The sequence below is a fragment of the Schistocerca gregaria genome, chromosome 5 (genome assembly GCF_023897955.1).
Source record: "Schistocerca gregaria isolate iqSchGreg1 chromosome 5, iqSchGreg1.2, whole genome shotgun sequence".
NCBI classification, from domain to species: Eukaryota; Metazoa; Arthropoda; class Insecta; order Orthoptera; family Acrididae; genus Schistocerca; species Schistocerca gregaria.
Window position 1 is genome coordinate 392,511,214 of NC_064924.1, and position 72,089 is coordinate 392,583,302.

At 40.8% G+C, this 72,089-nt stretch overlaps 1 protein-coding gene across 3 annotated transcripts in view; it reads left to right on the forward strand.

The window, feature by feature from the left end:
- LOC126272493 (sex peptide receptor) overlaps positions 1 to 1,119 on the forward strand; it is a 3,488,090-nt gene extending 3,486,971 nt beyond the window's left edge. For all 3 annotated transcript variants that reach the window (XM_049975380.1, XM_049975382.1, XM_049975381.1), the window contains one exon: positions 1 to 1,119. This exon is cut by the window's left edge and continues 5,778 nt beyond it. The gene's annotated coding sequence lies outside the window, so the exon portion shown is untranslated.
- Positions 1,120 to 72,089: the final 70,970 nt, after the last annotated feature.

Here is a 72,089-nt window from a genome sequence, read left to right on the forward strand (position 1 = left end):
GGATTAATGATTCAGATCTGACTTACCTTTTTAATTCTGGTTTTATATGGGTTACGGGACAATTTACGAAAAAACTGGTTACATAAAGATGGGCAATGGTGTAACGGCCTTTGAGGCGACGACTAAGCTTCTCCGCAATGTCCTTTCGTCCAGGAGTGCTAGGTCCGCAAGTCTTGCACCAGAACTTCTGTGGAGTTTGGAGGGTACGGGAGAGGTTCTGTCGGAAGTCAGACCCTAAGGACATGCCATGAATCATGCATGGAGCACTGCCCAGATAAGGCGAGGTTTTTGTTTTAAATCTCTCTCAGGCACACCTTTAATCTGCCAGGAATTTTAAGAGAAGCTGTACCTTAAAACTGTATTAAGAGTACCCGATCAGGCAAGAAGTAAATTATGACTACCGCTAATATACGATTACAGCCGTCCGCTGCTACCAGCAGCATCCAACATCTACAGATGCAAGGAATACACGGGCAGTCCCCCGCTAATACAGTTTTTATTAAGACAAGAGTGATGTAGACTGTACTGGGAGAGTTATTTCAGCATTTTACTGTGAAGCGATTCGGCCGAGTAAGTTGGTCCCAAGTTTCGGTCCTGGAGCGGCGTCCTCAGTGTGTGGTGACGTCAGACACGCGGTCAGCGGCAGCTGCGCCCCGAGATGAGCCCCTTCGCGGTCGCCAGTCGCCCCTGACCGCCCTGCGCCTCGGAGACACAGTGTGGGAGTCTTTATGTTTGTAAATGTGTATATATCTCTTACGAACGACGCTTAAATTTGTATAAAACGTAATTATAGACAGATATTTTGGACTGTGTTAACTGACTGGAGCTAAATGTTTGTTCATGTACAAAAACATTAATTACATGTGTGTTAAAAGTGTCATATGAAAAAAATTTTAAAGGTTTACTGCGAAGTAGTAATATGGCTGTAAAAAGAATTCTGGTCTTCTCAAGAGCTTTTGTAAGTGTGGTGTAATAATAAACCTGTACTTCTCTGGTTGAGACTGGGCAGCCCTGTTGCTGTCTTCTGTAGCCAATTCCTGTTTATGAAGCATGTCCTGCTCACCATGCTACTGTGTGGCCTGCAGAATACACTAAATATAATAAATTCCCTTTTAAATTGTCAAAGTATTCATTGTTGTTTTCCCCACCCTGACACAAAACGGTTCTTATCCGGCAAAAATCGAATACATCTGCTCTGAAGATTCTTTCTCAATGTAATGGTATTTTGTGTGAAATATCACTGTCCATCTAACATGCCATTAAGGGGAAAAACTGTTTGGTACACAGTAACAATCCAGACTAACGATACGCAACTAGGTAGTGCCACCCACTTACTTTAAGCTCACTATGTAATGTTAGTCCACTGAAACTGTCAGAAAAAAAGCTTGTACCTTGCAAAAGGAGGGGGTAGAAAATTTTATTTTTTTAACTCGTCCATATTGTTGGAAAGGTTAGAAAACCAAGTCTTGACAACAAAATTTCTCTTGGGAAAACTTTCTGCAGTCAAAATACTTTCTTCACTTTTTTCAAAATATCTCAGTTTCATTTGCTCCTATCGCTTTGACGTCTAGTTCCTTTTTTAAAGAGCACAAAATTCTCTACAAATTCGATTTTTACCATTTTTTTCTACTCCCAATATCTAAGTCGCTACAGCGCGTAAAAAAATACCAATTTTTAAAATTTCGAACAAAGTGGCAAATTATCTAATTTTAGAACAATGTTATTTCAGTTTCTATTTGTGTAGTATAAACATATTACTCTTCATCCTATTCATTGGAATTCACCATCTCACTCTGCTGCAGAGCCATGCCAAACAGCATCATATTCAGTAACTACGAAAACATTCACGTCGGACTGCGTGAAGTTTATTTGTGTTACAATATGTAATGCGATTGCATGCTGGTGCCGTACATTTTGTACAGTTGGTTGACGTTAATGATCAGTTATAAAAAAAAGTATGTAGGAATTGTTCTTTAGCGGACAAAATCGTATTTATTCTTCGGCGGGCGGAAGGCGATTATCTCTGGTGATCGTTCACGGCGCACTGACAGCTGTTAGCACACAACAATAACGGTCCTACAGTTTGAAGTCGCTTCCATTCAACATATGTCGCGGTGCTGAAAATGAGTATGTCTGACATGAATTTGTGTTTCATTTGCGAAAAAACTGTGGTGAGTGGTGGACGCAATGTGAGAAATAAAGGACTGAGCACACTTACCGATTATGATGCTACACGCTGAGAGTCTGCTCACACCCGTTTTTTGAAAACGCTCATTGAAGTGCTGGTGCATGAAGCATGTTACAAGAAGTATATTAATGAGAGAATGATAGCAGCTAACCTTCGACATCCTCAGGAACCAACAGGCGTGCTACATCGGTTGCAGGTAAAAGGTCAGTTCAATTTCAAAGAGAAAGGCTTCTTATGGGCAAAAGGGAATTCTGATGACTTTTTAACCAAGCAGTTAAGATTGCAATATTCCAAACGAAATTTTGTTTACAAAGTAATGAAATTGGAAGTTCAATCGACAGTATTACAACAGGCTAAACGACGTGGTGATGAATTTGGTCAACAAGTGATAGAGCGTATTCAAAATGTAAATGATTTGGTTGCTGCAGATGGGTGATACCACAGATTTTGCTACAGAAAGTTCTTTCACAGTATTTCAGGTACTGGACAGAAACGAGGTTACCGACCTGCAACACATGTAGATGAGGGCATGGAGGCTATGCTTGCCTACCTGAAAACCAATACGGAAGAATGTCAGTTTTCTGTGGACGATCTGTTAGAGCAAATACCCACATCACCTCGTCCTGATATTCGAACTTTCAAGGCTCGACTTTTCCAGAAATATGGTGACGATGTGGTGACAGCAGAAACAGCTTCAAAGCCAGGCACCAGAAGATGCTGACGTTATGATTGTAACATCTGTCATTGCAAGAACCAAAGATTTTGGAAGTGTTGTCGTTGTAGGAGAAGATGTTGACCTGCTTTTGCTCATGACCAGTTTGGGGCAAGGCAATTAAAACTTACTTTTCTTAAAGCCAGGAAGAGGAAATGCAGAAGACACGTGGTTTTCCACTGCATCTTACAAGTTTGACAGTGAATGTGTTCTGTTCATTCACGCCTTTAGCGGATGTGATAGAGCATCCCCTTTTTTTGGTCAAGGAAAAATTAATTGCTGCAATATTGTTGCGGAAAATGAACACCTAACCTCAGCGCTTTGCACGTTCAATAAACCACATGCTACCTGTAAAGAAATAATAACAGCAGGAGAACAGGTTACTATCGCATCGTATAGTGGAGGTGTCAGCTGTTCCCACACACTAGACCATTTGCGGTACCAGCTATTCGCCAAGTCTGCCACAAAAAGCAAACTGAATCTTGCACGGTTGCCACCTACACAAGATGCAGCACAACATCATTCGCTGCGGACTTACCAATAAGTCCAAAGCAGTATGGGAAACTAGAAACCTGAGAAATGGTGCTGGAATCACAGTGACCACGGTCCAGTACCCGTTATAATGAGCCAACATCCAGCACCTGAAGCATTTCTTCACATTGTTCCATGCTCATGCAATCTGAACTGTGGCGGAGCGTGTTCCTGCAGAAAAGCGGGTTAGAAATGTTCTTCAATTTGCAAGAAATGTATTTGGGTCAACTGTGGAAACGTGCCAAAATTTTTAAAGAAGACTGTGAAGAAGATGTTATGGACGATGTTGAGGAAACCGCTGACGAAATCAACGAACTTGCTGAGGCTGTCTCGCTGTTTAAAGAAGAGGTAAATCTGGGATCTACTCTATGTACAGACCATGAATCCGTAGCCGGCCGCGGTGGTCTCGCGGTTCTAAGCGCGCTGTCCGGAACCGTGCAACTGCTACGGTCGCAGGTTCGAATCCTGCCTCGGGCATGGATGTGTGTGATGTCCTTAGGTTAGTAAGGTTTAAGTAGTTCTAGGTTCTAGGGGACTGATGACCACAACTGTTAAGTCCCATAGTGCTCAGAGCCATTTGAACCATTTGAATCCGTAACTGAAGGTTCTTCTGGTGACACTGAGGAACCTGGCCCATCAAAAGGTTGGAAGTGATGCTCATAACTGTCTCAGGTGCGCTAAAGTGTGATATTACAAGTATTACACACCCAGAACTGTCAACATTTTTTAGTAACTGACAATGCATTTTAATTGCAATAAAGCTACTTATTTTTAATGTCAACCGCGTGACTTTTATACACAAGAAAAATTACCTACCTGATTAGGTTGCCTATTGCAGATAATAATAGTCCAGTTTCCTTAGGCAATTAATTTTGTGTGTGTGTGTGTGTGTGTGTGTGTGTGTGTGTGTGTGTGTGTGTGTGTGTCTATGTCTCTTAATGATGTATTTTTATATGTATAGTTTTACAAATACCAGGGATGAGGTGGCCCATAATGAACTTCAGGTAGTGATGTAAGAATCACAATAGTTGGGTGCCCAGCAATCCTCATGTTGTATACAGAGAAATTGAATACCTCAAAGTGAGGTGGTAAATTCCAACATATAACATGATGTATAATGTATTCATACTACACAAACAGAAACTGAAAAAGTAATGTTCAAAAATAAGGTATCTTGCCACTATGCTCAAAATTTGTCATTGTACATGTTTTACAGACAGGATGTTTCTAAATTATATGGACCTACATTTATAAACAATAAGATTGTGTAGTTACAGTGTTTGAGCTGAAATATGCACGAATTATTCAGCACGCCGCCTGTGCGACAACACTTTCTGGTTTCACTTATGTCACTATTTACTAATATCTGTAAGTAAAATAAAGCACCGATATATAAACCACCTGACGTAGGTGAGTGAGTCGCAATACAAACACTCAGAGCCCTCTTTGACCGACTTCCATAATCGAAGCGTTGTAAGAAGGTCCATGACAGCTCGCCGCGCTGCTGCAAGATTTTAACAGCTAACTGGCTGCAGGCGAAAACAGTAGCCGTCTTAAGACATGTGACAACACTTAAGCGTAGCAATAGAGACGTTACAAATTGCCGTCACGTGTTTGGTTCAGACTGAGGCGCGAAGTTGTCAAGGACCAACTTACGCTGACTGAGCTGTGGCTCTCATATCGGTGCAATTTGAGTAGACACAATAGAACAATGGGGAAGTGCCCCTCATGATCTGCAACAGATTGAGAGAGTGGATTGAGAGCCTGATCAAAAAAGTACTATACTGCAGTGCATGTCCTAAGGAACTTTGCATCGTAAACAGAATAACACAGGCACTGCAATATCGTATTTATCTACCAATACCGGGCAAACAACTTTCAGGCACAACGTCTTACCTGTATGGGAATATAGATGATGGTTATACAATTTCACGTCATAGATGCATGGTTGACGACATACGGAAGTTTGGGTCCAGGCGTCTGGACGTGAGTCGTGCACGGATAGTCAAATGGTGCCGGTACGGTAGCTCAGTGTGTTCAGTCAGAGAGTAACCTGCCCTCTGAAGTATCAGCTACGAGGTATTAAAGGAAACTGAACTGATAGAGACTTCGAATCTATCACATGAGGATGTATGGAAATTTAAAATCAACTTACTTGCTCATGATACTGGAGAGATGTTGCTTAATTATTTCACCACTACAACTTTGTTTTCTAGAGTGTTAGTCTAGTAGGGTAAGAAAGAGAGCTGCTGTGAAGTCCGAAAAGACGTGTTGGAGAATTGAAGCAGTTAGTGACAGCAGATCTATGGTTACCAAAATAGTTAGCAAACCTCTCTGAACAGTCGTCAAACTGTCGTCAGGAGTGTTCTAGCTCACTATGTTGTCAGTGTTTTGTGTAAGAATACTGTAAAAAGCATGCCCAATTTAATGTTTCATATACCAGTAATTCAACATACATAACTGTTGGAAGACTACATCATAAATTTACAACACTGCGTCTTCAATTCCAGATGTGACGGTTTTTCTTCTTAGTTTCATTAAAAATCTGACTCTTCCTATTTTAGTTAGACTCGCATTTGCCTTTGTGTTCCTCTTCCTACTGTAAACTGCATTTTATTGAGATTCGACCATTGGAAATCGAGGTTCTCAACAATCGCTCCTCATCTCGACAGCTGCATAAGCAAGTCTGAGTTCAACAAATTTATGGTTATTGGCACAGGCTAATAATTCAGCCGGAGTTTACCCTCCTGATTGTACAATTGGTATCTGCGGATCGCTAAAGAATTGAACTGTAGTTCGCTTTGGTAAGTCACGTCGCATTAGTTGGGATAAATACAATGATACTGCACTGTGCGCTGTTTAAGATACATACAACACACAACGCTACCTGTAGTTTAGGTGTACTTTTAACATTCACGACCGGTTGCATTATTCGAAAATTATCATGTGACCTGTAGCATAGCGTAAAATAAATTAAAATTAGTGGATACAGCTATCAAACTTGCCGAGTGGTACTACGAGGCCATCTCGATTTTCCACTATTGGCTGAATCAGTGATTCGGTATGAGTTGTACGTCTCTTGGTTGTGGCTCTCAGGACGAACAGTCAGTTCATTCGGATTGACATTTAACCATTATGTTGTAACGAATTTACAGTTGATGGAATTTTAACATGGGGTTACATGCTATTGAAAATGTCTTGCACTTGCCAAAGAATCCCATGAAGTCCCAAGCAGTTGCAAGCAGTCAGTCTAATGCACAGCTTCGTGCACCACACTTGAGGGAGTTTCAAAAGCAGTACTGCAAGAGGACTACACCGGAGACAGTTGTGTTGTGATGGTTGGGTAAGTTACAGTCTTTAGTACAAACGCCACTAGTACAGAAACCAGTTAAATAACGGGTTACTTAGTTTACAGCTTAAATGCCTACAGCGAAGCGACTTCACCTACCATTTCATTAAATAAAATAATTTTTGTGTTAACGTATGCCAAAGTGGCAGACTGCCTATTGCTATATTAAATTTTGTTACTTTTAAATACTGATTCATACTAAGTTAGTGCTGTAATGCTGATAATGAATGTGCTCCCAAGATGTTTAAGGTTTTCGTAGTCATGGTATATGTAAGAACGTTATTTTGTAGGTTTGCAAGTCAGGTAAATCACTGCGGATCTGAGCGTAATGCACTCACCCAGTTCAAGTCTATTATTCCGGAACGAGAGCATTTATTCTAGCTTTCTGCTGGTAACATGTTAAACTCGAAAATGCCCTTTACAGTTTATCTCTAACGTTTATCTACCGCTGGCATGCATGCAGTCATTTACCAAGCGGTCTCCCTGTACTAATAACAGTTTACAGCCGAACACCTTTCAGTAATGTTACAACATTGCTCACACTTTTCATTTGGCCCTTGAACTATTTAATCCAACTCCTACCACACTTTCCATGTCCGCAGTTACGGTTTTCTTACTCGCGTGTCTCTCAATAAGGGAACAGGTGGGCACATTTAATTATATTTCAAAACTCCGAGTTGACACACATCACGGACAAACCATCAAACTCCTCTCCTTAATTGCTCTGAATCTAATGCACAGTTAAAATTAAGCCTTGGCGCTATATTACTACGCAGGTGAATTAGTTTCCGAAATTCACATTCTCTGCTTCACTTTTGTATCCTCATTCCACTCTGGCTATTTACAGTCTTTTCTTATTAACACATTAATCTTTACACTTTAATAAATATTTCACATACATTATTAATGCGCCTAACTCGATCATTGTATTATATTTTGAAACAAAGTTCTGTTTTTACATCACACTTTACAAAGAAACGTAGCAAAAGTACACACAAATACAGACAATAAACAGGACAAAGTTTTACAGTTTGTAGCCAGTTTTGTGTCCACATGGAAAATATTCCATGCAGTAAAATGAGAAATCCAAAGAATAACACACCTACACATGCAACGTGTTACTTAAACACTAAAGTACTTATAATATTTTCCATTATCTTACAAAAACAAGATACAGTCAGTTACTGATTTCCCTTAGTCTAATACTCTCTTTAACTGGAGAGGTCAGAAAAACCGTTTTCAGGGTATTTTTATTTATATGAGTAAAATTAACGATTAATTTCCATTATAAATAAAATATTTAATATTAGATTTATATCACCTGTTTCCGTACGAAATTCCATCATTTATTTGGTTTGTTCCTTGTGCCAGATTAACCATTTACACATATAACGTTGACGAAGAAGTTAAGAGTTACCTATACCTTCCTAACCTCTATTAGTGTAGTATTCCTAAGTTCATAAACTGCCTAAAATTATCGTGTACAATCTCCCAATTTACGTCTTGTGTTGCACAGAGCTACATTGGCTTTATACTTTGCTTAAGCCATATGAATCAATTACCGCAAAACCAATCATATTTCCCCACTAAAGTGACATTTCAGCCACTGGTGGAGGTAAGACTGAGACAATACACATACAATATGACCGTGCTGATTAGACCAAATGCATAACCACACATTCTCTCCAGCAGTCTTGGATTTCGACATTAATCATTATCGTCACCTTCAGTATGGAATTTTCTACCACCTAAGAGCTAAATATAGATCATGCAATTCGTTGCCCTCCTAAATGGACGTTTTGTCTATGCACTGTTATTTTTTGTTTACCTTGATACCTGTGGTTGACTGCAAATTAAATCAAGAGTTCGTAGCTGATGTATTTATCGAGGATCTTAGTTTTACTCTCAACCTACTACTGTCATTAATTGCTTAACATTGACACCAACACTGTTACGCTGAGGGACGTGTATGTTTTCACTTTTCCTTATGTTTCCTCTATCCAGTCTCGTTCACAGTCTAATCTTCTTTCCTGTGATGCAACACCATTTATTAGATTAGGTATTTGACAGTCTTACTGACATGTAAGCAAATATTATTTCGCCGTACTGCTAGTGTTGATTCTTACGCCTCATACATACGTACAATAACATGCATTATCATTGCTAGTTTTAAAATGCCACTATTTCGGCTACTTTTCCTCGGTAGCTGGTCTTTGGTATCCAAATTTTGGACAAGTGCTTTGCACAGAATTTTACTTTGTTTCTTAACAAAACAAATTCGTCGTGTCATAGCTTCAGGAGCTTTAATGGTGTACAAAATAAATAGTCGTTATTTTCATTTTAGCATTACCGTTAATTTATTTTCAGGTGTAAAGTACGAATGCGTTGTGTTACTTATCAGCAGCTTCATCTTAATTCTATAGTATAAGGAGCATTCGCTGAAATGTAAGTCCTTTGGCATTACACTGACGGTCTGATACCTGTACCCATCGTTACAAGAAGTCCACCCTTCATCTATGTTTTGTTCGCTACTTGTTGAGGCTGCTCCACATTATTAAGTCCAAGTCGAAGTTCAGTGCGTTTCCTGTGAACTAGGGAGGTCTTGGGCACATACTGGTGATGCCTCTTCCCATTGATTTTGTCTGTCTTCGGTAGTATTAAAATTGCCAGCAAGTAAATTCGTAGCTTTCAAGTAGCGCAGCTCTGGAGCACAGTCAGTCGATTTCCACTCCTTCACAGAGTTGGTGAATTGAGAGAAGAAGATTACGTCATACTTTCTTGTATTCTGAGAAGATAAATGACCTGGCCTTCTATAGGGTGACTAAATGTGAATTACCATACTGTACAAATAGAACTGAATCGCTAACTGCTGAAAAGAAACATATCGCAAATTTACAAAATTTGTTTTACTTTTTCATAGAAGTTTAAGTGGGTGGGTGCATCATTTGCTCCAGATACAGAATTTTTCGACAGTCGATCAAGAGCCTCCATCAACAGGTGTTATTCACCAATTACTGCAGAAAGGGAACATGTTTTTGGCGTGTTCCCTGTCTGCTCTAAACAATATAAGGATGTTGGAATTATCTAAAGAAATATGGAAACCTGGAACGATGTTACACAGCTAGCGAGGTGGTAGATCTCATATTAAGCTCTGTTCAGAAGAAAAAAATAGAGTAGTTCTCATGAAAACATAAGACTTCACAGAGTGCGGTACTTGGTGCCCAAGAGTGTACATAAAACTTGCATTACTAATGATTGTTATGGAATACGAGTTCCAAAGGACTAAAATATGCTGAGAGCTAATAGCTTTTATTTGAGTAATGCTCAGATGACTAGTACTTTCCAAAGAATCGGCCTACAAAGTCAAACTACACAAAGTCATCTTCAAAACAGATGATATTAAATAAAGTTTAGTTTACGTTCTGGAAGAAATGTGTAATTTTATAATAAAATTCTGAATTATCTGACTTCAAAGAGAGATGAATGGGTCAAGATTGTCAACGTACATGAACTTATATTGATGTAATAATGATCTAAATGTCTTTAGTTTGAGGAAAAATACAGAATCTGTATTCTCCAAATCTAAGAGTTTTAATTTACATTTCACATTGTTTACTGCAGAAACGAGACATATCCAGCTACAAACCAAAATATTTAAGCTACCGGCGAAAGAGAGTTGTATAAAACTGCATTATCTAATGCAACATAGAACCACATATATTTTTTAAAAAAGTAATACTTTTGCTCAAGTGTTTTATATTAAGTAGTTTTTCGTCTCTCCATTAAAATGTGTAAAAGTGGACTTGTTCCGTTTCTGCGGCTAGCATTGCAAATGGACTTAGGAATTGTCGTTGACATATTTCATATATCGTTCATCGTCTGTGTGTCCTGTTGAGCCAAACTTGTGCACTATCTGCATCTACATATACATGACAAACCTGATAAACACACTTTAGTGCCTGACATAGCGTTCATCGAACCACCTTCAAACTAATTATATGTTATTCCACTTTCAAATACCGTGCAGAAAAACCAACACCTATATCTTCCGGTGCGAGCTCTGATTTCCCATATTTTATTATGATGGTCGTTTGTCCCTGTGTATGTTGGCTGCAGAAAAATATTTTCGCATTCGGAGGAGAAAGTTGGTAATTAAAATTTTACGAGAATATCCCGCGCAACGAGAAACCCCTTTGTTTTAATTATATCCAGCACAGATCATGTCCGAAAATCTCTCTCCAGTTTCTCTATAGTATAAAACAGGCTCCCTTCTCTGAAATTTCTCGATGTTCTCCGTTATTCGCATCGGGTAAGGATCGCACACAGAGCAGGGGCACTCCAAAACAGGTCGGACAAGCCTAGTGGAGGCAGTCTCTTTAGATCTGTAGCATCTTCTAAATGTTCTGCCAATTAAACGCAGTCTTTAGTTCGCCTTCCCCATGATATTTTCTTTGTGTTCTTTTCAATTTAAATTGTTCGTAATTGTAATTCCTAGGTATTCAGTTGAATTAACGGCATTTAGATTTCATTGATTTAGCATGTAATCGAGGTTTAGCAGAATCTTTGTAGCACTCATGTGCCACAATTGCCATTTTTGGCACCATACAAATATCTTATCTAACTCGTTTAACAATTGAACCTGATCTTCTGATCCAACGATAAACGATGGCATCTTCGGAAATAACCTAAAACGGCTTTTAAAATTGTTTCCTAAATCGGTTGTATGGATAGGGAACAGCAGAGGGCCTAGAGCCCTACCTTAGTCCGCACCAGAAATCACTTCTCTTTACTCGATGCCTTTTTGTCAACTATTACAAACTGTGAAGTCTCTGACAGGAAATCACGAATCCCGTCGCTTGATGGTTACAAGCCGCTTGTGAGGTACGGTGTCTGAAGCCTTCCGAAGATCTGGAAACACGGAATCAATTTGAAAGCCCTTGTCGGTAGCATTCAACACTTAGTGTGAGTAAAGAGCTGATTGTGTTTCACACGAAAGATGTTGTCTGTATGTCACTAGACCGTTCACTTCAAGGTAATTCATGGTGTTCTAACGCAATATGTGTTCCAAAACCCTGCTCAGTACTGACGTTAATGATATGGGCCTGTAATTGAGTGGATTACTCCTATTGTCTTCCTTGAATATTGGTGTAACTTACGCAACTTTCCAGTTCGAGTTCGGATTTATAGCCGAGTGAGCCGTTGTATATGATTTGGAGCTATTACATCAGCGTATTCTGAAAGGAACCTAACTGCTATGCAGTCTGAACCGGGAGACTCGCTTTTATTAAATGATTTAACCTGCCTAACTACTCCTAGGATATCTACTTCTAAGTTACTCAAGTTGGCTGCTGTTCTTGTTTCGAATTCTGTAATATTTACTTCGTCTTCTTTGGTAAAGGAATTTCCGAAGGCTTTGTTTAATAGCTCTGCTGTAGAAGTACTGTCATTTTTAAGATTTCCATCGCTGTTGCGTAGAGAAGAAATTGATTTTTTTTGCCGCTATCATACTTTTTCTCCTATGTTTCTAGGCAAAGTATTGTTGCGGAAACTGTTATAGGTATCTTGCGGTGAAGTCCACGTTAACGTTCAAGAATCTCTAAAAGATAGTCAGCCTTGGGGATTTAGCGTTCACTTAAATCTGGCATACATTCTTAATTGGTGCTGCGTCTCATGTACACTTACATTGTCAATTTGGAACGACTGGTGGTAGTGTCTCAGGCGTCAATTCCATCAATTGCTGCTGATGCTATTTCTTTGAGTTTGTGCCACATCTCACCTACACTCACATTATTAGTTTGGGAGGAGTGAAGATTGTCTCTGAGGAAGACGTCAACCTAATTTGTTATCTACTGTACTCCGCCAAAGAGTACACAATACTTCGAGCTGAAATCCTGAGAGTGGAGGCTAAAGATCAAAACATAGCACTGAAAAGATCATATGTGGAAGTTGTTCATATTCGAAAGTTTCACTGCGGTATTCTGTGAAAGACCTGTTCAGGGTCAGTTTGAGATATGCTGTATTTTTTGTTGCAAGGAAGAACGTTGTATTCAAAATGAACGGCGAGATTGTGGTTGTCCAGCCGTTGAAAAACATAAAATGTACTTTACATTATTTAATACCACATAGGAGCCGTGGTCTAGGGGTAGCGTCTTTCATTTATAATCAAAGCGTCTTCCGTCCCGGGTTCGATCCCCACCACTGCCTAAATTTCGATAAATAATCAGCATTGGCGGCCGAAGACTTCCGGCATAAGAAGTCAGTCTCATTCTGCCAAAGGCCTTGTCAAAGAGGACGCAGGAGCGGATAGTGTTTCAGGGCACTCTCTTGTCCTAGGGGTGGGAAATTGCCCCTAAAGGCGGAAGAATAAGCAATGATCAGCGACATGAGGTTGCATAAGGCAATGGAAACCACTGCATTAAGACACGTAACGTGTATCCGCAGGACATATGTCCTCTAGTTGAAGAAGTGTCATGATGATCTCTCCATTGGCAAAAGATTCCGGAATAGCCCCCATTCGGATCTCCGGGAGGGGATTGCCAAGGGGGAGGTTACCATGAGAAAAAGATTGAATAGTCAGCGAAAGGATAACGATCTACGAGTCGGGGCGTCGAATGTGAGAAGCTTGAACGTGGTAGGGAAACTAGAAAATCTGGAAAGGGAAATGCAAAGGCTCAATCTACATATAGTAGGGGTCAGTGAAGTGAAGTGGAAGGAAGACAAGGATTTCTGGTCAGATGAGAATCGGGTAATATCAACAGCAGCAGAAAATGGTATAATAGGTGTAGGATTCGTTATGAATAGGAAGGTAGGGCAGAGGGTCTGTTACTGTGAACAGTTCAGTGACCGGGTTGTTCTAATCAGAATCGACAGCAGACCAACACCGACAACGATAGTTCAGGTATACATGCCGACGTCGCAAGCTGAAGATGAACAGATAGAGAAAGTGTATGAGGATATTGAAAGGGTAATGCAGTATGTAAAGGGGGACGAAAATCTAATAGTCATGGGCGACTGGAATGCAGCTGTAGGGGAAGGAGTAGAAGAAAAGGTTACAGGAGAATATGGGCTTGGGGCAAGGAATGAAAGAGGAGAAATACAAATTGAGTTTTGTAACAAGTTTCAACTAGTAATAGCGAATACGCTGTTCAAGAATCACAAGAGGAGGAGGTATACTTGGAAAAGGCCGGGAGATAGGGAAAGATTTCAATTAGATTACATCATGGTCAGACAGAGATTCCGAAATCAGATACTGGATTGTAAGGCGTACCCAGGAGCAGATATAGACTCAGATCACAATATAGTAGTGATGAAGAGTAGACTGAAGTTCAAGACATTAGTCAGGAAGAATCAATACTCTAAGAAGTGGGATACGGAAATTCTAAGGAATGACGAGATACGGTTGAAGTTCTCTAACTCTATCGATACAGCAATAAGGAATAGCGCAGTAGACAACACGGTTGAAGAGGAATGGACGGCTCTTAAAAGGGCCATCACGGAAGTTGGGAAGGAAAACATAGGTACAAAGAAGGTAGCTGCGAAGAAACCATGGGTAACAGAAGAAATACTTATGTTGATTGATGAAAGGAGGAAGTACCAACATGTTCCGGGAAAATCAGGAATACAGAAATACAAGTCGTTGAATGAAATAAATAGGAAGTGCAGGTAAGCTAAGACGAAATGGCTGCAGGAAAAATGTGAAGACATCGAAAAAGTTATGATTGTCGGAAGGACAAACTCAGCATACGGGAAAGTCAAAACAACCTTTGGTGACATTAAAAGCAACGGTGGTAACATTAAGAGTGCAACGGGAATTCCACTGTTAAATGCAGAGGAGAGAGCAGATAGGTGGAAAGAATACATTGAAAGCCTCTATGAGGATGAAGATTTGTCTGATGTGAGAGAAGAAGAAAAAGGAGTCGATTTATAAGAGATAGGGGATCCAGTATTAGAATCGGAATTTAAAAGAGCTTTGGAGGACTTACGGTCAAATAAGGCAGAAGGGATAGATAACATTCCATCAGAATTTCTAAAATCATTAGGGGAAGTTGCAACAAAACGACTATTCACGTTGGTGTATAGAATATATGAGTCTAGCGACATACCATCTGACTTTCGGAAAAGCATCATCCACACAAGTCCGAAGACGGCAAGAGCTGACAAGTGCGAGAATTATCGCACAATCAGCTTAACAGCTCATGCATCGAAGCTACTTACAAGAATAATATACAGAAGAATGGAAAAGAAAATTGAGAATGCGGTAGGTGACGATCAGTTCGGCTTTAGGAAAAGTAAAGGCATGAGAGAGGCAATTCTGACGTTATGGTTAATAATGGAAGAAAGGTTAAAGAAAAATCAAGACACGTTCATAGGATTTGTCGACCTGGAAAAAGCGTTCGACCATATAAAATGGTGCAAGCTCTTCAAGATTCTGAAAAAAGTTGGGATAAGCTATAGGGAGAGACGGGTTATATACAATATGTACAACAACCAAGAGGGAATAATAAGAGTGGACGATCACGAACGAAGTGCTCGTATTAAGAAGGGTGTAAGACAAAGCTGTAGCCTTTCGCCCCTACTCTTCAATCTGTACATCGAGGAAGCAATGATGGAAATAAAAGAAAGGTTCAGGAGTGGAACTAAAATACAAGGTGAAAGTATATCAATGATACGATTCGCTGATGACATTGCTATCCTGAGTGAAAGTGAAGAAGAATTAAATGATCTGCTGAACGGAATGAACAGAGAGAATCGAAGCATTTGAGATGTGGTGCTATAGACGAATGTTGAAAATTAGGTGGACTGACAAGGTAAGGAATGAGGAGGTTCTACGCAGAATCGGAGAGGAAAGGAATATGTGGAAAACACTGATGAGGAGAAGGGACAGGATGATAGGACATCTGCTATGACATAAGGGAATGACTTCCATTGTACTAGAGGGAGCTGTAGAGGACAAAAAATGTAGAGGAAGACAGAGATTGGAATACGTCATGCAAATAATTAAGGACGTAGGTTGCAAATGCTTCTCTGAGATGATGAGGTTAGCACAGGAAAGGAATTCGTGGCGGGCCGCATCAAACCAGTCAGTTTACTGATGACCAAAAGAAAAAAAAAAGAACTGCACTTAACTTTGTTGCAAGACCTGCAGAGAGAGCAAGATAAGTTAATTTTTTGTAACCGGAATGAATGAAATATGGGCATATTTCCATTAAAACACAAAGGAAAAAAGAAAAATGAAAAACAGTCGTATGTATACAGTCAGATCCTAAGAGGTGTGCCCTCCATGAAACTTATCGTCACTTATAGCAGCACTCTACCGATCTCCTCTGCTTGCTATAAACTCCTATTAGATCTCAGCTACCTTTTCATCAAGCTGAAACACTTCACACTGCTTCACTAACGGATACAAAGGTGTTTTCTATTTTTCTGAGTTTTGAAAGACTAAGAAAACGTACACATTAGAAAAAAAGGATAAATCAAAGTCAACATACATTTTCAGTAACCAGTTATATAAAATGAACTTGATACATCACGTTAGTAATTTCAAAGTAAATAGTTGTGGACCAATAACGGCTCATCTACTAACACAATAATAAGCTCCACCACCTCGTCGTCCCCAGTTCTTCTTTTGGCATTAATACCTTTTTCATCGGAGAAAAACATATATTAGTTAGTAGTAGGAGAAATATATTTACTTTACTGCGAGCTGGAACAAAAGTATTTAATAATTTTATACTTAAAGATAACAACTACCACCGTCATACCTTAGCAAAATATCTTGCTGAAAACCAAAGGAAATTCCGATCTTACGTAAAATCGGTTAGCATGTCGAAGGCTTCCATCCAGTCACTCACTAATCAGTCTGGCCTGGCAACGGAGGACAGCAAAACGAAAGCTGAAATTTTAAATTAAGCATTTGAGAAATCTTTCACGCACGAGGGTCGTACAAACATACCGCCGTTTGAGACTCGTACATATTCCCGTATGGAGGACATAGTGATAGACATCCCTGGGGTTGTAAAGCAGCTGAATGGGTTGAAAATAAATAAATTGCAAGGTCCTGATGGGATTCCAATTCGGTTTTACAGAGAGTACTCCACTGCATTGGCTCCTTACTTAGCTTGCATTTATCGCGAATTTCTTGCCCAACGTAAAGTCCCGAGAGACTGTATATAAGACGGTTAGAAGGACGGATCCTCAAAATTACGGACCAATATCCTTAACATCGGTTTCTTGCAGGATTCTCGAACATATTCTCAGTTCGAATATAACGAATTTCCTTGAGACAGAGAAGTTTGTGTTGATTCATCAGCACGGCTTTAGAAAGCATCAGTCCTGCGAAACGCAACTCGCCCCTTTTTCACATGATATCTTGCGAACCATGGATGAAGGGTATCAGACGGACGCCGTATTCCTTGACTTCCGGAAAGCGTTTGATTCGGTGCCTCACTGCAGACTCCTAACTAAGGTACGAGCATATATGATTGGTTCCCAAATAAGTGAGTGGCTCGAAGACTTCTTAAGTAATAGAACACAGTACGTTGGCCTCGATGGTGAGTATTCATCGGAGGTCAGGGTATCATCTGGAGTTCCCCAGGGAAGTGTGGTAGGTCCGCTGTTGTTTTCTATCTACATAAATGATCTTTTGGATAGGGTGTATAGCAATGTGCGGCTGTTTGCTGATGATGCTGTGGTGAACGAGAAGGTGTCGTCGTTGAGTGACTGTAGGAGGACGCAAGATGACTTTGACAGGATGTGTGATTAGTTTAAAGAATGGAAGCTAACTCTAAATATAGATAAATGTAAATGAATGCAGATGAATAGGAAAAACAATCCTATAATGTTTGATTGCTTCGTTAGTAGTGTAGCGCTTGACACAGTCACGTCGATTAAATATTTGGGAGTAACATTGCAGAGCGATATGAAGTGGGACAAGCATGTAATGGCAGTTGTGGGGAAGGCGGATAGTCGTCTTCGGTTCGTTGGTAGAATTTTGGGAAGATGTGGTTCATCTGTAAAGGAGACCGCTTATAAAACACTAATACAACCTCTTCTTGAGTACTGCTTGAGCGCTTGGGATCCTTATCAGGTCGGATTGAGGGAGGACATAGAAGCAATTCAGAGGCGGGCTGCTAGATTTGTTACTGGTAGGTTAGATCATCAAGCGAGGGTTACGAAAATGCTTCGGAAATCCGGGTGGGAGTCGCTAGCGGAAAGGAGGCGTTCTTTTCGTGAATCGCTACTGAGGAAATTTAGAGAACCAGCATTTGAGGCTGACTCCAGTACAATTTTACTACCGCCAACTTACATTCCGCGGAAAGACCACAAAGATAAGACAAGAGAGATTAGGGCTCGTACAGAGGCATATAGGCAGTCATTTTTTCCCTCGTTCAGTTTGGGAGCGGAATAGGGAGAGAAGATGCTAGTTGTGGTACGAGGTACCCCCTACCACGCACCGTATGGTGAATTGCGGAGTATGTATGTAGATGTAGATATAGATGAATATTTCATCTCCTCCATATAGTATTCACAAGTGTTATTCTGAAGCCTTTTAGTATGTAAATCACAGAACCGTACTGAACTTCTGGCAATACTAAGGGACTGTAGGGTACAGTTAGAGGCATCGTCAAATATAACAATATACATACACTTTTAAATTGCACATTATCAATATGCAGAGTCAGTCTAAAAAGTGGCACTGGCGAGTGGATACGACAGGACGTCAGTGTATCTATATAACATCACCCCATGTTGCGCACATCACATGTATGCCTGCGCGTGATCCACACCCGCTCAGAGAGTAATGTGGGATGTGTCAGTGTGAGTGGAGTAGTGCAAAGGGGACTATGGCACTCACAGTGGAGGAGCGTGTGTTTGTAGTGTGAATTTGCATGACAAACTCGCGGAATCGGTGTCGTCAGTTGTAGCTCCTCAGGCTTTCCCGGCGGTCTATTGACATCTTGGATTGTCGGCTGTTCTGCCGAGTATCAGCGTTGTACTTTCACGATATCCGGTAGAACAAGACGTCGGTGCGGTCAGTTGTTTTATGAGAAGTGTAACGGTGTCAAAGTGCCAGCAAAGAGTGGCATGCCACACTTAGTCCGAAAATGGCGTCATAAAACAATCAGAAACGTGCCGGCACACCAGAAAATGTTAACAAGAAAATGCTTCAGAGTCTTATCAAATCAACGCAATGCCTGTCGCAAGATACCAGCATATCACGTCGACCATGCGGACCAATATTCCACCTGGACCAGCACATATATCCCTGCCGAATGTCTGTTGTTCATGCATTAAAACCAGTAGATGAAATTGGGCGCCTAGGATTTTGCGACTGTCTGTTCACTAAGATAGCAGTTAATGGATTAGGTATGGATCTGTTCTTTACGTGTGATGAAACCTGGTTTCACTTGAATTGTTACGTCAACTCACAGAGCCACAAGTTCTGGGAAGCAAGAGAGTCCGCATAACTTCCACGAAACACCATCGCATGTTCAGGAGGTTAGGGTTTGGCGTACAGTGTCTGCACGCCACACTATTGGCCTCATCTTCGTTAGACGCTGACTTTGGTGCGTTATACTGCCGACATTTAGAAACAATTTGCGGCAGCATTAACGAAGGAGGAATAAATCTACAGTTGCTTCGAACAGCATGTAGCAACTGCCCATACAGCCGGCCGAACATAAGAGCCCGTTTACAGTCCTCACGCCTGAGTTATTAGCAGAATACAGTTTCCTTGCAGCCCTAGCTCGCCACCCGGGTCACCTGATCTGCCGGTATGTGATTGATTTGTGTGGAGACCCCTCAGGCTTAAGATGTATTGCGACAATACTCATATCTTCAAGAACTGCAGCAGAATATTTCGTATGAGACAGCAGCAATTCCAGCAGTCAAGCTACGATACGCCTTCAGCAACTTGCTGACCAAAATCCAAAAGTGCCAAAAGATCAATGACGGTCACTTTCAATATCTGCTATAGTCATGTTTGTACTGTATTTCCTTTTCTGTACTGGGTTCCTTTACATTCTGGCACTCTGTTCTCCTGACCACTTTTATTTACCCACTCTGCAGAAGGAAACAGCAATTAGAGTAAGTTGCGTGCCTTGGAGCTATAAAGAACTAAAGGTGTATCTGAGTACAGACACTAACGAAGGACAGCTTCCATAAAAGAACCATACTAATATCTAATATACCATTCCATTATTCAACAAAGTATATTCTGCCTTTGTCTTACGAATGAATGATTGCCTAATCCTAACTGGAATGGGGGATAAGTATGTGGATCCACAGAACAGGAAAGTGCATACTGCAGAAGCTCGTTTACGAGCGCAATCCGGTCGTAGTCATAAGGGGTCATTGGTGCACACAGAAATCCACATACTGTGCACCGCGTGATGACAGTAGACCTAGCAGTGAGGGAAAGAGGGGTACAATATTAATATTTAAGAAAGTTATTACAGCAAACGTAGCAATACTGACAACGGACCGAGATCTCAGAAGATACAGCAGGTTATGTACCCCATAAATAAATGACCATAGACAGACTACCGAACCTGTTGTGAAGTGAAATAATTGCACAGTATTAAGGGATACGTATCTCCAATACCATCTCAATGTGCTAAGTACTTATATATCAAGCAGTGATCTACACACTTCATCTATCTTAAATTTAACCAAAAGATTATGAAATCAATATATAACAACCACTGAGCGTCTTCAACACTAATCAAAAGAGTTCGTATAAATAAGTGTTAAAAATGACAAAATATGAAGTTATAATATGGGTTTAAAAATATGAGATATGCAGACAAATAAAAACTATTTTCATATAAACCAAATTTTGTTACACCAAAAGTAAAGAGTTTAAAGCTGTTTCAGTCTCATTGGCGTTATTTACATTGTTTCAATATAACCACACGGTTTTTTTAATTTTTCAAATGTAAAACTATTTCTTTTTGAATGGAACAACTCTACTTACTGATTGAAAGTTTTTTCAACGTCGCAGGATGTGATCGGAGCAAACTTAAATTTGTACAATCCTGGAAGTGAGTATGGGTCTTGAAGTACGCTACCTACTCTTTTGCACAGCATGCTGTTAATTTTTGTCAGCAAATTAAAAGCTTTTTTTTCTCAAGTTGTTGTTGTTGTGGTCTTCAGTCCTGAGACTGGTTTGATGCAGCTCTCCATGCTACTCTATCTGTGCAAGCTTCTTCATCTCCCAGTACCTACTACAGCCTACATCCTTCAGAATCTGCTTAGTGTATTGATCTTTTGGTCTCCCACTACGATTTTTCCCCACCACGCTGCCCTCCACTACTAAATTGGTGATCCCTCGATGTCTCAGAACATGTCCTACCAACAGATCCCTTCTCTTAGTGAAGTTAAGCCACGAACTCCTCTTCTCCGCAATTCTATTCAATACCTCCACATTAGTTATTTAGTTATGTGTTCTATCCATCTAATCTTCAGCATTCTTCTGTAGCACCACATTTCGAAAGCTTCTCTTCTCTTCTTGTCTAAACTATTTATCGTCCACGTTTCACTTCCATGCTAGGCTACACTCCATACACATACTTTCAGAAACAACCTCCTGACATTTAAATCTATACTCGATATTAACAAATTTTTCTTCTTCAGAAACGCTTTCTTTGCCATTGCCAGTCTACATTTTATATCCTCTCTACTTCGACCATCATCAGTTATTTTACTCCCCAAATAGTAAAACTCCTTTACTACTTTGAGTGTATCATTTCCTAATCTAATTCCCTCAGCATCGTCCGACATAACCCGACTACATTCCATTATCCTCGTTTTGCTTTTGTTGATGTTCATCTTGTACCCGACTTTCAACACACTGTCCATTCCGTTCAACTGCTCTTTCAAGTGATTTGCTGTCTGTGACAAAACTACAAAGTCATCGGTGAACCTCAAAGTTTTTAATCCTTCTCCATGGATTTTAAAACCTACTCCGAACTTTGCTTTTGTTTCCTTTATTGCTTCCTCAATGTACAGATTGAATAACATCGGGGATAGGCTACAACCCTGTCTTACTCCCTTCCCAACCACTGATTCCCTTTCATACCCCTCGACTCTTATAACTGCCATCTGGTTTATGTACAAATTGCAAATAGCCTTTCGCACCCTGTATTTTACCACTGCCACCTTCAGAATTTGAAAGAGCGTATTCCGATCAACATTGTCAAAAGCTTTCTCTAAGTCAACAAATGCTAGAAATGTAGGTTTGCCTTTCCTTATTCTTTCTTCTAAGATAAGTCGTAGGATCAGTATTGCCTCACGTGTTCCAACATTTCTACGGAATCCAAACTGATCTTCTCTGAGGTCGGCTTCTACCAGTTTTTCCATTCGTCTGTAAAGAATTCGCGTTAGTATTTTGCAGCTGTGACTTATTAAACTGATAGTTCGGTAATTTTCACATCTGTCAACGCCTGTTTTCTTTGGGATTGGAATTATTATATTCTTCTTGAAGTCTGAGGGCATTTCGCCTGTTTCATACATCTTGCTCACCAGATGGTAGAGTTTTGTCAGGACTGGCTCTCCCAAGGCCGTCAGTAGTTCTAATGGAATGTCGTCTACTCCCGGCGCCTTGTTTCGACTCAGGTCTTTCAGTGCTGTATCAAACCCTTCACGCAGTATCATATCTCCCATTTCATCTTCATCTACATCCTCTTCCATTTCCATAATATTGTCCACAAGAATATCGCCATTGTATAGACCCTCTGCTTTTCCTTCTTTGCTTAGAACTGGGTTACCATCTGAGCTCTTGATATTCATGCAAGTAGTTCTTTTTTCTCCAAAGGTCTCTTTAATTTTCCTGTAGGCAGAATCAGTAATACATGATTCTACATCCTTACATTTGTCCTCTAGCCAACCCTGCTTAGCCATTTTGCACTTCCTGTCGATCTCATTTTTGAGACGTTTGTATTCATTTTTGCCTACTTCATTTACTACATGTTTATATTTTATCGTTTCATCAATTAAAGTCAATATATCTTCTGTTACCCAAGGATGTCTACTAGCCTTGGTCTTTTTACCTACTTGATTATCTGCTGTCTTGACTGCTTCAGCCCTCAAACTTACCCACTCTTTTTCTACTGTATTTCATTGTCCCATTCCTGTCAATTGTTACCTTATGCTCTCCCTGAAACTCTGTACAACCCCTGGTTCTTCCAGTTTATCCAGGTTCCATCTCCTCAAATTCCCACCTTTTTGCAGTTTCTTCAGTTTTAATCTACCAACAGATTGTGGTCCGAGTCCACATCTGCCCCTGGAAATGTCTTACAATTTAAAACCTGGTGCCTAAATCTCTGTCTTACCGTTATATAATCTATCTGATACCTTTTAGTAGCTCCAGGGTTCTTCCATGTATACATCCTTCTTTCATGATTCTTGAACCAAGTACATAGTCAATTTTTGCTTCAGCAATTCAGCAACGGGTACTTCCGCTTCGCTAATTTTCATTTTTATGCCTTCGATAATTATTACTTTGTCTTTCAATGATTTTGAAAGTTTGTCCAGTGCCTTAATTTGTCGCGATAAAAAACAGTAATTGCTTTTGATGTACACTAATCACTCTGTAGAGTATCATTTTCGAAAGTTCTTTTAGATTAAGTATACAAGCACAACCTTCTTCAAATTGAAAAGTAATTGCTTTAATATCACTGAAATTCTGAACGCAGCATTTAAGTGCTCTTAGCAGTTTACGCCGACATGGCGTTAGTGGTTCTGGTAGCAAAATAATACCAGGATACGTCTCGTTAAATTTTGAGATCCTACTGGGAGCTTACAAAAATATTTTTTTCCCTCTTATTTTCAAACTAATCAAATTTTTGTGATTTATTCTTATGTAATCAGTCAATCTATTTTTTTTCCATTTGCCAAGCACGTTACATGGATCATTTTAGGACTTAAATATTAAGGACATATGCAGCTTTAATCGTATAAGGAGCAGCATTGGAAACCAAAAGAAAACTTGCTCGTGTTTTGCGCCATTAGGCCATAAAACACCCATAAAATCATTAAAGATGTTGGCTGATGTTTGGTGGTACATTTAGAAAGTTCTCCACACTCCAGCAGAAAGGATCTGCTCGATTTATGTTCAAGTAGTCGGTCAATTACTGCACTGCCTATGTACCGCCCTCGGGTGTCCGTAGACTCCTCGATTCCGAGCCCATGTAGGACTACCTTGAATCACGTCTCGATTCAATGATAACTATCCTCCAAAATGATGATGACGTAACTCTCCGTGTAAGTGTTGATTCGTCAGGAATATGTTTGCTTGAGTACTTCTGTAGGAAGCTTTTAAACGTTTGATTATTTAATTTCCATAATGGTATATCTGCACGAACCACGGAATGTCACAAATCTTTCCAGAAGGTAGAACTTTGGGAGCCACCGGCTATCACAAAAGAAAAAAGTTTTTCTTTGAATTTATCCTTCCTTGTAATATTTACCTCATGTTTTGTGGTAGACACGTGCTTCTGCAGCGGGCCGGGGTAGGTCGTCTGCGTTTTTGTTAACGCTATCGTTCAGTCCACCTGCTTCGATAGGATTCTTGCCGATGTCCCTTCACTCTGTGGTAGCAGATACGTGTTAGGCAGTGTAAAGCAGCGTTGATGCAACCACCATTTAATACCTATCACACTGAGGCCGCACAACTCTAGTAGAAAGTCAGTTCCTGAAAGTTTATTATCAAAAACTTTAGCATTCAGGATTTCAGTCTACTTCCAGAAAAGCGTTTAAAATTATATAAACAATTAGATTAACTCTCCTTTTTATTCATATTGTAACACATTGGATGGCTACCAAGTAGGTATTTAACAGGGTAAAACGTTATCATTCAAAGTTCACTGTCTGTATAACAAATATGAACTCAAAAAGCAGGCAGAATGTTAATATGTCCGACCCGACTAATTTTACGTTTTACCAGTCACAGACCCGCAACTGTTCGCGTGTTAAACATTCGGTCGTTTCCGTGGTCTACTTGGTAAGGGGTGCTCGCCAAAATATTCCGTACAGAGCACTAAACACGCCATCGGAGGTGTTACTACGACTAGAAAGTTGACAGGCTCATATCTCTCAAATTATTTTACTTAGATACACCAAACTTTAATTAAAATGTAAGTAACTACAGTCGATGCAGTCACGATATGTTCAAACTGAAATTAGCTCACTATTTCATTTACAGACTATTTTTAGGGAGCGATCTGACGCCGTGTTATCCGTAGTCCGGCTAGCAAGCGAGTTTTCTTGAGATACTCTTCCGTACGCCTACTCCTCTTTTCACGCGAGAACAGCTTAATTCTGGCTGCCTCTTGATCTAAACGACCAATCAGAACGTACCCTCCAGATCATTCTTGCGGCAAATCTTGCCTTATTCAATCACTAATTTTAAAGTTGTTAATGTCAGCAAAACTTAAAATTTTTGTATTTTGTTTGATCAAAATAAACGAAGTGCGAAATATTCTTCAAATTGATAAATAAATTTATTCCGCCTCTAATCTCCATTCTGGTTAGTTTTATACAAAAGCAAGCACACACCGACATACGTCACTTGATTCGTGGTTGCGACATAACTTTCACACGGTTCGTTTGTACAAGGTTTTTCGTAAAATGAAATTTAAATTTTAACGCATGTCCCACATACACTCTCTCAATCATTGTCGCGCACTCACGCGGCAAAATATAATCAAATAATAATTCTGACCGATTTTTGTATTATGTTATGCACAGTGACTAAAGATCTGAATAGAAAATTCTAAGTACTTGATTTTTAAGTATTTATAACTTTGATATGTTATTGTTATTGTTCCTAACTGGGTTTTAAAAAACAAGCCTAGGATTTAGGATTTTAGGTAATTCTCTTTATCTCCTATACTATAATAATTACAACTCTGAAATTTTTACACCATCATTCCATTAATAAGAAAAAACTGTGTACCAAATTTGAAGAAAATCTGATAATAACTATTATGGATTATTTAGATTCGTAGAGGGATGAATCTTCGTATCGACTGAATTTTACGCTTTGCAGTTCTCACGGCAGGGTACATCAGCTGTCCTGTGAGCACAGCGAGAAGAAAAACACAGCTATCCTGAAGCCACTGTACTAGACGATTACGTGCCTTACAGCAACGAATTTCATCTCGTAATAACTTTCTGCGTTACACTGTGATAGTAGAAATCGTTGCTCTGTCGACAAGGATTTTTCTCAGCATTACAAAACAATACTTAACGTCTGTATTCAATGATTAGTTTGGAAGATCAATGTATTTTTGCAGTTTGAAACACAGCGTTTGCCTATCGTTAGACATTTTTACGTATGTATAAAAAACACACACTCACTTAGAGTGAGAAGCGCAACTTCTGTATGTGAATAAAACAGCGACGCGCAGCGGCAAACCTCGTCTTTATTAAAACTGAACTAGACGGATGTGAAGTTATACATACGGCTAGCGTACTGCTTGTGAAGGTTCAAATATGGTTCAAATGGCTCTGAGCACTATGGGACTCAACTGCTGTGGTTATGAGTCCCCCAGAACATAGAACTACTTAAACCTAACTAACCTAAGGATATCACACACATCCATGCCCGAGGCAGGATTCGAACCTGCGACCGTAGCAGTCGCGCGCTTTCAGACTGCGCGCCTAGAACCGCGAGACTACCGCGGCCGGCTTGTGGAGGTGCGTGTCAGACCATCAGACGGTTGAAAGGAATACTCGAGTATAACAGTGAGGTAACGTTTAGTGCCACAACTTTTTGTTCGCATAGCTGAACTAGTCCGCTTGACTGTAAGGCCTATCAGTTTTGTGTTGCACGGGAAAGACAATCGAACAACGAAACAGAAACCGTGGACGAAAAGAAATTATGTAGCATATCTACAACGAAGACGGGGTATAAGGTACCGTCTGTATCCTTCTTAGTGGGCCCTTGCAACCTAGTTTCGACAAGTAGATTTCACGGCCCTCATGGCTACCGACAACCGTTACCATTGAAAGAATTTGCGTTTTCGTTGCCATAATTTGATATCATGTTCATTACTAGAAAGAAATACAACATTTGATAATAACGCGTTTATAAATCTGCTTTCACAAAAGACTGTAACTTTGGTGAGACATTTTCACTACAGGAAGTGACTGTTAGGGAAGGGTACGTTGACAGCAGTGACATCTCGATGCTTCACTCCTCGGAAGAAATTTTGCTTCCTTCTGTCACCAAATAATCCTTGGGAAGAAATACTAAAAGTCTGCAGGCTTACCTAAAAGACTAAGCTGCTTCCGTGTGTGCGATTTGTGTTTTCGGCTCGTCCCCTCCGAGGCCAGGAATCGCGCTCTTAAGTGATGTTAAATGAATTTTTTACTGCTGTGACGCTTTAAAAAGAACATCTTTAGATAAAGTAGTGTTGTAAAATTTTTATTTATGCAATTTTTACATAAAAATATGGAGTAAACTTTGAAATACGGAAAAATATGGACTACACTTTGACATACGGAAAAATATGGAAAATGGAAGTAACAATTTCAGGCTCCAAATGCCATGATTTATGTAGAAAATTACAAAGAAAACGAAAATTACATAAAACGGAAATAAGTACTTAGATATTGGTCACGGGCCTACTGATCAAAGAAGAGCCCTGTGGAGAACCAAGATTGATATCTAGATACTCTCTTAGCTACTTGTCTTCCAAATTGCTTGAAGTTTATGAGAGAATTAGCAGATGGAGGTTCCGCTGAGGAAGAAGAAAATGACTGCATACAACTGTACATTGCAATTTTGACTGACTGAGCCAACGATTGTTAAAGCAGGTAATAAAAGAAAATACAGTCGAGCAGTACATGGCAGTTCCTGTCGCTGGAGAACAGTTCAGGCCGTTACCTTACGTAAAGAGTAGGCAGGAGTTAACCTGAAATTCATACTGTAATCGAAATACTAAATCTAGAGAAACGTAGTAAATCGTCACCTTAAGTCATTTTCTGTTAGCAGTAGCCACAGTCCTACAATATTTTAGAAAAAATTCACCACCATAACGATAACGGCCTATTAGACCGTTTTGGAGAGGTAGAGGACCACATCTATTGTTTAAAGAGTAGTTCTGCTTTGACAGCAAATCCTTTTCTTAAAATACGATTTTTTTCTTAAAATACTTCAGTAATACCTGTGAAAGAAATGGAATGAAAACTGGATGGGAAAGAGATAAGAAGGGAATAATGACTATCAGTCGAACAGGGCACTGCGGCAATGCAACGGCGAGAGTGCAACTTTTGTGTCGAAGGGTAAACTGGAACTCGGATTCTCCACTTCTATAGAACGGTTGGATAAGTCACCTCTTTGACGGATACGTTTTTGTCTTTTAGTTGTCAATAATTATAAGTATAATATTCATTGTGGTAATAAAAGTTAGCAAACAAACCAATAACATTCGACATTCACTAAAAGTTCATGAAAATAATCTTGTCTTTTAATTATATTACGTTTCAAACGGGCTGGAGTCCCGAGATTATCATACGCCGGAGCAACATCTATAGGGAAAATGGAAAGTATGGGACGTAGCACGATGCAGAGGGGTACGCCACTTCTCTCCTAACGCTTGATCATCCAGGTGTATCTTCACGCAATTCGTCAGTTATTCCGCCGATAGCTGTCGCGTTATCATTAACTCAGTCAATTAATACCTTCTCCTTCTTGTTCATGATCCATAGGTATTTAAAAACATATTTATGAAATAAACTTTAAAACTGCAGTAAGGTTGCTCAAAATCACCCATTTTTTTGTGAATTCTTTTATTGTTTTCTGCGACCATGTATTTCGGTATTATCCCGTAATCTGATGACGTATTAAATATCATTTCTTTTTACAAAAGGTAGACTTTCTTCCTTTATTGTTACTTTTCCCAGTGCCCTTTATGTACCTAGGGATAGCGGGGTGGGGGCTGTCAGTGGTGCAGGCAACCCACTCTTCAGCCAGTGGACAGAAAAGTACTAAAGTAGATGTAAAAACAAGAAACAGATAGCGGAGAAATACTGTATGCACTGAATTTCAAACTTATTAAAGATGGAAAACTGAATGGAATTTTGGAGATACACTGTGGATAACCTTGTGCACTGGCACTCTAATGATGAAAGGTAAAGTCACTATAATAAGGAAACATTTAAAACATTTAAGCAATGTTTTCGAAACACTGATATGTAAAAGAAACACCATCATCTCACTACAAATTGGAAGGACTTGACAATGAATCAGGAGACGGTTTTTGAATGGGACAGGTTGTCTGGTGAAAAGGGTAGGGATGTGGTGGTATAAGGATGGAGGCATGGTGCATTGCAGCGGTGGCGTAGAAGTGATTGTGTGGATAGAAGAGGGGGTGGAGTAGAGTGGGGGGGGGGGGACTGGTGACAGTAATAGTTGTTGAGAACAGGGTATGGAGAAAGAAAGGCAGAAAGAAAAAAAAGGCGTTAAGGGTATGTGGTAGGAGATGGAAAGGAAGTCCTTGTTAGGTGGATTGGGTGGGGTGGACCAGTAGCTGCTAGGAGGCGTAAATATTGGGACAGAGTTCATGATCTGAGAGGGGGAGACGGTTGAGTTTTCTTTGGGACACCATGTGGAGGGTGTATAGGTGTGGAGTTATGGTTCAAATGGCTCTGAGCACTATGGGACTCAACTGCTGTGGTCATCAGTCCCCTAGAACTTAGAACTACTTAAACCTAACTAACCTAAGGGCATCACACACATCCATGCCCGAGGCAGGATTCGAACCTGCGACCGTAGCAGTCGCACGGTTCCGGACTGCGCGCCTAGAACCGCGAGACCACCGCGGCCGGCGGTGTGGAGTTAGTGAAATGTGTTGGTGAAGGCGTGGCAGCATATGAGGATAGGAAAGTAAAGTGGAAACGACCGGATTATTGAAGTTGAGTTTGCGGATGGTTTAGATTATACGAAGTTGTACAATGTGGGTGGGGAGAGGCGACAATGTAATGACTTGGTAAAGGATCCTTGTGGGGGAAGGTAAACGAATGAGGAAAGCAAGACGGATAGCAAGGCGTTCGAGGATCTGGAGGGACTTACAAAACACAGGAGATGCAGATATCCATGCAAAATTTGCATAGCAAAGAATGGGGCAGATTATGGATACGTGTGTGTGAAGGATAAAGGAGAGTGGGGGAGTGTAGTTCCTATGTTCGACCTGTTAGTACTTTTAGTAGCTATAGTCTATTTTACCGTGTGCTATTCAGAGCAGTACCTGACATGGCGTGTCAAACTTCAAGCATGCAGGGTGTGCCTGCAACATGCGAGCCAAGACTTAGCTTCTATCTGGTTTTCTCCTTCCTTCCCGGAAGAACTAGGTACAGCTAACATTCCATTTAGCATCACTGTATCGCATCTTTCGGTTGGCACAACTGCCTTCTATTCGACAGAATCATAGCGTCAGAGCTGTTTACCCTTGCCGTTTAACGTGTTATGAAGGAAGTACACACATACTGTGCCTGAGAGAGAGAGAGAGAGAGAGAGAGAGAGAGAGAGAGAGAGAGAGAGAGAGAGAGAGGCAGCCTAGTGCTCGCTCCACTGTCACAACTCCTTAAAACCTTTAAATTAATGGGAACCATGGAAGAAAGGGATACGAATACTCAACATCTGTTACGCAGTGACGTAAGTGATGGGAACTGCAAATCACCTATGAAACAATATTGTAGTACCGTGCAAAAGAAGTTAGAGATTTAGTTGACAAGGAAAGAGCAAAAAATAAATAAACGATCAATAGACATGATTCATTGTTCAGTACATCTACAAGAACTTTGGCTAAATTTCCAAGCGTGCGGCACTTGAATAAACTGGTTGTATGAATAGTAGAATTTCGACTATCACACGCATAATTCCACTGTGAGCTGCAACAATCTTAGATGGAAAAGAAGGGAGAATATGAGAACGTTATAGAATGCTGCTGTAACGTTACACGTATCGAGGTGTGATGATCGGCCGCCTAGAACTGCTGTGATGTGAGACTTTATTCTGACGGCTGGACCTTAACGGTTCCAGGGTACGGGGCGCGGCGCGCGCAGTCTGGTTCGTTGACCGATTCCGCCCCAGGCGAGCTCAGGTGCACAATGAGCGCATCGCCGGAAGAGGGCAAATCCCAGAGTTGGGAATTTGGACGGCTGATGTTCGCCTTGCCTTTGTGCAGAGCATACTCCATGAAATGTCGGAGTGTCAGTCTTATGGATGGACAAGTTGCAGCTCTTTGAGATTCGAAAATAAACCACATCAAACATTAATGCAAAGCTGAATACATCTGCGATCTCAGACAAATGAGGCGCACATAGTGACACAATAGCATCTCAATAAATTCAAAATTACAGAAGTCAATATGAGACTGCGAGCAAAAATTTTCACAATGACCCTGTGAATTAATAACTTGTAACCGCTTCTTGAGATTTCTTCAAACGTTATCACGGATTATAGCATTGCACTGTATCAGTATTATTTATTGATTTACGACGTATTTAAATGCGTTTCATTATGCATATGTTTGTCAGAACATTGTATTCTCCACATTCACACAACAAATGTACAGAGAACCAATGCCTCATATATTTTCATAGTTGTGTTTTTATTTAATGAGTAGTTTACTATTGCACCAGTAATTTCAGTTAGATATTGACTGCAAGTGCTATTTAAAAAAGCGCTAATTGAAAAGTGGTTAATCGCTTGTGGTAGGTGACACCACTATTGTAAAAAGTCCCAAAAGACGCTTCTCTCAAGCAAGCACAAATAACTGTTTTAAACAATGCTTACGGACAGTCTGTTGTCATTTATCGTGAGCACACGTGTTCAAGGATGCTGCTTTATTTTCTAGTCAACCAACTAATATTTATATTTATTGTAAACGAGCTGAGTGTAACTGAATGCCAATGACGTTTCTTTATTTAAATACCATTGTATATTAGTCCAGTCTCGGAAGTGAACAACTTGAATTCATCATATATGTAGAAACGAAGAACAACACATTTTTGGTGGGGACTGCCATCATCCAGTGAGAGTTGAAGAGCGGCGGAGCGTTGTTGGAATCAAGTGGAGACTGGGAAATCACCAGTGAAGAGTTCAAGGGAGGCACTGTGGACACTTAACATCGCGCTCTTGAAGACGGTAGACCTACCTGATATCACCTGCCTGATTAAGTGGCATAAGTGACTATTTCTGGGCTGTGAATGGCCGCTACCACACCTCAGCTTTTGAAGGGATTTTATATTTCGAGAGGTCAGAATGTGTTCCAGAATAGGACCCAAACATTAGCCCCTTGATTTACGAAACTGATAATAGACAGAGTATGAGCTACTATTCTTCGTATCGATTGTGTTAATTTCTAAATCAACATGCCTTTCACCGCCCAGAATAAGTCACGACTGAATAACGTAGATGATCTCAGGCAGGCCTGCCTTCTTCAAGAGCTCCACAGTCAAGGTCCAGAATCACCCCTTTCAGCTCTTCGCTCTTGAAGTCCCACTGCCCACTTGACTCAAACACTGTTCCACCACTGTCCAACTCTCAGTGGCTGAAGGCCGTTCCCACCAGAAATATATCGTTATCCGATTGTACATATATGATTTGTTTGAAGTTGACCACTCCCCGGACTAAATTGATATACTACAGCAGTATTTAAATAAAGAAACGTCATAAACATGCGGCACACTCAGATCATTTACAGTATATATAAGTGTCAGTGGTTGATGAATAAATAAACCAGCATTATTGAGCAAGTGTGCTCACGATAAATGATAACAGAATGTCTTTGAGCATTGTTTAAAATAGTTATTTGTGCTTGCTTGGCAGAAGCGTCTTTTGGCACTATTTACAACAGTGGTGTCTATTAACACAAGTGATTGATTGACCACTTTTAAATTACCTTGGTATGTACAGCACTTGCAATCGACATTGAAATAAAGAAACTGACACAACTGTTAACTATTCATTAAGTAAAAACACCAATATGACAATATGTGGCTTATTGGTGTCCTGTTCTTCGGCGTGTAAATGTGGAAAATACGATATTCTGACAAACATTTGCATGATGAAATAGATTTAAATACTTCGTAAGTCAATAAATAAAATAGATATAGATACGTATCTGTCAGGGATTATGGCTATATCGCATGTCTGTCATCTCGACAACGATTGTAGAAATCGCATGAAGCGATTTAAAGTTGTTTATTCAGAGGGTCATTAAGAAAATGCTTAGTCGCTGTGGGGTATTAACTTCTGCAGTTTTGAAGATATTGAGATACTATTGTGTTAGTGGATGCGACTTATTTTTCTGAGATGGTAAATGTATTCAGATCTGAATTTATATCTGATGTGAGTTATTTTCGAATCTCAAGGAAATGCAACCTGTTCATCTCCAAGAGTGTCTGGCATCCGAGATTTCCTGCAGAATATTCTTCACTTAGGCAATGTGAGCATCCGCTGTCCAGATTCCAAGCTCTGGGATTTACCTTTTTCCGGCGCTTCGCTCAATCTCTCTGCACCTGAGGTCGCCTGGGGCGGAAATGGCAACCAGCCAAGCTGGGCGCTTTACGCCCTGTGCCCTGCGCCCACTTGCGGTCAGCCGTCCAACGAAGTCATCTCAGCTCGTAACAACTCTAGGCGGCTCATCAGCCCATCATCCCGCCTAGGTAAGTGTAACGTTACAGCAGCTTTCTATAAAACCTCCATATTCTTCGATCTTTTCCATCGAAAACTATTGCATCTGACAGTGCAATAATGCGTGTGATTTTAGAAGTTTTGCTATTCATACAGCCAGTTTATTCACGTGCCACATACCTGGTAATTTACCGAAAGTGCTTCTTGAGGTAATGTGTAATGGCTTCGGTCTGTTGAGTGTTTTATTTATCTTTTTTTTTTTGCCCTTTCATTGTCAACTAAATCTTTAAATTCTTTCTGCATGGTACTGTAATATCGTTTCATACCAAATCTGCAGTTATCATCATTTATGTGGTTGCATAATAGATACTGAGATTTCCTTTCCTACACTTCAATGTTACGGGCTTGAGGCGATAGAGCACTTGCCTATTTTCGTACCAAATAGCCAGAGGTGTGAACGGTCTACCACGAAAAATAGCAATCGTAAACCGCGCTGACACTTTAATTCTGATGAATTGGAGTTGTGCCAACCAAAACATTGTGACAGTGATACTAAAAGAAATTTCGCGATGTACCGTGTACTTCCGGAAAGGAGGGAGCAAAGTTGATACATGCAGAGACTTGGCATGCATGTGGCAAGCACACCTTGCATCCGTGAAGTCTGGTACACCAGGCCTCGCCCTGCTATGAATAGTACATGTCTATAACCTGTACAAGAAATTTTAGACTAACTTATGCTATCCTTCGCAGTAGCTTCTTTTGCTATGTCGTCAACAATTTCATTACCTGTAATCTATGTAATTCAAACTAAATGAAGGTTACACATTTACTTTCTACTCACATCAACACCAACACTTCAGTAACGTATTTACAGTAATTTCCTAGAAGCATTAGAACTGTTATCAGAATACTAAGTAGTTATGTATTTAAACATCCGTTACCTGAGAGAGCCGCAGTGAGGTGTGGGTTATGGGGAGAATGAGTGGGAATAAACATTGAGTGACCCATCACTGTCGATGACGTCAGCATCGAATCAGTGCAGGTACAGGTGGAAAATATGCTGACATTAGCATCAGCGCTTTGTTATTTGTGTTTCATATTGCAGCTGACACAGCTACACATTTCATAAACAAGGTTCATGTCAAGGATAGGAAGCAAGGCTCAGCATCTGCAGGTATAAGTTAAATGTGCTTGTTATATTTGTGACATTATAAATTCCTGCAACACATGACAAACACATGACAAGTTTCTGGAGAGGAGGGGGCACAGCCCCTGCGCCTCCATACCCCAGCTCACCCACCCATCATAATGGAGTCAGCCGATTGCATGTTATTTCCTCCCCACAATTCGAGGAGTTTTAATTTACGTGCAATGCGGCTACTGATTCTAAAGCAGTTGAGCTTGTTATATTTTGCTCTCATCATCGGTAGCAATCAACTTTTGTCAACTATGTTTGCGTTACTGACTTTCAAAAACTCGTTTAACTTATGGATCAGCTGTTTTTTCCACTTTATTATAATTTCATCCCCCAAACTCCATATGGGGCAGGAGGGAGTAGGCTGCCAGTCATACAATACTTCGCTCTTCAGTACAGAGCATTCATTAAGAGATAACAGAGATAATATAAAAATATGAAGACTGTTTGCATTTAAAATTAAAAAGATTAGTGAGGGACAGTTAGAAGGATGAAAAAATACACAACTAAAATAAAAACGCATTTGATGAGGTGGCTCTGGAGCACTGCAGTTTCACTTAACATCGTAAGGACCTGAACTGGATGAGTAGTACTTTAGGAGGAGACGGTGTCTTCTGGAGAGATTGGGGGAGGGGGGATTGTGGAGAGAGATAGAGACCTGTCAGGTGTGGAAACTGTGCAGGATACAGGTAGGAAGCGTAGCAAATAGTAGGAATATAGATGGTGGGAAGCACAGGGGGTGAAGAGGAGTAATACCGTGTGGGCAGGGTAGTGGTACAAGAAGTAAGGGATAGGCATGCTTGTAGGGGGAATGGAAGAGAGGAGCCTTGATGTGGAGTGGGATAGGGAGGAAGAGTTAAAGTTAGTAGTAGGGTAAATATCTGGGTGGATCTCATTATATGGGAAAGGTGCCGTTTATTGTTGCTTAGGGTTATGATATGGAGTGTGCATAAGTATAAGGATGGAGTGATGCGTTTGTGAAGTTTCAGTGGTATACCAGGGTTGGTGATGGTAGAGGATCCACGTAGGGGAAGGTAAACGGATGCAGAAAGTGGGGCTGAGAACATGGATTTCGAGGATGAGGATGGACTAATAGAAATTCGGTAGGACAGATACCCATACAACATTGTCATAGCAGAGAATGGGTCAGATCTGGATTTTGTAGGTTTGAAGAATACTAGAGTCGTGTAATCCACAAGTTTAGGTGTTACTAGTTTTACCAGTTTTAGTCTGTCGAGGGCTTTCTGTTGGATGGTTAGAAGGTGAAGTTTATACATTAGTTGCCAGTCGAGGGTAAGTACAAGATATTTTAATGTGTCAGTTAACTGGAAGGCAAAGTCTTATATGTTAAGGTCAAAGTCATTAAGGCCGAAGTTTCTAGTGATTCGTCCAATAATTATTGCTATGGTTTTGGAGAGGTTGATTTTGAGGTGGCTCACCACTCAGAGCTATATGCCATTTGGTATGGAATATTGAAGCGAGTAGATAGCATATTTCTCTATAAATAATTAAAAATCAACATTTGCTTACAGAATAAAAATAACAAGTTATTGTTGTTTTACCTTAAATACTATTCTGCAACCCCTACCACCCATGAACCATGAGCCTTGCCATTGGTGGGGAGACTTGTGTGCCTCAGAAATACAGATGGTCATACTGTAGGTGCAGCCACAATGCGGGAGTACATGTTGAGAAACCAGACAAAGGTGTGATTCCTGAAGAGAGGCACCAGCCTTTATAGCAGTTGCAGGAGCAAAGGTATGGAGGGGAATGAAAGGGAAGCAGTGTTTGGGAAGGGAGTTAGACAGAGCTGTAGCATATTCCTGATGTTATTCACTCTGTATACTAAGAAAGCAATAAAGGAAACAAAATAAAAATTAGGAGCAGGAATTAAAGTACAGGGAGAGGAAATAAAAACTTTGAAGTTAGCCGATAAGATTGTAATTCTGTCAGAGACAGAAAAGGACTTGAAAGAGCAGTTTAACAGAACGTTGAATGGAGAATATAAGATGGATATCAACCAAAGCAAAACGAGTATAATGGAATGTAGTCAGATTAAATCAGGTGAGGCTGAGGGACAAGAAGAGAATAAAAACTTTTGTAAAGCGGTTCTGCAGAAAACTTCTGAAGATTAGATGGGTAGGTCACGTAACTAACAGAATAGAGGAGAAGAGAAATTTGTGTTACAACCTGACTAAAAGATGAGATCGGTTGGTAGGACACATTCAGAGGCGTCTGAGGCGTCAAAGGATCACCCAACTTAGTACTGGAGAGAATCGGTCGGGGCTGGGGGGGGGGGGGGGAGAATGACGGTAAAAATGGAGAGGGAGACCAAGAGATAAATATAGTATGCAGTTTCAGAGGGATGTACGCTGCAGTAGTTACTCGGAAAAGAAGAGGCAAGCAGAGAATAAACTTGCATAGAGAGTGCATCAAACTAGACTTTGGATTGAAGACCACAACAACAAGAACAATATTCTACAAACCCTGAAAACGAGATACAAAATCAAGTTCTGCTTCCTATCCTAGTTGTATACTGCCACTCACAGATGACTCCACTGTTAAACAGCGACAAAGTTCTCCCTCCATACCACGAGTTTCACTGATTGCCACCAACTGATTCTAACCTCCCCCTTACTAATCGGCTTAACCTGCTTGCATTTACTAATTGGGTAAGGCTATCTTTCCCAAAGAAATAATGAAGGTAAGTAGGAGGAAAGTGTATTAAAAACCCTTCTGATGGAAAAGTCTAACAAAATTAAAAAGTAATTAAGACGAACAGCGTTATAATTTGGAAAAACGAAAGCTATTTTGTTCATTCACTCACGAACAACACTGGACAGAAAAGGGGTACCACTGATCACGAATCCAAAGGTTACAGTAATGAACGAAACGGAAATAATTAATGGTCGCCAGTCCACTAGGGCAATTTACATCCAAAATCCTATACAAGATGATGGGAAACTACATTTTTGTTTTTTTTTTTTGGTCACAAATTCTATGTAAATATGTAATGATAAAGAAAACTGAGAAATCACCCTTAAGTTATGTTTGTCATTAAATTTAAAAAAATCGAGTGATGATTTGACGATATGCGATTATACTGTATGTTAACATTGAACTTTGTTACCTGAACAATGAATTTCAGTGACCTCAACGTAACTTCATCAATAAAATTTAGGAAAGAACAGTCACTTTTACTTTACAGTTACTTATTTTGCATATTGGATTTCAAATTGTTTGAACAACAGAGCCTCTTTTACTGACTTGAACAGAAAAAATAATAGAATATGTACCAAACCAAACATCCATGTGCTCCAAGCTATATGTAACATAAATAAAGCTTCAGCATTCTTAATTTGTGCCTTTCTTTAGATTTGGATTTTTTCCAGTGATCTATTCCCAAACTTGAAAAATGAAATTGCTTTACTTTACACATATAATGAAGCCTGTGTCGTACAGTAGTTAATTGAAAGTAGACTGAGGCTAGAAGTCTTAAAAGTGAAATTATTCATTAATAAACTGGCTGTATCTATTCAATTTGTTTCTTATGACACTCAGAATATAAGGAAAAAAAGGAATAAGGACACTGCTTGTGAACAACTTCTGAGGACATTGAGGACACAATCGCCCTGAGTTTAACTGTTATGTAAATAAATTTTATCAATCAAATCACATTTAGTTGTGCTGCTGGGTTAGCAATTAATACTTTCTACCAATGAACAGCCTTACTTCAGCGCTGTGCATACGACGAAAGTCGGAGCCGACGACAAATCTGTGCTGCTGGCACTGCTGCTGCTGTTGTTGAAGACAGTACCATCTTGTGGAGCACGGCCAATTACAGGAACGGGCAATCGTAATTAATACAGCCTCTTCCGCCCGTCCACCGTCCTTAGTCCTGCTACTAGACATCTGGCCGGCGCGCGGACATACTACAAAAGTGGTAACACCACACTTCCGCACACTGTAAGCGCTGGAACCCGTCTCTCTCTCTCTCTCTCCACGTAACAACTCCCTACCTAAAGATATTAAAGTGCTCAAGCTCTGCTACCATCGTTCCTAGTCGATGCAAAGAACAATTCTCTTTGCTTTTCCCCAGAGCGTATAAGTTTCACTGTAAGACACAGATAGCCGGTCGTTGTAGCCGAACGTTTCTAGGCGCTTCAGTCAGGAACCGCGCTGCTGCTACGGTCCTAGGTTCTAATCCTGCCTTGTGCATGGATGTGTGTGCGGTCCTTAGGCTAGTTAGGTTTAAGTAGTTTTAAGTCTATGGGACTGATGACTTCATATGTTAAGTCCCATTGTGCTTAGAGCCATTTGAACCACTATGACACAGATAAACACAATGAAATGTCAACAGACTTCTGCCTAAATTTACACATACAGTGAAGCAATGTCCTTACTTATTAAAGGAAAGCACTTAAATTACAAATATTTACGTACAATTCAGCAAAAAGAAAGATTATCTATTGGTGGCAGGTGCCATTCATCCTGCATTTTCGTTGTAACACGTAACCCACATTTCGTGACTTTTTTCCGGAGTGAAACAAGTTAAACAATTTTGTCAACATAGAATCCATTAATCGCTAGATTATCATTCCAAGTAATTATTACAGTTAGGTAGGTGGCACGTTATTTACATGACGACCCAGTGTCATTACTCAGAACATTTTAGTATGACAACACATCTTAGAAACAAACACTTCCTTCAAGAAATCATTAAGTTTAAAATTACTAGAAATATTATGAAACACATACTCAATATTGGCATAGAAATTTCAAGTATCATTTAAAGGTACATAAAAGAATAGTAAAAGAAATTCAGAAACAGGATAAGAAATAGTAATTACAAAAATTCATTATGTAAGTTTGTATAATGAACATAAAACTTTTTCATGTGTCCTCGTGAGCGTGTTTTAAATAACGTCTGTATCAGACATAAACATTTAATAGCTGGTGCTGAATGAAAAACTATTCGCGTTGCCCACGCATATTAACAAAGAATGCCGCAGCGCTACAAGGGCCGGCAACGCCTCAGTTCCAGCGGAGCATTGTTGCTTGCGCATTGCGGAACACTGGAGGTGGGCAACACAATTGTTTTTCCCGATTCGATTCCTACGATTCAGTCTCACATTGAGAATCGATTCCTACGATTCGTTCACGATTCTTTCACGATTGATTCTAGTCTGCGATGGCACGATTCTTACGGAATGCAAAACGTTCTACATCTTACTCACAGATGGCAGGACTTGTCTAAAATTGTCAGTGGGATTAGAATCGAACTGTGTCATGATAAGATATGCCAAATGGTTCAAATGGCTCTGAGCACTATGGGACTCAACTGCTGTGGTCATTAGTCCCCTAGAACCTAGAACTACTTAAACCTAACTAACCTAAAGACATCACACACATCCATGCCCGAGGCAGGATTCGAACCTGCGACCGTAGCAGTCGCACGGTTCCGGACTGCGCGCCTAGAACCGCGAGACCACCGCGGCCGGCTAAGATATGCCAGAAATAGTTTATGAGTAAACATGCATGTGGCGTTACAAGTGTGGTTCTCGATTTATACATGTACTGCCTTAATTGCTGAAAGGTCGCGTTTGATTTTATTGCATCTATTCTTTTATTTCAGTATGCCAGGAAAAAGGAGTACGAAAGGTGGTGCAAAATTACGTGGTATGTCAGTTTGGTTGTGTGGCTTGAACGTATCTAACTACAGACGTGTGTTTTATAGTAACAAAATCTAGCAGTGAAGCAGACGTGGTTTGGCTCATATCATCTTAAGTTTTTCCGTGCTTAGATGTTTTTCCAAGTCCACATCACCCTTGAAATTCATAACGCAGCTGACAGCCCTCCCAGACAGGATATATAACTTAACTTTCATTTCTTCTAAATACAAAGCATAGGTATTTTGCTTTTAATTTGTCTGAGAACTTGCCGCTGTGACTACTATTTACGTGAGAAGACGGCATACTTCTAAACAGTATACAGCGACGTTACTTCACTAAAATTTAATATGAATCTGAACACGATAAACTCGACCTTGAAAATATTAATTAAAAAGATTTTGTTTCAAGACGGTATTACATGGCGATCCTCCAAGAAAGGTAATGGTTAGAGAGCCTACATTCTCTCTATATAGGCTCCGGAATATTGGTGTTGTGTGACAGCCATTTAGTGGCGGCACTGGTGTAACTAACAGAATTAGCAAATTAGCAGTGAAGTAATGACGCTTTATGGGATTGTCTCCTACACTTTAGAAGTATGTCGTCTTCTCACATAAGTAGTAGACTGATGACCTCAGATGTTAAGACCCATAGTGCTCAGAGCCATTTGAACCACATAAATAGTAGTGGCACAAGTAAGTTCGCAGACAAATTAAAAGAAAAATACCTATACTTTGTATTTCGACGAAGCAAAAGTTAAGGAAAATTTGCAGTGTGTGAGGGCTGAAAGTTGGTTCAAATGGTTCAAATGGCTCTGAGCACTAAGGGACTCAACTGCTGTGGTCATTAGTCCCCTAGAACTTAGAACTACTTAAACCTAACTAACCTAAGGACATCACACACATCCATGCCCGAGGCAGGATTCGAACCTGCGACCGTAGCGGTCGCACGGTTCCGGACTGCGCGCCTAGAACCGCGAGACCACCGCAGCCGGCGCTGAAAGTTGCTTTATTATGAAATATAAGGTGCTGTGGAATTGGAAACAGCACAAAAAAACGTAGAATGATACGAATCCGCGAATGTGCACTATATACAGATAGTAAATTGGAAATGCCTTTACGCTCGTTCCCGTCAGCCACCGCCAAATGTCGGCTTGGTTTTCACCACAGACGTTTTCAAGAGTAATATTACGGCCCACGAACTTCGTTTCTTCGTTCCGAGATTCCTTTATTCACACGCATCCTACACTTGACTGCCATCAGGCGACCGTAATCATTCGGCACGACTCGGCATGATTCGGAAGTTGCCTTCGAAGCATAGCGTACTATGATGAATCGATGAATCGTTGGAACTAGGAATCGTCACGACTCGGAAACACGCAATCGTTCTTACGATTCTTTTGAACGACGATTCGTTCGTATCACGATTCGATTCTTACGATTCTTTATTTAGAGTCGTTCAAATGAACGACTCATTCAGGAATCGCCACAACTCTACGGCACAGTACATCTCCGTGTTTGTGTGTGCAGTGGCATTCCATAACGTCCAACTGCTTCAAATTGTTGTTACTCACCTCCAAGTAATCTCAAAGAGTCCAATTTTTTTTTTATTCCACACAGTGGATAACTCAAGTCTGCCCGTTATTACACTCGTGTACAGATACCTAAACTTACAGTTCGTCTAAGTCCTTGTCTGATTTCGAAAAAACTAAATAGTAAGCGTTACTATGGGGTACACTGATAATCTCAAAGTGTCTATTGTAAATGAATTTAAATTTCGAAATTTCATGGTGGATCTCGCTTGACTTTTCGTGTGCTTCAACAAGTACAAGATCACCAATATCATATTTGGCACACCACGCTTTAGCGTCGTAGAGCCGTATTCGCGCTTCAGCTTTGTTTTTCATCATTTCTCGTAGGTGTTCTTTCTTTAAACTTTTAGACTTATGGTCTAATAGTATTTTCTCCGGAGTGTAGCCCGTGGAATCATGCGTCAAGGCGTTCATTATTTTTTCCTATACACCGGCGTAATTGCCACACGATATGTGACTGTGATGACAATACGTTCAGCAAAGCCGATCCAATTTACGCATGTGCCGTTCCGCGGGATTTCCGCTGGGGCAGTAGGCCTAAATGTGTATTACTTCAATTACACTACTTTTCATTCCTTCATTCCATAATTTGGAAGTAAATTGCGCTTCGTCATCGGACAAAACCACTTTTGGTTTGCCGACGTGCACAAAGTAATCATTAACAAATCTGTTCTAAACCGCTCCAGCTTTTGCCTTTCTTATCAGATATAACGTGATGAACTTAGAAAATATTTCAAGCACCACTAATTTGTTCGCGAAATTCCCTGAAGTCTTGGACATTGGACCATAGACGTCCGTACAAACCAAATCCAGCACATCTTTAGGTCTTATGCTCTGCATAGGGTCACGGTTCGTGCAATTTGTTACCTTCACCCTGTGCCACTTACCACAAATCTTCATTCTTTCCGCAACTCTTTTTTGCATATTATTAAGATTTACAACTTCCGCTGGCTTTTCAGCACAGTTCTTTGGTCCGCAATGACCATAAGCTAAATGACAGTAGTCAATTATCTCAGTGACGTACTTAGCTGGCCAACACACTCGTCAGTTATTGCTATCGTCACCTTTACGTATATACAAGATACGGTTATATATTTTGTAATACTTTCTCAATTTCTCCCCTTTTCTACTCTTTTCGTCATACTCGTTCTTAACAATTATTAGACAGTCGTCCTCGTTTTGATTTTGACGCATGGTTTTACAGGTACTCTCTACTCCTCAGTCCACACATATGGCGTACTTTTTCGCAAAAAGTTGTTCAAGTTCGGATCTTTGAACGCATGCCCCTGCACTAACTTGCGATAGAATCCTGAGAGCCCCCTAGTCTTCGGCGGAGGGCAGTTCTTTATTGTCTCCGCTTGCTGTGGATCTTTAGTGATACCCTCTGTTATCACAATGTGTCCAAGAAAATTCAGTTCTTTGTTCACAAACTCGCACTTCTACAGTTTGAGCCTCATTTGCAATGTTCTCGCCACAACGAATTCCCCAGCAGGAACTCGTCCACGTGTACTGTCAGTTTTGGGCTCAGGGTAGCGCCTAACACCTTATCTACGGCAGACAAAAACAGATATATTCAGGTAGAATGGCACTGCTTTGTACTGGGAATATCTGCCTGCATATAAAAACGCCGTATATTTCCTACACTCTTCTTCCAAGGCTATTTGCCAGTTCCCCGTTGTGAGGTCAAGGCTAGTCATAAACTGTACATTGTGAAATTTATGGAGTATCTGTTCAATATTTTCTGGTCTATCCGTCTCACGTTGAACGACCATGTTCAACGTGCGTGCGTCTGTCACAATGCTTACACTACCATCTCTCTTTGCAACTATTATTGAGGGGTGGTTATAGGGGCAGGTACTCCTCCCTATAACATTCCATTCTAACGCTCGATCTATCTCTTGCTGGACAACCTCCTTCTTGGATAGGTGTACTGCATATGGTCTTACAAAGAAAGGTTCATGGGGTATTACATTTAACTTGGACTGATACCCAGTGACCATCTCCAGTTTATTTGAAAACACATTCTTCTTTCACATTATTAGGTCTTATAGGTCTCGTTTTTGTCCAGGCAGGACGTTTGTCAATCTTCTACAGTGCTCTCTAATTCGTCTTCCAAACAATTGTCGATAGTCATATTGCGGATACCGTAGTATTCCATTTTTCTGCCTAAACCAATCTCATTAGGAGAAGTAACAAGATGAATAGCTTTCTATTCACTACTCATATCGTCACTAGTTTCATCAAAACTGACATTTACTTCGGTCTTGTCTTTGGAAATGCACTTTATGGTCGTATTATTGTAGTTAATACTTGCACGATATTTTAACAACCAATCTAAACCCACAGTAATATCGGAGCCCAGATCTGGCACAACGACAAATTCCTGTTCGAATGGTCCTCCTTGAATCTCAAAACATGCAATTATTCGGCTTGTTATCGGTTTGCTATTCCTTCCGGTAGCCCCGATTATTTTGACTCCCATTACTGGCTTTGCTACTACTTCTGGTTTATCTTTCAGTAATTGAAAATTTTTTCCCGACATAGCACTTAGCTCTGCCCCTGTATCAACTAAAATTCGCATTTGTAGGCTGTGCATATTAACGGGCACTACACTCTGTCTACACTATCATTATCAGTGGTTTGGTCTTCCCACAACCAATCCTCATCTGTATCCAGGTCATCCCAGAAAAATCCGTCCGGTTTCGATGCCCACAGCGGTTTATCCGGTGGTTTTCTAATTCTTTATGTTTGAACGTTTTTTATTTCTATTTGTCTGTCCTGCGGTTGTTGAACTTGTTTTGGTTTGAACACCTTAATCTCATTATGAACTTGATCGATTAAGAGCTCAAATGGTTCAAATGGCTCTGAGCACCATGGGACTTAACTTCAGAGGTCATCAGACCTCTAGAACTTAGAACTACTTAAACCTAACTAACCTAAAGACATCACACACATCCATGCCCGAGGCAGGATTCGAACCTGCGACCGTAGCAGTCACGCGGTTCGAGACTGTAGCGCGTAGAATCGCTCGGCCACCCCGTCCGGCATCGGTTAATGAACTTTCTTTAGCCAATAGTTCGCTAATTGTCATGTAAGGTAGGTATTCTTCGGAAAGATGGCTGTCTTCTTCCGAGATTTTTGGAGAAATATGCTCTGTTTTCTTTTCTATCTCATCTTCCGGTCTCACGCAACCCTCATCACTCTCGTCTGACTGTATAACGTCAGGTTTGACCCCGTAGATATTGTAATCTACGTGCTTTTCAATTAGTTGCACCTGGTCATTAACGCCAAATTAATCTTGCCACTCCTAATAACATCCGCCTCGGTTTTCAATACGACTAGCGTCGCTTGGGTTGGCTTCTTCAAGAACTTGATGTGGAAAAGCCTGCTGTTCAGGTAAAGAGCTTTCCTCTTCAGAAACGCTAATTTCTGTCCACTCTCCCCATTAGCGCACCCTTCATACAATCCTCTGCAACTTATCAGTTCGTCGTACATCCGACCGAACTGACCTAACCACACCTCCTCGCATTTCCCATTTCCCTGCTCGATAGCGGGAACTTTATTCGAGATCGACTCTAACGGTACACTAATATAATTATTACTTTTACGAGGTGTGAGAGCTGCATCGACTTCGGTTTCCAGCTCAATTATCATTAATCTAGACGCATCGCTCTCGTTACTCTCTGGCATATTCTCCCATCGCTGAGTTATCCTTTCGGATTTATTATAGCGATATTGTCCAGGTTTTCGTTTGGGCCGCCTAGGTCTCCCCACGCCCGGTGGGCCCCTAATGGGCGTGGCTAGTTGTTTCCCTAACTAATTCCGACAGACCTGTTGCTACCAGACTGCCGTGATGTATTATTCCGCTCCTGTCCTCTATCATTCATCCAAGGACCACGTACCATATTTACTTGATACCGGCCTGTATCAATTCTACAGTTGTTGTTATTGTTACTATAACCATTATTGCTATAGTGCTGTGGATTGTTATTGCCATGGTGTTTGCTACCATTATTGCCATGGTTTTTGTTATTTTTCTGGTTGTGACTATGGTGGTAATTATTACCATTACCACAGCTTTTAACATTTTCGCGGATATTCTGTTAATTGTCTTCGTCTTCTAGTTTCTCTAAAAACGCTGCAATCGTTCTCGAACTACTGCCCATGTATCTCTTGGAGTCATCTGGAAGCTTCTTCTATAACTCTCAGACAATCTCCGACTCACTTTCCCCATCGCGCAAATATTCCAATTTGCGGATACAGTTTTCACAAAATTATTTCACGGAAACACGTGTGTTTGCATCATAGGGCCTCGACACTACAAAATCTCCTCTGCTCTGACCAATACTCTTTCAAGAATGCATTTTTGAACTCTTCAAACGTTATGTTCGCTATATCAAGGTTTAAGCCCATCGCTTAGCCTCGCCAACTAACACGTCGATTACTGCATTTATTTTTCTCTTGTCTGTCCATGATTCCAGCAATATCCTTTCACAATTTTTTATGAAGTCGGTAGCGTGTAGTCCACTCTACTTTTTTGAGGGGATCGAAACCTTCCTCCTTCGCTAATACTTCAGCGCTATGTACGTGGTATGACATAAAGTGCATATTTTCGCCTAATCGTTTCTCTAACTCATTTATCCTTGTAACTACTTGGCAAGTGGTAACTGATAACGTTTCCACCTCCTGCTTCTATTCATTACACACAAACAATTGTCTATTTACTTTAGCACCTACGTCGGATACTAAAGGCTGTAAACTCGTTGTTTTCCCTACATCCTCTTTTTGACCTACATTCACATTTTCAGCTACCTTTCTCTCTATTGTGGAACGAACAGTCTCTACCAGTTTCTGTTCGATCCTACCTACTTCAGTTTCGAAACGGCTATTTATGTCTCCTGTCTTTGTCTAGGCTTCCTCCACGTCACGCTTCATATTACCGATTTCGATACGCAATGCTACTACTTCTTCTTCAATTTTACCTACCTTCGTGTACACAATTCCAACAATACTGTTAACAGTTTTAATTGCTTTATTCTAGTCACCTATTTTTGCTGATTGGGCACCCATTTTAGCATTCATTGCTGCCGACTGGGTATCAATGTTACTGATTAACAAACTGAATAAATCTTTTATATTTCCAGAAATCACAGGTTGCAACACTGGTTCTGTCTTAATAGAGTCCTCGTATCCGTCATCAATAGGTTCTGTTTTAATTTTTATTCCGTATACCGTAGCATTTACGAACACCTGGAATTCCATTTCTACCATTGTTCGATTTTCAGGGAGTCTATGATGCTAGCGTCCGATCTCTGAACAATGGTTCCCGCTTCCACGGTCGTCCTCTGTTCGACTATTGTTCAGCATTTGGTACAGGTCAACTTACTCGTTTCGCCTATTTTATTCATGGTGCCCAGATATCTGATTACTGTGAAATTTAAATGTTCGCCATATTTCGGCCACTTACTGTTATTGTACGTGAGCGACTTTGTTTGTAGCACCAAGTTATTATTCGCTACAAATGTGCACAATGGAAATTCGTGCCCAGAACATTACCAAACTGATATTGTCCTGTCACCTGCGAAACCACGTGTAACCTCCACCTTACTAACGGCCTATTCTGTTTGCGATATAAAATATGACCGTGGATCGCGTATATGCGTAATGGATTTTTTACTAATTGGATAAAGCTATCTTTCCCGAGGGAATAATGCCACTAAGTATGAGGAAAGTGTACCACAGACCTGTGTGATGGCAAGGCTACTAAAATTAAAAGGTAATAAAACAGAACAGGCTTGTAATTTGGAAATATGAAAGTTCTTCTGTGCATTCACTCATGAACAATACTGGACAAAAAGGTATACCACTGATCACGAATCCAAAAGTTACACTAATGAACGAAACGGAAATAATTAATGGTCGCCGGCTCACTAGGGCAGTATATATCCAAAAACTTTTACAAGATGATGGGAAAGAAAAACATGTATTGTTAAATACTGACGTGGCAACTGAAGGTTGTCGCTTTTCTTACACTAATTTTAAGTGAATATGTAATGAGAAATAAAACTAAGAAATCACTCTTATGTTATGTTTGTCATTAAATTAAAAAAAGAGTAATGATTTGAAAATATGCAATTGAACTGTATGTTAGTATTGAACTTTGTTACGTGAACAATGACTTTCAGTGACCTGAACGTAACTTCATCAAAGGAATTTAGAAAAAAAAGAACAAGCACTTTTACTTCGCACTTACTTATTTTGCAAATTGGATTTCAAATTATTGTCTGAACGACTAAGCCTCTTTTACTGACTTGAACAGAAATAATAGAATATGTACCAAACCTAACAGCCATGTGCTCCAAGCTATATTTAAAATAAATAAAACTTGCGCACTCTTAATTTGAGCATTTCTTCAGATTTGGGTTTTTTTCCAGTTATTTATTCTCGAACTTGAAAAATGAAATTGGTTTACTGATATACTGAAGCCAATGTTGTGCAACAGTTAATTGAAAGTAGACTGAGACTAAAAGTCTTAAAAGTGAAATTATTCATTAATAATCTGTATCTAGTCAATTTGTTTCTTATGACACTCAGTTAGCATATAAGGAAAAAAGGGAATAAGTATACTGCTTGGGAACAATGTCTGAGGACAATGAGGACACAGTCACCCTGAGTTTAACTGAATATTGTTTACATAAATTTTATCAATCATATCACATTCAGTTGTGCTGCTGGATTATCCATTAATACCTTTTACCATTGAACAGTCTTATTTCCGTGCCGTGCAAACGACGAAACTTGGAACCGACGACAAATCTGTGTTGCTGCAACGGCTGCTGTCGTTGAAGATAGTAGCATCTTGTGGAGCACGGCTAAGTACATTAACGGGCAATCGTAATTAGTACAGCCTCTCCTGCCTGTCGACTGTCCTTAATTCTGCTACTAGACATCTAGCCGGCGCGCGTATATGAGGCTGCCGAAATGGTTCACTCTACTGCGAGAGCGTTAAACAGCACACTTCCACACCCTACAAACGCTGCGCTGGAACCCGTCTCTCTCTCTCTCTCTCTCTCTCTCTCTCTTCTCCACGCAACAACTCCCTACCCAAAGATTTTACAATGCCCAAGCACTGGTATCATCGTTGATAGTCGATGCAAATAACAATGTTCTTGGCTTTTCCTCAGAGATTATAAGGTTCGCGGCAAGACCCATAAATACAATGAAATGTCAACAGACTTCTACCTAAATTTACACATACAGTGAAGCAATGTCCTTACGTATTACAAGAAAGCATTTACATTACAAAATATTTACATACAATTAAGCAAAAAAAGTTTTATGTATCGATAGCAGGTGCCATGCATTCCGCATTTTCGGTGTTACAAGATGACTACGCTGTTAAAATACAGTAAAAGCTCTGCCTCTGTACCACGATTAGTTCTCACTGTCACGAACAGGTTTCTCTACTTGGTAAAAGTGTTTCAAATTATCTGAGAAACACACTTGATTTAAGATACAACAAGGGCTTCAATTAATTGGTTCAAATGGCTCTGAGCACTATGGGACTTAACATCTGAGGGGATCAGTCCCCTAGAACTTAGAACTATTTAAATCTAACTAACCTAAGAACATCACACACATCCATGCCCGAGGCAGAATTCGAACCTGCAACTGTAGCAGTCGCGAAGTTCCGCACTGAGCGCCTAGAACCGCGAGACCACCGCGGCCGGCTTCAATTAATTGTTTTCCACAACTATGATGTCATAATATTCTAAAATGCCTGCAAAATACGTCGGCAACGCAAGTAGTGCGATGTATGTATTCATTATCCAGGACCTAGGTGAGGTTAAGACCAAGGAAAGTCCTTTCAGCCACACATATATCATCGTGACTCTCAACCCTGTGTGCGTCAGAGTAAACGGAGGAGCAATGACAATGTATCGCTAGAAACATATAATCGATAGCAAATATTTGCACTGTTATCACCTAACGTTTCTTTCAATCATCAACAGATTAGGGGGAATGATGGGGCGGAGGGAGAGGGGGGAGATTGAGCGGAGGGGGGGGGGGGACGAAGATAATGCACCACTAGTTACAATGGAATCAATGACATATATTACAAACAAATTTCTGCAACATTTCAGGCAAATATGTCTCCCGAAAGTAAATTCTGTAATGAACTACACCAAAACCTAATTAAAGTACCATCACACAGACACATGCACAACACAGTTGCCTCATTGGGGAAGGAAGAGTAACGTGTTAAATTTGAGGAGGTGATAAGGTGCTTTATTTCGATGAATTATGTTAGCTGCAGAACGAGATGGACAGTTTATAAAGCCACACACATGAGTCAGACGACAATGTGGGAGTCGATATCTTTGGAATAAATAAAAGTACTATTTATTGTGCGACGTTTTATACCCTGGAAGCACAATGAAGTTCCAAAAATTAATCGTTTCAGCATCTAAATTATGTATATTATTTATTGAAATGCATGCTGATGGTAATATACGTAAAACCTCTATGAAAATTCGAGCCAAAGAAAACTACATGGTAAGTAGTATATTTCACACATTGCAAGCACAATGAAGGTTCAAATTAAATACTGTGGTATCTAAATCGTGTGTATAACTCATTATAATACACACACAAGCTGCATGCTTATCGTAACACGCGAGACCTCTGCAAACATTGAAGTGAAGTTGTATCGTATGGAATATTTTCACGCATTACAAGCACCATCAGGCATCAAATACGCCTAATGCATAACATCTGACGTATAACGCAGTACATTCTCTGTAAGCACACTACTCAAAAATGGCTCAAATGGCTCTGAGCACTATGGGAATTAACTTCAGAGGTCATCAGTCCCCTAGAACTTAGAACTACCTAAACCTAACTAACCTACGGACATCACACACATCCATGCCCGAGGCTAGATTCGAACCTGCGACCGTAGCGGTCTCTCGGTTCCAGACTGTAGCGCCTAGAACCGCTCGGCTACTCCGGCCGGCTAAGCACGCTACTGCTATACATGTTAAACAAATGTTGCAACGCCTATTAAAGTGATGTTATTCCCGATAATGTGCAGTTATTTAGATGTAGATGTGGAAGTAATTGTGTTCCAAAATTCTGGGAGTTACAACCAGGGACGACAGAGATTCTACCACCTCTCCGTGTTGCAACATCTTAAATATACGCTTAATAACAAGTTTTCTACCAGATCGTTCACGTTTACAACTCCAATAATCAATGCTTCAAGAAACTGGCTGTAAAAAATGTAAACGTCCTGTGACTGTGGCCACGTATCGGGTAGACCATTCCGGGTGGCAGTCTTTCGATTTGACGCCACTTCGGCGACCTTCGCGTCGATGGGGATGAGATGATGATGATTAGGACAACACAACAATAAGTCCCTGAGTGGAGAAAATCTCCGACACAGCTGGGAATCGAACCCGGATTGACGTTTTGTCGCGCTCACTACTCAGCTACCGGTGGCGTGGCTGTAAATTTTACGAGTTACAGTACCTCCACATTGAAGTGTTACAGAGACGAAAAAATGTGATTACAGCAACTACAGTGGTATACGACACCCATTAATTGTCGGAGTAACGGAATTATATTCCAAACAGAATAGTTGAATAGAAAGTAGTAAGTTATCGTGTACATATCTAAACAGTCTTTCACAGGAATCAAACACACGATTCATTCTGTAGAAGTTTCCAGCGTGGTATTACCAAGTTTTCCACCCACGGAAGACGCTGCCGCATGAGTTTTACTCTACAATTGGAGGACATTCACGTTAAATAGTCACCTTTAACTATGTAGTTTTTAATATGCGAAATGCCACATCCCACCGCACATTACGCTCCATCTACAAAACTTTATTGAATTACCGAAGCAGGCTGATTCCAATGACCGCTGCATGGTGGCGAAGAAACGCAGAGAGTCTCTGATCGGTTAATGTAGATTTATTATGCATTTTTTGGGCAGAATAATATGTGAATACCACGTGTGTTTTCTATAAATTTTTAACATCATAGCATATTCCGCAAAGTGGAGGCGAATAAACGGAATATTGTAATGGTTTCTTCATCGATTTGTGTGTGACAAATCACCAAATCGCAACGGACAGAATATACCGCTGGCGGAATTGCGGAAGAAAATGTTTCCCCTGTTTCAATCTAGCACTTCTGTATCGTCTTTGTCACCGAGCGAGGTGGCGAGTGGTTAGCACACTGGACTCGCATTCGGGAGGACGACGGTTCAACCCTGTGCCCAGCCATTCTGATTTAGGTTTTCTGTGATATCCCTAAATCGCTCCAGGCAAATGCCGGGATGGTTCCTTCGAAAGGTTACATCCGACTTGCTTCCCCGTCATTCCCTAATCCGATGCGACCGATGACCTCGCAGTTTGGTCTCTTCCCCCAAACAACCCAACCCTCTTTGTCATAGACTAGTCTATCAAAGCTGTATGCAGGTAGAAGGTAGTAATGGTTTACCCGTACACCGCTTGACAAACAACAGAAACGTTATTAAACACCACACAATGCCTGTTCTGTAATTAATTCGTTAATGAACACCACATGGAAGCATTTTTCTAAGAGGAGAGCGGTGAACGTCATAAATAGTGTCTGATGGTGTTCCATACACTTACAAAGTATTCCGCAGGGTCAAAATACACGGTCCATTCTGTTCCGAGCTATAGTATTCTATTGTACCGATTATTTCGATACCGAATTCTTTGCAAGTAAAGTTCTGGAGATAACGACATAACAACTCTTTGTTGAGTTTAAAAACTGGTGGTAGAACAGCTTGTAACGATAATTCAAATCGCCCCATGACCGCTAGCTGCTAGATGCCAATAGGGAATCTCTTTGCATACAGTCCGTACGCGGTGCTCTGCAGTTTGTATACTGTAATGATAAGTCCCCAAGTGTGTTCAATGTGTTAAGTGTATAAAGGAAATACAGTACCTCGAAATCAAGAGATGAAAATGGAAGTATATGGCATGAGACGACAGAAGTCGAGGGATATCTCTTAATATCGTGTCTGACCTTTTTGCGGTCGTAGTGCAGCAACTCGACTTGGCGTGGACTCAAACGCTTGCAAGTCGCCTACACAAATATCAATGCCTCTATAGCCATGCATAAGTGCGGAAATGTTGTCGGTGCAAGATTATGTGCATAAACTGACCTCTCGATTACGTGCCATAAATCTCTGATGGGATTCATGACGGGCGATCTGAGTGACCAAACCAATTGCTCGAAATGTTCTTAATGTTGTTCGAACCAATCGCGAGCAGTTGTGACCCAATGACACGGCACGTTCTCATCAATAGAAGTAAAGCCTAAGAATGTCGGCAAATGTTCATGAAGTAGCCTAAATTAACCATTTCCAGTCAACGATCGGTTCACTTAGACCAGATGACATACTCCGTTCCATGCAAACACAGCCGACACCATTTTGGAGCTCCTTGTTGAAAACCTGGGTCCATAGCTTCCTGGTGCCGGCGCCACACTCAAACCCCACCATCAGCTCTTACCAGCGGAAATCCAGACTCATCTGACAACGCTACGGTTTTCCAGTTCTCTGAGGTCCAACCGATAAGGCCACGAACCCAGTAGAGGTGCTACAGGGGGTGTTGTGCTGTTATCAAAAACAGTTGCGTTGGTCGTTTGTTGTCGTAGCCCATTAACGCCACATTTCCCCGCCCTGTCCTAAAGGATACGTTCGTTGTACGTCCAACACTGATTTCAGCTGTTATTTCACGCAGCGTTGGTTCCCTGTTAGGACTGACAACTATACGTAAACGCTGCTGCTCTCGGTGGTTAAGTGAAGGTCGTCGAACAATGCGTTGTTAGTGTTGAGAGGTAACACTTCAAATGTGGTGTTCTCGGCTCATTCATGACTTTGTAGATATCGGAATATAGTATCGCTAGTGGTTTCCGAAACGAAATGTCCCACACGTTCCTCCAACTAATATTCCGGGTTCCAAGTCTCTTAATTTCCACTGTGCGGTCATAATCGCGTCCAACATCTTGTCACCTGAATCACCTGAGCACAAGTGACAACCCCGGCAATGAACATCCCTTTTATACCTTGTGTAGGCGATACTAATACCATGTGTATAATTGCATATCGCTATCCTAAGACATTTGTCACGTTAGCGTATGTAGAGGCACTGTAGTTCTTCTGTAGAAAGATAATTTTTTTCAAGTCGCATTCTGTGAGCCGCGTAATGATGCCAAATACCGAAGACATATTGCTACAGCCGGTAAGTGTGAGTTAAGGAAGTTCCCTTGGTGGATGTAAATTATTCTCTTACACGAGTGTGGGTACCATTTCGTTACTGACGTACCTACTGCTTCGAGGAAAAAGATCTTCGTCCGTCTCAAGTAACAGAACTAGCAGGAACTGAAAAATTTATTTTTACAGTAGTAAACGAGGCTCTTATTACTCAACTTAGGCGATATGCCATTAAGCTACCATGCCCAAGAGAATGAAGGGGTCACTCTCTTGTAAGCTCTTCAGGTTCTTGACTGCGACACAGAAGTTTCAAATGGGGCTCATCGTTTCTTACAATCACCCTATGCAATTGGACAAAACCGTGATGCCTTGAAACGTCGGCCTCGCGCTCGGTGACGGTTAAAACAGCACGGTGTCGACACATACGAAAAGCACAGCCAGAGCTCATACGTTCACAAGAAGTGTAAGGTGGGTTAATGACGTAAGATTTATACCACCACAAATAAGTCCAGCGCCATCTTTGAGTGTCACTCGAGGGAATGGCCATCACACCGCCTCTTACCCACGTCTCATCACTTGTCTTGACGCCTTTGCGACGGACAGAACCGTGGTCCCTGCGATGAAATCATGCGGGTTTCTTACGTGCGGTGTAGGATACCCTTTCAAACACGCCGCCGTTCTGAGGCGACACTAAGCGCCTTCAGGAGGTGGCATAAAGGACATTAATGACACCACTCCTTTTGTCTTAGGGCGTTCAGTGACATACATTTCGCGGTCGAAAATGTCAATTACCAGTGTGAAGTGCGACAGAATGACGTGCCTGCCACCTTTTGACATTACTGACGCCTCTTGAATGCTTCATTCAGCCTTCTATTACGACATGGTGCGGCTACAACACTACTGTATGGCCTCTTATTCCTTTGGAGTCTAGTGTGATCTCAATTATTGCTCTAGTATACAGAATGGAACCACTACAGAGCCGTCAATACCATCCCATGAAATTCCATATGCCTGCAAGCAGGCGCTGGAGCACCAATGTTGCGCCGCTCAGCTACTGAAGGGTATGGAACGGGTTGCCTGCTGACAGGCGGCTAGGCACTCGTCAAGAGTTGTCTCTGCACACTTTAAAGTGCTCATTAGAGGTGCATGAGTAGCACTGAGGGTGTTGCCAAACTGGAGATCGTTGCCGGTTTTATTCAGGTTCATGTCAGTTTCGCCAGCCGTATTCGTACCACACTTCGCCACAGTCCTGTATACCAAGGCAGAGAAGAGCATAAACGCCCTTTAATACTTTGTATCAAAGTTAACCCAGAACGTTGAAATTTGTAAGACTGGATGTAATGAACTGCTATATATATTATGACTATTAAGGTAAATACTTTCATTTGCCAACTATGCCTATCAGTAGTTAGTGCCTTGAGTAGTTTTAATCTTTTATTTAGCTGGCAGTAGTGGCGCTCGCTATATTGCAGTAGTTCGAGTAACGAAGATTTTTGGCGAGGTAAGTGATTTGTGAAAGGTATAGGTTAATGTTAGTCAGGGCCATTCTTTTGTAGAGATTTTTGGAAGCACAGTCTTGTACAATTTTTCTAAGGGGACGTTACATATGTCGACCCTTAGCCGAGGATACCTCACTGGAATCTTCTGATTTTTTCTTGTAGTTTGTGTAGTTAACGTAACCTTTGTTTATTGCTAGCGCGCAATTGTAGGGAGAATTTCCTCTGTAGCTGTAGTTTTTCATTGTTGTACAGTACAACAGTTGTGGCATGCATGTAGGTTTGCACCAAGTATTTCGCAGCTCCGCTTGCAATTAACTAGATATTATTTTCAGTGCTATGTTAATGTGTTCTCTTATTTTTGTTCTTCAAATTGTGTTTTTCTGTGTTGTCGTGTGAAATATTGTGACAATAATGGCGTGTGAAAAACGTAATACTAGGCTCCAAAGTAAACTGAGAAATGACAGTGAAGACGAAAGCAGTGTCTTAGCGTCACCATGTAATGAATTCACTAACGTTCAAAGTAGTAATTTGGTAATAGCGCATAGGGAAATCGAGCGGGCTGCAAATAATGGTGTAGGCAGTGAAACAATTAGTGAACAGGGAAGCATTATCGATCGATCGGTCGGCAACAGCTCGCCTCAGGATTCCGAAATGACAGGACACAATCTTGCAAATACTGTAGATTCAGATTTTGCGTTCTCACCGTTTTCTCAAATAAATCAAGACACATTTTCTGCTTTTCAAAATGCGAATATTGCCGGTTCAAATGCACTGCCGAAAAGCACTGAGGAACATGTTTCAGACACCAGTGCACCGTTATTACAGTTAATGCAACAAATGGGACAAAGCCTACAAAAGTTAGACACAACGCTTGAACAAAATCAGAAGCAAATGGGACAAAATCTTCAAAAGTTAGACACAATGGAACAAAATCTTCAAAAGTTGGACACAATGGAACAAAATGTTCAAACGTTCCACACATTGGAACAACACCAGAGACAAACACAGCAACAGTTAGACACAATGGAACAAAATCAGACACAAACACAGCAAAAGCTTCAAAAATTAGACACCACACTTGAACAAACACGTGACGATTTAACTACTGAGTTACATAACGTTGAATCGAAATGCCAAAAAATCTGTAATGAGGTAAAAACACATATTTGTGAGCATTTTCAACCTATTTTATCGCGGCATGAAAATGCATTACAGAATTATGAAGCAACGATAAAAGAACTGCAAACTATTGTTCGTGAAAATCACGACACCTTGCAAGCTAAAATGGACTCAGTTGCATCCACCGATTCGGTTACGCAACTTGCCAGAACTCAGAAAAACTTAAAGGACACAGTAGATTCGATTTCAACACAAATGGACACTCTCTTAAACTTGGTTCAGAAAAACACACTGAGGAAATGTGTTCACTATCGGAGAAAGTAGCCGAACTTTCAGATCAGTTCACTAACTTATCTACAAAGGTAGATGATGATATAAATGATACAGAAGAGTGTGAACAAATTAGGAAATTCAAACAAAATCAGAATCAAATTAATACACAACACCAAAGAGAAATCCGGGAAGTGCAAGATCAGCTGACACAGGTAATACAAGAATTACGTATTTCGCGCTCCAACACGGGAAGAGGGACTTAGAAATACGGAAAAGCCACAAAATAATAACGCAGGGCATTTCGAAAATTGTGAAAGAAATTGGCAAGTTGCACCGAATTTTGAGATGGAACCGCCGACACGACGTAACAATGAACGATATGCTACCCGCCGACACGATGATTTTGACTATAAGCTGTTCATTACTGCACGTAAATTCAAAACATTTAAGAATTCTGGCAACGACATTCATCCACAAGCGTGGCTCCATCAATTCTCTCATTGTTTTCCTCCCAACTGGTCATTAGAGCACAGATTAGAATTTATGTATGGCTACTTGGAGAATGAACCAGCTGTAAGAATGCGATCGGTCATTGACGATTGTCATAGTGAAGGAGAATTTTATCATGCCTTCCTCTCAGCATGTTGGTCTCGAGCTACACAAGACCTAGTAAAACATAGCATCATAATGATGAAACATTTCGAACAATCTGAATTTTCCAGTCTTGTCAAATATTTTGAAGAAATGTTACATAAGATCAGTATCTTTCAAACCCGTACAGCCCCTCAGAACTCATCCGAATTTGCCTAATCAAATTACCTGAACATTTACGACATATTATTTTAGCAGTACGATGCAAAGACGACATTGAAGCTTTTCAGGGACTGTTACAAGAACTGGAAATTGACACTGACAATAGCGGAACGCGAAAACAGGATCACAACAATTACAGGTCACACCTGTCACAATTCCGCGATGACAGAAATAATACATGACAAGGCTATTCGTACAACGTAAATCGTGACCAAAACACACCACCCATATGACAACCGTTGGCAGAGTAGTAATTATTGCAGGGAAAGATCACCTCTCCACGGTAGTGACTATCACAGAGACAATCAGAGAAACAGACAATATGGAAACCAAAATAATTATTATCAAGGGAGACAGAATAACTTAAGACGCAACGGTCCAGCGCGCAGTTACGATTCAGGGAGAAATTCTCCACCACGTGACCGACAAGAAAGAAACTATGGAATCTACCGACATGACGACACACGATATGATCGTAACGACAGACCTGAATTGCAGCAGAACTAGCGGGATTCAAACAGAGCAGGGCTCTCTCGGCAAGGTGAATTTGTAGAAGTTAGGTCTCCTAATCCCAATAACGGCGCGCGCCAACAAGAGGCAGACAATGACTCGCACCGCAGGCACCCACGTGCTGGCTCCGAGAAAAATAGCATAGGCGCTAACTTTGAGAAAAGTTCCAGTATTCTTTACCGACGTATACCGCATGATAATTGCGTTCAAGTTGAAACTGAGTACTATAAAAGGTAAAGGATTGCCCTACATTTCACATGCAAAACCGTTTATTGAAAGATAATCTGCTTTATAACTTAGTCTCTGTCATAAAATTTTTCGTTTCACGTCACTAGTATACTTTGTCAGACTAAGAATCTGTTAACATGCAACAATGTTTTGAAGTTAACTATCCAGTCTAGAACTTAAAGAACTTATTTAGGCAGTATTTACGAGTGCATTGTTATAGTGAACAGACGTCACAGTGTTATTGTGTGTGTACATTCTTGCTTGTTAGTTGCACGATTATGTAACGACTATAAGGCTTACATACTTAGAACATTTACCAGTACTGCTAATGAGATTTTAATGCAACATTTTGGTTTACTTGAAAATACATTATTTATTTGAAGTACATTCGGTGAGGTTAAAGGTGACTTAGCATTTGCTTTCTCTGATAGCTACACGATTATATCACGGCGCTACTAATATGTGACACGATTTACATTGTTGCTTTTGCGGTGTATCTGTTTTATATCCGCACAGTTTTTCTGTATTATTCTGGAAAGTAAAACATGTGTTAGTAGTAACTTTTGTGGTATAGCTACAATGAGACAGCCTTTATCGTAGCACAACAATACGTTACATTATAGTACTTTCTTGATCACGGTAAGGTACGTAATAACTACGATATCTATACGGAAAGCATTTCACTTTCATTTATGATGAGGTAAGTACATTGACTTCAGCAGAACTTTGCTTACAGAGGACGATAACTACGACAGTTCCACAGAATTATCTTACAGCAAAACGCACATTTAGCATTACAGGGCAAGCTTTTGAGTGATTAATTTGGTACTTAAACCATTTATTTATCAAGATTGTTGAATTAAAAAGAAAGTTTTTCGTGATACATTTCATTCCATTGCTGTAATCTGTAACACCTGAGGATATAATTACATTAATCTTCAGGGGGTACACGCTTACTTTGTGTATCATGTGTTTGGCAAGCACAAGGAGCCCTAGCTAATATGGTACTTGCTTATACAACTTTACACATCGGTACCATATTTCTCTAACACATAAATTTCCCAGCTATCTGATCATTTAACTGAGAGACAAACATTTTTTTTATTACGTCAGTGACACATGTTTACACAATCACACAGTTGGATAATTTCACACTCATGAAATTCTATTTTGTCTGTACTTTGTGAAATGTCCATATTTTTTCGGAACCATTGTGATACTATGAGAGCTTTGAATGATGTATTTGGTATGGGATCATGATTTTTAAAGTACGTTTGAGGTAGATGACACTACTGAATGAGCAGAGGATATTTTTTAGGTTTTGAAGTTATTGCAGAAAGCTACGATTATTTTGAGATTTAGCTGAGTTTTTATGATGTTATTATGACGATGACAATGTGTATTATGCTGTTGCAGTATGTTTATGATCAATAAGCTGATGGTATAAGAGTTATTTGATTATGCTACGTTTCTGTTATGATGAAATATTGAAGAAGTGTTGACGAATAAGGTAAGTCATAATGAGTAGTGGTTAGGGGCTCTGGTTTGTGAAAAAGGTTGTTGGAAACCAAGAATCGTACTTTAAGAGTTATGAAATGTATGTAAATGCGTGAATGTATTACAATGCCGACGAAAGTTTTTTGGACACTGTTATATTTATAGGATTTTGTTTCTACAGATTTGTAACGCAAAATCTTGACCTGTGAAATATTTTTATATGAGACTGCCACTGTAGCGGAAACTGGTGTCGTAAATATTTCGATAAGACAGTTAAGTGACCACCTGCATGTAATGGGTCGTGGGCACCCAGCTGAGCGACAACCACCTGACAAAAGAAAGCCATTAGTGTGTGCCTTTCAGAGGCACAGGTAAGAAAAAGGAGGCCATTATCCTCGCTATTGACATTCCTTTGTAGAAAGCACCGCAAATACGACACGCTCATTACTGAGAAAGATACTTACATCTGACACCTGATTATAACAAACGTCTTTCTACGAGAGTTGAGAGAATTCTACTAATTTATGAAATGTCACATGAATATTGAATGATATTTTTATGCTTTGTCCATAGTTGCTTATTTCATTTGATATCTGTTTTCCAGCTGTGTTGCAGCATTGGTTTTATAAATGAAATGCATTTGCTAATGTGAACACTTTTTGTCGACAGATCTATTAAATAATTATTTTATGATCCACATTCTTCGAAAAAGGAGCTCTTGGAATGGAAAGAGCAATAAGAAGCGACTAATAACAGTAACTGTATATATAATTTTCTTTTCAAGTACATGGTAATTTGTTGTAGCATTAGTTTTTGTGGTGCACCACTTTAATTACATAGACATTAAGATGTTATTATAACTTTCCCTTATCTGCATTGTTGTCTTTAGTATACTATTTTTCTGCTTGTGGGTTTTTTCATGTTTAGATATAAGTTATTACATTTACTGCTGCTTGCTTTGCAAATCTGCATTTTTTGGGTCATTGCTGTTTGTGTTAATTTATTTTGTGCTGCCGCATTGCGTCGTCCCTTAGTTTAGCATCTGAGCTCAGTAGTTTTAAGTTAGCTTAAGAGGGGTAGACTATATAAGAAACTAACTATGATGAATTGGAAGAAAAGCATTGAGAAGCTATAAGAACATGGTTTGGCCAAAAAAGTAGTGTACAATGGAGGAAAACTATTTTTGAAAGAGGATGAGAACAGAATACAGAAAGCATGCTTGGATAGGATTTTTTTTGGCTGGAGCAAATGTTGAAATAAGAGGGGCGATCTATGGAATGAAGTTTTGGGTTGGACTCCAGTACCAAATGTTACCCTGAAAACAAACCCTGTCCTTTCCTTTTGTGTTATCCCACTATGTGTTTGTGTACGCTTGTGTATTTATTTTCTTCCTGTCTCTGTGTACTGTTTCATAGAATTTTTTCTTTTCTAATACTAAGCTACATTCACTATGAGGAGGAATACTGTTACCCTCAAATATAATTTGCATTAATAATATCTTATTTACTTTGTAAAGATGTTTAGCCATTATTTATCTGTTCTGTTTTAATGCTCATGTGTGAAGTTGATGTTTCAAAAGTTATTCTCATCTTTTATGTATGTACTTATGTCGTAATTTTTGTAACACTGATGTATTTGTTATTTCGATTCTTTTGTAAAGCCTGTATTACTGCAAATGTTATCTGTACTATTATGTTCTTCAATGATATATTTTGTACCTTTGTTATTGTAATCTCATGTTATAAAATTGTAATTGACACCAGTTCATCAAATTAAGTAATTTGTAAGTTACATTTCATTGCACACATTTCTGTTGGTCATTGTGTATGGACAATATGTGAGAAGTAGGGACTGTTAATGTTTGCACATGTGTTGATAATTCAGCAAGGGACTGGTTAACAGCATTGCTGGTTCTAAGGACAATTCCAAAAACTTTGTGCGTGCACAAGTGGTGGTTTATGGACTTGGTATATTGTCCACAAGACTCTTCGGTGGTGATTGTGCACCTGCACAGTCGCAACAGTTGGCTGCTAGCCATCTCTACAAGGACTACAGTGGGTCTACACCTTTGATGACTCACCAATACCATTATTTCTACTAGGACTGCAGTGGGTCTACTCTGTGATGACCTACCTACCAATATTCTTCAAAACTTCGACTGACTCTGCTGTGGGTTTGCTCTGTTGTGGCCCATTACCTGTCAGCATGTCAAGAGTCAGCAATGTCTTTCCGTTGGAAGGACAACACTACTTCTTCAAGACTGCATGGAAATCCACTACTTCTGTGTGCATTTTCTTTTACTACTCAGACTTGGAGAAAAACACAGCTATTTTACTCTGATGAATGATCAGGACTGTCTTTATGGACTGTGAGAAAATTCTAGCTTTTGACCAACATTGTATCGATAAGTGTGTGCATTTCATTTCTTTCTTATTGTAATTATGAAAAAAACTTTCAAATCTGTATTAGCCACTGCCCAAAACAATATGTAAATTTTTTTTGTGGAGAGCATGGGGGCTATGTAAGTAGGATAGTAGGACGTTTAGGTTTTTTTATTGGTAACGCCACCGCAACGTGGCGCTCTGTATGAAAAATCAATGGCTGTGCCAACTGCAGTCTGCGGCTGGTTTGCATTGTTGTCTGTCATTGTAGTGTTGGGCAGCGGCAGCTGGATGCTAACAGCGCGTAGCGTTGCGCATTTGCAGGGGAGCCGCCAGCAGTGGTGGATGTGGGGAGAGAGATGGCGGAGTTTTGAAATTTGTAAGACTGGATGTCATGAACTGCTATATATACACTCATGGAAATGGAAAAAAGAACACATTGACACCGGTGTGTCAGACCCACCATACTTGCTCCGGACACTGCGAGAGGGCTGTACAAGCAATGATCACACGCATGGCATAGCGGACACACCAGGAACCGCGGTGTTGGCCGTCGAATGGCGCTTGTGCAGCATTTGTGCACCGCCGCCGTCAGTGTTAGCCAGTTTGCCGTGGCATATGGAGCTCCATCGCAGTCTTTAACACTGGTAGCATGCCGCGACAGCATGGACTTGAACCATATGTGCAGTTGACGGACTTTGAGCGAGGGTGTATAGTGGGCATGCGGGAGGCCGGGTTGACGTATCGCCGAATTGCTCAACACGTGGGGCGTGAGGTCTCCACAGTACATCGATGTTGTCGCCAGTGGTCGGTGGAAGGTGCACGTGCCCGTCGACCTGGGACCGGACCGCAGCGACGCACAGATGCACGCCAAGACCGTAGGATCCTACGCAGTGCCGTAGGGGACCGCACCGCCACTTCCCAGCAAATTAGGGACACTGTTGCTCCTGGGGTATCGGCGAGGACCATTCGCAACCGTCTCCATAAAGCTGGGCTACGGTCCCGCACACCGTTAGGCCGTCTTCCGCTCACGCCCCAACACCGTGCAGCCCGCCTCCAGTGGTGTCGCGACAGGCGTGAATAGAGGGACAAATGGAGACGTGTAGTCTTCAGCGATGAGAGTCGCTTCTGCCTTGGTGCCAATGATGGTCGTATGCGTGTTTGGCGCCGTGCAGGTGAGCGCCACAATCAGGACTGCATACGACTGAGGCACACAGAGCCCACACCCGGCATCATGGTGTGGGGAGCGATCTCCTACACTGGCCGTACACCTCTGGTGATCGTCGAGGGGACACTGAATAGTGCACGGTACATACAAACCGTCATCGAACCCATCGTTCTACCATTCCTAGAGCGGCAAGGGAACTTGCTGTTCCAACAGAACAATGCACGTCCGCATGTATCCCGTGCCACCCAACGTGCTCTAGAAGGTGTAAGTTAACTACCCTGGCCAGCAAGATCTCCTGATCTGTCCCCCATTGAGCATGTTTGGGACTGGATGAAGTGTCGTCTCGCGCGGTCTGCACGTCCAGCACGAACGCTGGTCCAACTGAGGCGCCAGGTGGAAATGGCATGGCAAGCCGTTCCACAGGACTACATCCAGCATCTCTACGATCGTCTCCATGGGAGAATAGCAGCCTGCATTGCTGCGAAAGGTGGATATACACTGTACTAGAGCCGACATTGTGCATGCTCTGTTGCCTGTGTCTATGTGCCTGTGGTTCTGTCAGTGTGATCATGTGATGTATCTGACCCCAGGAATGTGTCAATGAAGTTTCCCCTTCCTGGGACAATGAATTCACGGTGTTCTTATTTCAATTTCCAGGAGTGTATTATGACTATTAAGGTATATACATTGTTTGTTTTCTATTAAAATCTTTCATTTGCTAACTGTGCCTATCAGTAGTTAGTGCCTTGAGTAGTTGGAATCTTTTATTTAGCTGGCAGTAGTGGCACTCGCTATATTGCAGTAATTCGAGTAACGAAGATTTTTGGTGAGGTAAGTGATTTGTGAAAGGTATAGGTTAATGTTAGTCAGGGCCATTCTTTTGAAGGGATTTTTGGAAGTCAGATTGCGTTGCGCTAAATAATATTGTGTGTCAGTTTAAGCACAGTCGTGTATAATTTTTCTAATGGGACGTTTCAGTACTGAATCTAAGTGGATAGAGACGATTGATAGGACTCATTCTGAAGCATAAATTCATCGTCGATCAGGTAACGAAAAGAAATGTGGGATGGGATAACTTAGGGGTGGAGAGCAATGGAAATGGTCGAACCTGGGGCGGGAATAGTCTTCTGGATAGGGCTGCCTTGTTCTGCAAGTTATTTCGTATGCAATAATTATAAATATCAATTGTCCATTGCATAAGCAGCCTGGATTTATTTGCCTAAATGCAAGAGGAATTCGTGTATTGCATTTTGAATGACGGTGATTTTAAGATCAACCATGACTTGCAAGGGATAGGTTATCACCTTCCTTCCGCGGAAACTTCACTTTTATAAAAGAGAAGAAAGATACAGTTGGCGGTGAGAAATTTTTGTAGTTGGCGTACCAGATGATATATGAAATTTATTTGCAGTTGCGAATGTTGTCAACCATCACCCATATAAAGGAATGATGACAGTGAAAATTTGCGACGGACCAGACTCGAACCCTTAGTTCTCGCTTACGCAAGCGGTCGCCTTAACCCCTTTGGCTACCTGTGCACGACTCCCGGCCACGCCGCAACTTCCATATGTCGTCGTTCGTGCGTCACAATCTCCAATCGGACAGATCATGTAATTCCCATTGGGAGGTTGGACATTTTAATTTAAAGTATTAGCAGGTAAATTCGATACTGCATTGCCTTTTTTTCTTAAGAATTACGGTGCAAAGTTCCTTCGGACAGGAACATTGCATCGTACTTCTTAACTTTAAAGCACTGCAATGTCGTTACCTCACTCATGTTTATTGTGTTACAAATGGCAAACTAGTGTGGGCAACCGGTGCCAAAATTTAAATGGAAGAATATCCATACACAGCCAACAGATACAGGCACACACACTCACACAGTCTCCCACACACTCTCACACAGTCACACTAACTCTCATACACAATCTCTCTCTCTCTCTCTCTCTCTCTCTCTCTCTCCCTCTCTACAGATAATGTTGAGAAAAGATATTGCTATTTCACAGCTAGTCATGTAAAGCGTCTAGCCAGCGCTGAGAAGATGCAATGAGCAGAAAGGGAAGGAAATTACGGGCCACGTTCACCTCATTTGCTGCTATTATCATGGCGCGAAACTTCACAAAACGGCTTAGTAACTGTCATCTGAACAACGGGAAAGTTGTCCGTGGAACTGGTTTCAAACCACATGGCTCAAGGTGTCAGCTCTAGCACCGGTAACCTAAAGGAAACACCTCCGACTTTTGCCTTCCACAAGCCAGGGGCAAACATAAAACCACAGTTGGCAAGACGCTAAGCCATAGCGCCCTAACCAGCGTTTACGCCTTGTGTGCTCCACCTACGGCGCCGGGATGCTAGGAAACCTGCTATCCCTTCGCCTAACTACTATCTTATCGTACTCAGATTTTTGTTGCAACTTTCCTGCACATTTCTGCAACGTAACTATTCATCATCCAACGAACGCTTCACAAAAAGGTGTAGTTGACGATGAGTCTTCCAGGCTGTATGGCAGTGGTCGAAGGAACCTTCCGGTTCGTGATATTTCGTCCACAGCTGCGCTGGACATATTTGTAAGTTTGATCATGTAATGTACGCTTTCGCGACTGGTATTGTCTTCATTTAAAGCTTCAGGACTGATAGGACGTGATCGATTTTTAAAACTCTCCCTAGACGTTTCGTCTCTGACTGCGGTATACATCTTCCGAGGTACAGCAGCGAACTCAAAAGAGAACTCGAGAAGCGCTGTCTATATAGGCAGGACAGAGGGCACCACTGTCCATCACGTGGCGTCTGCTATGAGACTATCTCTGATAATGACAATGTTCTAAATTGAAAGTAATCGATCGTCGCGCTTCCGGTGCAGCTCTGACATCAAAAATTGGAACTCCAAGGTAAATCGTTTTAATTTAGTTATACTACTCGATAAGATTCAGTCATCCGATTGACAATATCTTGCTTATATGTGCGTCTGTCTAAGAAGAGGAGCATAATAGCAGATTCTCGCATCAGTTTTGGAAGCGAAGTCCCACAGTGACTACAGTAAGTTGGTTTAAATTCATATAGGTTGCAACAGGTCAATTTCACAGCATAAACTAACACAGAGAAGTTCAACTAGCAAGTTTCGGAACATTTTATTTGTTTGTATTTTAGGTAATTATCTAGAAAGTTATGATAGGATCTAAAACTCCCATTTCTGTTCCTCGTACTTATAAGAATTGTTAAAAAATAAAAATGCAAAAATTGAACTGCGCCAAATCCCAATTCTAAGCCCACTACAAAACTACCAGAAACCTCCTAAGCAACTGCCCTAATGCTAATACCACAGTTGGTACCACATATTCCATTTTGTTTGTTCATTTATTAGGACGTTCCCGTATATCGTGATGGTTATTTTCTCTACCTGATGCACCTTCATACTACCCCGAACAACAGCCATTGTCTGCTCGGCTCTATGGGCTTAGGGCAGCACATCAACAGCTATTCTACCTCCACGACTCATTGCCTCGTCTTACAATCCACACTTCCGTGATCTCCTGCACCTATGCGATGAAAAGTTTTGAGAACGTTTAATTCAGCTGTAGCCGACCGATCGTGCCTTCTCTGTATGCCCGCAATAGTTTTTCTTGATGGGATGGAAGTATTCTTACGTGCAGTTGAATACCTTGTGAAGTGTGCCTCTGCGTTCCTGGATCCCGCGGCTGCAATATCGTCCAGGATGCTCCAGGTTGATTCGTTCCGGAGTGCTGCTTTGGACACAGCTCTATTAACGCCTGAGGAGCATTACCCACTGCATCTGCGTATGGCGCACAGTCCCACAGCTTGTACCTTCGAGTTTCGGAGCTATTTTTTTTTACATATGGTGTTCAATAAACACCAATTCTCTAATGATTACTATAAGAGACCCTGCTACTAATTTACTAAACAGTGCTGCAAGACTGACAATGGAAAAACTACTTACGTCTATTTATAGTTTGTACTATTTCCATCTCTTAGCCTTGCTAGGCTAATCCTAGCATGTTTCCATCGTTTGAACAAGGATCGGGACTGTAGGAAACCACTACCTTAACACTGATACAGAATTCATTAATTTTTTTACGATTACCATCACTGCTAATACACTAATACTTGTACTGAAGAGTGATGACCTAGGAAAGAATTACAATAATCTTTGGGTGTGTAGCTAGAAGATAAGAACCAATGGATTTGACAGGGTATCCAATCTGCGCACGGCGAGGCCGGTCATTCCAGACCCAACTGTAACCGTACAGTAGTACGATCCTTATCTTCCATATCCCTGTTGGCCAACAGGGGACTCAGCCACCAGCTCTCGTACAAATCGAGACCATCTTCACGTCAGAATGAAAATCGGCAGTGGCTAGTTTGTTGACATTGTTATGTCCGTTAAGATATTGTTGCTGTCACATATTTGAAATTAAATGAGCAAATTTCCTTAGCATTTGCAACAAATTCAAGTTGTTTACAAGTTGTGTAAAGTTGTTTGTTTGGAGTTGTCCTCCATATGTTACCACTGCCGTATCAAGAGTGTGACATTATAACGTGATGCGCTCTGAGGAAACCCGATCAGTACCACAGTCACATCCCTCTGACTCTTTTTTCCTGTCCTATGAACTACATCGGATAAGGTCCATCGCCTATAAAGAGGATGCACCCGAGCCCTTAGACGGGTCAAGATGTTTCATGTTTAACCTGTCACGGATGTTTAGGAATAGCTGACTAACGTTCCTTGCAGTCAACACGAGTTCAGCGACAGCCTGGAGAGCTGCAACAAATAAGTTGTTGCTCTGAAACGCACAACAACGACGCCGTGTGGGCGCTCATATTAATTCTGCCCCTTCGTTGAACCTCGAGGGTCTTCGTTTCTTAGCGACGGTTTCCCCTCACGAGGGGGCAGCCTTGCGGTTCTTTGAAGGCATTTAATCGCACGTACCGATCCCTGCTTCGTCCTGTCTTACTGGCTGCTCCTGACACTAAACAGGAGTCACTCGCCTGTGTTTGGCGATTCTTGACACGAACAACGGGCTGACACGATTTGAAGGATCACTGCTTCCCTCCAGCTTCATGGCCATGGATTGCGTCTTCTGGGTCGCACGTTTCCCAATTCTACTGCTTGACTGGGGGACGTGGTCATGCTGGTATACCTGTTTCAGCAAGGTCTGGCGTCGAAATAACTGGTGGGCGCTATGTTCTGATTAAGTGCAGAATGTGACTCGCGAAAATCCCTCTTCTATTGCTGAGCCCTTGCCTCTGAAGTTTGTTTCGGGTTCTTGTATACAGACTAGTGGCCTTTGTTTTGGCCTATGTCATTAATGCAGCTCAGCATCACTGGTAAATGGAATATGAGTGAAGTATTCTTAAGACGAGTGTAATAAGGCTCGAATTCACCTTATCAAATGTAGATACTGATGTTTTAAACTTACATTTGTCTTATTTTCAGTCTTCAAAGAGTTATAAAAATAGTTGTGTGTCCAGTTGCCTGTTAACTTTAAGGCATTCGTCTGTGTATTTTTTAAAACTGTATTTGCGTTCTATCCTTAGTATTCAGGTGTTCAAACTGATGTAAAACATTCGTGTCTCCAGTTTTGTGTATATTTTAAAGCTCTTGCAGGTTAAACGGGCAGAGTTACTCTTCCTTTAGGATTATTACGTCAAGCCCAAAAACGCGCGCGTGACCTGTTAAACATTTTTGATATGAAATTATAATGTCTATCTTGCGTGTGTTTTTCAGTCTGAGGCGAACCAAGCATCTATGTGAGGCACGCACTGAGGTGAAACCAATCATCGCACTTTGGCTAAGATATTCATTTGCAACTCCCTTTAATTCTGTTCTAAATCTCTTCTTTTTATTGTGCCTTGTGCCTTTGCCCCATGTAGACGTAGAATCGGCAGTGTAATCAACGGATCTGGCGTGGGTAGTTTAAGGTGAAGCCAGATGACCTTCCTATCGCCACCCTGTTAACAACCCCTCCTCCCCCGTTAATCCATCATCAACCCCCTGTGTGTACCACAGCTGTCTGCGTATAGTATTCTTGACGTAGAAGTGGGTGAAAGTTTCCAAAACGTATAACGGAGGCGGGATTTGGGTATCAGGCGTGTATTCACCTGTAAGAATTACATGGAGTCTGGCCAGCACACCGATCCTCGTCGTGAACCTGCTGACCGGATTCCATCCGGGGCCAACACAGCTACCTGTCCCGGAAATGAAACTTAAACACGTTCAGCATCTGGATGGATAGTTCTGCTCTAAATCCATCAATTAAATACATTTGCATTTTGACTATTTGGTGATTCATTCTTTTAACACTTCTGTATATCACTATCATTGTATTATTACTAAATTTAAACAGTAGCATGTGTTAAATATATTAGGAATCTCAAAATCTTTACTTGATATTTAAAGTGCCATTCAAATTTTGGTTATTTTAACACCTGTTTTGCAAGAATGCAAAACAGATCTTACTATTTCTCAGTACCTTTGCGGCAATAGTTCAAATTTTCATGGGATTTAAGTGTGTGCCAATATCGAATAGCGATTGAGTTGCTCTTGTCAGTTCCATTATTGCGACTATTGTTTACACGAGTATCACTGAAGTAGTAATGAAACATAATTTTTCTTTTCTGGAAGCAGATTGGCTTTATTCGGGATTCCAATACCCCATATTATTTCCCATAACTTTTGCTACAAATTCTACCTCTGAACATAGCCTCCGCTCAATGCGACTGCCTTAACCCACCTTGTTCAGACGGTCTGTAAGCCCGTATGGTACCACACTATTGGTCGATGTCGAAGGCAGCGTCTTGCTGCACCAATAACCTCTACATCATCAAAAAAATGTTCGAATGTGTGTGAAATCTTATGGGACTTAACTGCTAAGGTCACCAGTCCCTAAGCTTACACACTATATGACCTAAATTATCCTAAGGACAAACACACACACCCATGCCCGAGGGAGGACTCGAACCTCCCTCGGGACCAGCCGTACAGTCCATGAATGCAGTGGCTGAGACCGCTCGGCTAATCCCGCGCGTCTCTTCATCATTCATGTGTAATCAATTCCGCACAGGTGGTCCTGCGTTACTCTGTATGAGCACCTCCAACAAGTAGACTAGTGTGCCAACACTACCAACAGAGACATCCAATTGCGCATCAAGGTGTATGACTGTGATCTGTCGATGACCTCGAATTAATGTGTCCGCAGGTTTTAACATTGCAGGAGCCACAGCTGTGTGGGGCCAGCAAGCTCGCGGGAATTCGGACAACACTGTGCGATTCTGTAAGAGTGATGTCAGACGCCACGCCCAATGATTCACCGTGCTTTTGTTCAGTGCATGGTCGTTGTGGACATTCTGTAGGCGACTATAAGTAGTTGTGATGCTCTGGTTTTCCGGCAAAGGAAACACGATGACAGGTTTCTCCCTGGAACGTATCTCCTTCACGGAAGTCATTTTAAAGGCTACGTATAGCAACGCCACCTATCGGAAATCCATGAAACTATACTGGATGAAGCGACAGTACTCCGAAATGTCCCACAGAAAATTCTGCACTTTCGCAGTCGAAATTGGCAGAGGGAAAGACGCATTATCCATTGAACGGCCCTCTTAGTATTTGATGCCGCAGATATAAAGTAAAGAGTTTCAAAGTTGGTATTTTCTGTATTCTCAGCACATTGCTACTCCTAGATCAATGCCCGCTGCCATTTCAACATCACTAACAAGGGGAGACCACGACGTTTGGAACGCGGATTTACAGCAAAGTTCGTAGACTCGTAGTACTCCATCAGGACAACAAAATGTGTAAGGAGTAGCGCGTACTTCTCAAGCGTTACTGAAAAAATGGCAAAATAATTTCGGTCGTCGATTATATATCTGTGAGTGGCATTTTTAACCATGAAGCGACGGCTGCCCGGTAGCGACGGCATGGTAGCTCAGCGTATTCGGTAAGAGCGTTAGCTTTCCTTTCTGATAAGAAAACTGAGCGAAAGGATGAACGATCAAACAGAAGGAGTGTCATCGGACGTCCGCCCTGAACAAATCCAGTGAGCAATATGGAACAGAATGCATTTAAAAAAAAAAAAGTGTTTGGTGTTCAAGGCTCGGGGTCGCTGGATCGAGTTCCGTTCGTCAGTTTTTTTTTTTCAAAACAGTCATTTTCTCTACTGTTTATATTACAACTGATATAATGGTAAAAATAAGTGTAATAGGATGAACTTTTATTAAATTTACAATGTTATTTGGCAGTCTAATAATTTTTATTTTCACAAATAATATAATAGTCTTAACTATCGACTAATAAAAAACTGTTAGTATTTAATCGAAAGAGAACGAGAAATTGCTTCTTGGAAGACGCTATTAAAAGACACCCTATACTGCATAACAAGTAATCAGCGCCGAAGTTTAAGGAAATACTGCGTTGTGTATGGTTTGCTTCCAAACTATCGTTTCAAAGAGAGGTTTT